Here is a 72,089-nt window from a genome sequence, read left to right on the forward strand (position 1 = left end):
GACAAAACAGCGGATAAGCAAGCAAGGATAAGGAGAGAGCGGAGTCAGGAACAAAGCCAAGGTCAAGCACCAAAAAACCAACTGAACGATACAAGCACTAAAGGGAACTGGACAGAAACCACGATAGGGCAAGGAGCAAGGGGAAACAGGTGAGTATAAAAACCCTAAGGTTCACTTTGATTGGCTCCTGTCATATCCACGCCCCCAAAACGTGGTTGAATGGGGAATGTGGCCTGACAGGGGCCAATGGGAGACTGATTCTAATTTAGTCTCCCACTGTCCCTTTAAGAGCGCGCCTGAGACGCGCGGCGCGCTCTTAGTGTCGGGCGGGACATGTGACCGCTTCTCGCGGTCACTGCCCGCCTGACTGATCCCATCGTTGGCTGAGCCGCGCGCGGCTCGTGCAGGAGCAGGACCGCGCGCGGCGAGAAGGGAGGACCCCGGCCGGCCCCTGGAGAGGGTAAGTACCGCTACACAAGGTCAGGGTAACTGAGAGATAGTGAAAACGAGAACTAGCCAGAGTCGAGTACATGGTAATCAGTCAGGCAAGCAAACAACACAGGAGAGGGATAAAGATAAACGCAGAGTCAGTAACAAAGCCAAGATCAATGCCAGAACAATATATTACAAGAGAACAAGGAACCATTACAAGAGGACAAGGAACACATTAAATGGTACTGGGACTGAAACCACAATAGGGCATAGTGTACAGGGCTAAAGAGGTTTACACGTGATTGGTCCACGTCATGTCTGCGCCCCCAAAATGGCCATGCATGGGGATGCCGGAATAACGTGGACCAATGTGAGCTGGAATTTGCCCTTTCTATTGCCCTGACTTCCATTGCCCTTTTTAAGAGCGTGCTTGTGATGCGAGCAGCACTCTTAATTATATGAGCCGGGCCGCACAACCATTCATTACAATCGACGCATACGGTCTGCTGAGAAGGAGAAGTGATTGAGCTGAGGGGCATAGCTGGCCTTTGCATCATGTAAGTAATGCCACACCAGTACACTTAGCATAAGGATAGGACTGGTAGGAGCTACAAGTGGAATGCATCATGTGATGGGCTCGAATGCAAATATTAACATTCCTATTTGCCAAGGGAACACACAGGAAGTACAAAAGAGGATGCAGAAGTGTGAATATGCAATGCCCTGATGGGTGGGGAAAAGTAGCCATGCCTATGGCTGGACCATTAGGACAACAGTAGTGGACATCTAAACTGGATGCGGGTAGGTTTCATACAGGTGTTTGTTTTGCTACTTTGTTTTTATCTTTTTATTGTAAAAGTGTGGACGATATGCGGATCGTCCACACACATGTCCACACGTCCCTATAGTGGACGATATGCGGACGACCATTTACATAATATTTATGTTTATTTTTGTTTAGAAAATACATTTTATTTTAGCCAAACATCGTTTTTCGGCTGAAGTTCTTGGAAGTACCAGGTGGTCCAGTTCCCGGAGTGTGTGAGCTGCTTTGTTGCCCCAGCTACATTGTGAGAGTCACCCTGATGTGCTTATTTTTACCTGCTTTATGTGAGTGCAATTTATTTTGAGTGGGGATTGTTTGCTTATTGGTGTTACACTGTATTGTATATTTTCTTTTGTCTAGAATATATGCCGTTTTCCCATTGTGTGTGCTATAGATATAATTTAGGTGAAGTAGATTACAACCGAATAAAAGTAAACATAATATCATAGTGAAAAACCACACAACAAAAACAATAACCACATTCATAAAATTAGAACTAAAAGGAACCACTTATATTTCATGTGAGATAGATATCTCTAATGAGACCTATAACCTATATATAAATTCACCAGATTGGAAAAAAAAATCCCCAGCTCTATGTCATACTAATTTTTGACTGTATTAAGCAATTAGAAGATAATTTGGAGTAGGAAATATACTATTTTAGTTACTAATGAACCATTTAGATGAAAAAGCACCAATGAAGCTTAACACAGAATCATCAATAGGGACATCAATGTGGACTATTGGGAGCTAATATATGTAGCAGAATGGAGAACTACTCTGTTCATTGTATGAAACAATGTTTCAAAAATATGTCAGTTTAATGCACAGAAGGAAGGTCTAATTCTTACAATCAAGTAGGTATTATGCTTACTTTGTTTTAATATAGAATAATAGTTCCGTACCTTACCCAATTAGCTGGCAAACCTTATGCTTGTACAAGTTGTTGCTCACTATGTCATTTTCAGTAGGAATGGGAGGAGCGACAAATAACATCAAAACATCAGCTTATCAAATAAACCTTATTAAAGGGACACAATAGGCACCCAGACCACTTCAGCTCATTGAGGTGGTCTGGATGCATTGTCCCAGGTCCCTTAAGGGACACTCCAGGCACCCAGACCACTTTTGCCCATTGGAGTGGTTTGGGTGCCAACTCCCACTACCCTTGCCTAACAGGGTTAAGTCCTCCTCTAGTGGCTGTCTATGATACAGCCACTAGAGGAGCTTCCGGGTTCTTAAAACACTTTCAGTGTTTTAAGAGATGCTGGACATCCTCACGCAATGCATGAGGACCTCCAGCGTCGCTGGAATCCCCATAGGAAAGCATTGAATAATGCTTTCCTATGGGGCGGTGTAATGCACGTGCGCGGCCATTGCGGCACAAGAGCATTAGGTCTCCCCCGCCGACTGACGGCGGGGAAGGAGAGTTGGTGGAGCCTGACCCAGAGCCGAGGGACATCGTCGCTGGATACAGGTAAGTCACTGAAGGGGTTTTAACCCGTTCAGCAACCTGGGATGAGAGATGGGAGGGGGTAAACATAATATCATAGTGAAAAACGGTTTGTTTTCCTGGCACTGGAGAGCCCCTTTAACCCTGCAAAGCTAATTATTGCAGTTTTTAAGAAACTGCAATAATGAGCTTGGTGGGTTAATGCCACCTGGAGTGGCTGTCTACGAGATGCCAACTCCACTTATATTGTATTCCTGGCTAATCCATGGCAGCATCAAACTAGGGTTAGCTCCGCCCACTTGGCTGTTTAGGACAGGAAATAAAAAGTATAAATACTCCTCCTACCAGACCAGACCAGGTCTTTTTTCCTGTCCTCTTGGCTGTGGACATGGTTTTAGGTAAATTGCATTACCTTTTCTAGTTTTTGTTTTAGTTTACCTCTTCTTACCCAGGAGGGTTCAGCCTTACTCTCTTGGAAAGGACATAAGGATTCTCCTGATCTAACTACTATGCGATGGAAGCTTTGTTATAGTAGTAAATATATGCCTTGTATCCTTACTATTTAAAGAATTCCGCAGCAATGAATAGCTGTATTATATTGATATATTGTGATGGAAAACTATATCCGCTGTGATCCTAAAGGTAGCAGTTATTTATGTGTGACTCATGCATTAAAACAGTACCGCAGTGGGGGGCGGAGCCAAGCCAACTGAACGGTCGCATGCAAGCCGTGCTCCAGGACCAAACAACTATTTACTGCACTTTCGCTAACCTAACCCCCAAATAAATCGACCACACCTGGACCCCCAGGCAGCCCATATCAACATGGGTCAAAAAAAATCAAAAAACAAAAACCGGACAAACTGAAACCGGGCACAAGCATCGGGGACTTATGGCAGCAGGCGCATGGCGCTCCAATACCCAAAATGGCCGACTTCCTCGGTGAGAGCTTTGATTTCTCAGACGACCTCACCTTGGAGCCTGAGGAACTCCACTTACCTGCCCAATGTGAGCCGAACCCGAAACCAAAACCTACAGCTTCCAAACCGGATGCCACACCAGTGACTAAGGCCGGTTTGGAAGCTGTAGGTTTTGGTTTCAGCTGCTGGCGGGCCTACGGAGGGACCTCCAGGGGGACATGGCTGCACTCTGCAAAGACCTGCAAGGCCTAACTGGCCGTATGGGAACCCTGGAAAAGGACTCCACCAACACTAAGGCACAACTCCTCTACTTGCAGCAAGAGATCCACACTCTTCAATGTCAGCATACCACCATAGAACAGAGGTTCGCTGCAATGGAGGATTCCAGATGCAGCAGGAACCTCAAGATCCGGGGGCTAGCTGAAGCGGTCCCCGACGTAGAAATACCGCACTTTGCACGACGGCTCCTAACGGTGATACATTCCCCTAAACAAGTCAAAACAGTGGTGATAGAGGAACTGTTTCGAATCACAAGACCTTCCAGGGCACCTACCACAGCCCCACGATACCTGATCATGCACTTCCAAACCAGGCAAGACAAGGCAGCAATACTGGCAGCACTTAAGGGGAAAACCCCATACACCTTTGAAAATTAAACGCTGACCTTTTTCGCTGACATGTCGGGGAGCACCCTGGGATGGCGCAAGACTCTACAGCCCTTCACAGCACAGCTTTGTGTCGGAGACATCTCCTACAGGTGGAAGGGATCTCACACCCTAATGGTTGTACAGAACGGCAGTGCCTACCAAGTCCAAGACCTGGAGGGAGCAGCGGCCATATCAGAGACCCTGGGCCTCCCACAGGACGCACATAGACAATGTAATAGAGCAGCAGGAAATTCTAGCAGAATGCTTGGTTGTATAGGGAGAGGTATTAGCAGTAGAAAGAGGGAAGTGCTCATGCCATTGTACAGAACACTGGTGAGACCTTACTTGGAGTATTGTACGCAGTACTGGAGACCGTATCTTCAGAAGGATATTGATACTTTAGAGAGAGTTCAGAGAAGGGCTACTAAACTGATTCATGGATTGCAGGATAAAACTTACCAGGAAAGGTTAAAGGATTTAATATGTATAGCTTAGAGGGAAGACGAGACAGGGGGGGATATGATAGAAACATTTAAATACATAAAGGGAATCAACACAGTAAAGGAGGACACCATATTTAAAAGAAGAAAAACTACCACAACAAGAGGACATAGTCTTAAATTAGAGGGGCAAAGGTTTAAAAATAATATCGGGGGGGCGTGTCCTAACTGGAGAACCGAGCGGTCACATGTACTAGCGGCTCCGTTCTCACCCGACCTTAAATGAGCAATTAAACCCGAAAAAACGTAAAATTAAAATACGCACTGCAGAGATGTTGCAGCCTAAGGGGAAGAGGACAACTGACAGGTCCGAGAAAGCTAATTTCTTCACATCCAGAGCCGGTCAGCAAAAAGCTCCACAGCCGCACGAGCAGGCCCAAGATGGCGACGACGATAATGTGGAACATGCGGAGCAGCCGGCGGATCACACACCTGCCCTGACACAAGGAACATTGAAAGCTCTGCTGGAGGAAATGTCGGACAAAATACTAAGAAAATTTGATGCTGCAATGAAGGACATCCACAAGGATTTGCACGAGCTGGGTACAAGGACTTTGCAACTGGAAGACAAAATGGCAGCATACAAAACAGCCCATAACACTATGGCGGACTCCATAGACGGCCTCCTCATCAGACTTGAAGAGCAAGACGCTAAACATGCGGATATGGAGGACACAGCCCGCAGGAATAACCTGCACATACGGGGTGTAACAGAAACCGTAGGTACACCAGACCTTATGGCCCACATCACAGGGCTCATAAAATGCCTCCTGCCTGACTGGCCCCAGTAGATGCTCCTGATCGACAGGATACACCGCACAGCAAAACCGAGTTTCTTACCACCTGAAACCCCATGGGATTTACTGCTCCGCATGCATTATTTTCACGCTAAGGAGGCGGCTCTAAATGCTAATAGAATGAAGAAAAACATGCCGGAGACATACAAAGATATATAGATATATGCAGACATCTCCACTTTTACTCTGAAACGCCGGAGAGAGTTTAAAGACATCACACAAGCGCTGAGAGACAATTATCTCCCATATCGCTGGGGATATCCGACCAAACTCCTCATAACCAAAAAGGGGAAAACAACAACCGTGAGATCGCCAGAGGACGGTTACAACCTCCTCAAAACCTGGGATATAACCCTACCAGACACTTCACCTGGGACGAACACCACCAGACTCTCCCCGGAATGGAAAAAAGCGAAGAAACGCCAGAACTGATTACCAGCTCAACGCTTTCAAATTGGGGAAGCGATCAGAAGGAAAAGGTGCACGTTGGGTGAAGGCCAAGACTGGGTAACGTAACAAAAAAAAAAAAAAATTAAAAGGGACATGGACTACTAAGAGACACACTAAAAGGCTGGGAGGGAAAATGGATAGGAAGAATGGTGGCCATAAAAATGATGCTATTACCCAAATACCAATACTTATTACGCACACTACAGATATTCCTCCCAAACTCCTACCTTAATAAATTACAACAGCTAATCACAAGACTTGTATGGGCGAACAAGAAAGCTAGAGTAGCTACAAACCTTCTGTGCAAACCAATGACCAATGGGGGGCTGGGTCTCCCAAATGTACACCTGTACTACAAGGCCGCCATCATGTCAATAGCCCTACAAACGCACAAAACACGAATAGTAGGGGAAAGACCACAATGGGAGGAGATAGAATCTGCTGAGGGTTGCCATATGAGTATACAACACTTGTTTTGGGTACCACATAACTTAAGACCAAAACCCCCAAAGCTACTCCCGACAACAGCACTACTGCTGGATGTCTGGGACTCTACGACACGACAAATGGGACACCTTAACAAATGGGCGAAGCAGATACAGATGCAGAGTCTGTCCATAGTGAACCCCACACTGAACGTTCACCCGTGGAAGCAAAATGGTTGTTCAAATATAGGTCAGTTACTCTGTGATGGCAAAATTAAACCATATTCAGATTTACAACAGAACTATAACCTACCTAATAGCACGCTATTCTCCTACCTCCAACTGAAATCATTGTTAGAGAACAATATAGACACAACTTCCTCCCAACCCCTTGAGATGCTGTATACATTATGTGGAACTGGCACCATACCAACGAAACTGCTATCTAGACTTTATGCAACCCTAAACACCAGCCCACCCAGTGATACACTGGACAAATTTAGAGAGCACTGGCACAGCAACATATACAAACAGTTTACAGATGCTCAATCGCAAAAGGCTTTTATGGCACACAAAGGAAGATCAAGATGTTCTTCCCACATAGAGTTGATGAGGAAAATCCAATACAGATGGTATTTGGTACCGACTAGACTAGCGAACATCTATCCAAATACATCCAAACTATGCTGGAGGTGTGGGGAAGATGAAGGCAGTATGTACCACATATGGTGGACGTGTCCACGGATAGAGGGATACTGGGAGCAAGTGGAGGAGCTCATTAATGGTTCCTTACACACGAAAATCACGCTACAGCCGGAGACTGGGCTGCTTTTTATGTTTCCAGATACACTAAATAAAGCACAAAAGACACTTCTGTTTCACATACTAATAGCTGCAAACACACTGATTGCAAGGGCATGGAAGCAGTCCACTTGCCCTAAACAAACAGAGCTCCTATCCCAGATTTCCTTGAACCTAACGTATGAAACGATGCTTAAAACAAGATACACTTCCCCGAGCCATCTCTTAGAGGCCAGACACCATTGGGAATTGTTCACATTCGAGAGGGACAAAACGATACCCGCACCCTAACACAAAACACATAAGAACAACATGGAGGAGAGCAAGGCCACACGACAGGGGACTTAGACCAAAGATTTAGATTGGTACCATTACTGTTACGAAGGCTCTGCGTAGCCTACGATATTATATTATATTTCTGCTGTATGTAAAATGTGGCGTGAACACCAAATGATAAGAAACCAGTGATTGACCTTACCCTACGGTAAATTGTTGAAGACATGACGTACTGTAAACTGTTGCAAATACCACGTTGTGTTAAACATGAAACATATCAGATTATCACAAACCTGGAAGCATTTCCCCCCAACACCCTCTTTCTTTCTGTACCCCTTTATGTTTTACATTGTCTGAGAAAATTTCAATAAAGCATAAATTGAAAAAAATAATATCAGGAAGTATTACTTTACTGAGAGGGTAGTGGATGCATGGAATAGCCTTCCAGCTGAAGTGGTAGAGGTTAACACAGTAAAGGAGTTTAAGCATGCGTGGGATAGGCATAAGGCTATGTGGCAGTGATTCCATCAGGCTTAACTAAAGAGACTGTCCACTCTGGGCCTTGTTTTTAACAAGATATGTGGCAGTGATTTCCATCAGGCCTTAATTCAGAGAGTGTCCGCACCTGGCCTTTTCTGTAACAAGAAAGGTGACTGTGTTTTCCAGCAGGCCTTACTTCAGAGAAAATCCACCCTGGTCCTTGTTTTTTTCAAGATATGTAGGTATGATTTCCAGCAGGACTTAACTCAGAGAAATTACAGATTATCTTTATTGTGACACTAGCAATGTGATCTATATGACTCTCAAAACATAGATCAGCAAACATATTTTCCCAATTGTCAACAAAAATACAGACCAACTACTATTACTAGTCTGAGCCATAAAAATGAAGCAGCTCTATATATTTGTTTAATTTTCTTTTGACTTCTGTATTTGTACTCTGAATTTAGGTTCTCTAGGAACTCTTCAGCTATTTTTTAGTTAGTTAGGGCATCTAATTTATTTTGCTATTAGCAGTTTTTCATTGTTCTATTTGTAGTTTTGGAAGTCCCCAGATTTTAAATAATTAAGCTAAAAGTTAAATTTTATAGTGAAAAAAAAACACCAAACAGTAAAATATGCACTCAAAAAAACTGTTTCTTATTAATTTTTTTATTAAGTATTGTGCAGTTGAAAAACGTTATACGATAATCAGGGAGACCCCACCACAAAAAGAAAAATACACAGTCCATCGAGGTCAAAAACATGAACAAAATAATCGATGACATGAAAACAGTAGTGAATCCTTTAAATTCTGTTGTTAAACATGTTAAATATAGAAGTTACTCAGGACTGAGACCACTGAAGGTTGCTACCTTAACCATTGTACTATTAAAGGTTATTTCTGGTGGGGAAATCTTGCAAGAGTTACAGGTATTGATGTATCTGTTGCTAATAAATTCAAGACTCACTCCTGTGTTCATAGTTTAGCATCACATCAAATAATCTGAATAATGAAGACATTATATTTTTTAAGATTCTCCATAAACATTTCTCTTATTTTCACAGGTTCCAACAAAACCGTGGCCAACCTTAAAAATACCAAAAAAAAAGGAAAATGAATTCATCAGTAGTAAATTCAACAGTCAGCAGTCTGACCCAATTTTCTTTATTTAGCAGCTATGTCAACCAGATTATCAAAATCTCTTTTTTAACGTTAATGTTCCTTTGCTTGTTCTTTTTCCTGTACTATGTCATTGTGGTCCTGATTGTCTTCTTCGTCAACGTTCACATCAGGGAGAACCCACGCTATTTACTGTTTGCTCACATGCTTATCGCTGATACAATATATCTCTCTGTGGCAATTTTGATTTCAGTGTTTGTCGTATTTATGCCTGTATCCATTCCCGTACCAATCTGCTACATTTTAATTTCCATAACCACGATAACTTTCAAGGTGACACCATACAACCTTGCAGCCATGGCTTTGGAGCGCTACATGGCCATATGTTTCCCTCTAAGACACGGGCAGCTATGCACCAGACCAAGATCTTTGGTTGTCATTGCTGTAATATGGATAATTGGGTTTGTTCCGAGCATTGCAGATTTTATTATTCTAATTTCCTCCAAAGATCCAAGTTTTTTCTCTCTTCGTTTGATGTGTACACAATACAGTTTTATGGTTACCCCCCAACAAAATGCAATACAAGTTACCGCTTATGTTCTGTGCTTTGCAGTGGTGGGGCTGATTATTATTTACACATATATCAGCATCATGCTGATTGCTATGAAACTTGACTCAGGAAATTCAACGGCTTCTAAAGCTGGTAAAACCGTTATGCTCCACGCTTTACAGCTCCTCTTATGCATGACAGCCTTCAGTCACAACATTACAGAGCTTTTCTTTCAAGAATATATTCTTCTTGTAGGCCGAATCAACTTTATTTTCTTCATGTGCCTACCCAGGTCCCTCAGCCCCCTGATTTATGGACTGAGAGATAACATGCTTTGCAGTTATATCAAAAAATTTGTTTTCTGTAAAACTTTAAAGGTTGTCATAAATGCAACTTGATTGTAACAAACTGTTTAAAGAAACATAATCAAAACCAGGTGTACAAGCCACGTATAGCACCATTTAGAATAATATGAATTAAATTATATGTTTGTTTCTATATTAAGTGTATAAATCGAGTAAAATGCTTCAAGTGAATGAGCCTTATACTTTCATTGTACTCAACAAAATGTGTTTATCTCTCTATTTTTCTAGTTTATTATATCTAAAAAACACAGACCTACTCAATCATTTAGAGGCTTTTTAAGAGGCCCTCAGAAGTTAAAGGGACACTATAGACCAGGGCTCGACAAATCCCGGGCACCAGGTCGCCATGGCGACTAGAAATTTCGCCCTGGCACCAGGGATTTGTTAGCCCTTGAGCTATAGTTAACAATGGGGCCAGCCGGGGAGCAGTGCAGGCGGCCGCCCATGGGGACAACTGAAGCCGGCCGGGGGAGCATCATGAAGGAGGCCATCCGTGCGGAGCATGGAGGCGGATGGCTGAGGCAGCACGCGAGGGAGCAGTAATCCTTCTGCAGTTCCTCTCTGCTCCCTCGCTTTAAAACTTTGTTTGTTTTAAAAAAAAAAACTGGCTCCTAACTTTTTTAGCTGGCTCCTAGATTCCAAACAAATTTGTCAAGCCTTGATATAGGCACCCAGACCACTTCAGCTCATTGAAGTGATCTGCCTGCATATTCCCAGATCCCCTAACTCCGGAAAGATAATTGTTGCAGGTTTTCCTTACCTTTTTGTGTCACTATTCCCCACTCCCTCTAGCATGTAAGCTCATTGAGCAGGGCCCTCAACCCCTCTGTTCCTGTGAATCCAACTTGTCTGGTTACAACTACATGTCTGTTCGCCCACCCATTGTAAAGCGCTGAGGAATTTGATGGCGCTATATAAATAACATATTAATAATAACTGCAATAATTACCTTTATGGGTTAACTCCACCTCTAGAAGCTGTCTACCAGACAGGAACTTGAGGGACTTATGCATTCCTATGGGGCTGTTCTAATGCGAGCTTGGCCATTGCTGCACATGCACATTAGGTCTCCCCCGCCGGCTGACATTGGCAGGTGGGAAGGAGCAAACGTGGACCCATAGCCAGCGCTGGCGGACATGGGCACTGTACTCAAGTAAGTGACAGAAGGCGTTGTGTACCTGCTCTATGGCACAAGGTGTAGCGGTTATAAGCGTTTTTTTCTGCCTTTTTGACACACAAAGTGAGTTTGCACAGTATATTTTGCAAACCATATGTGTACTACCACTGTATAATACTTCATATTTTGCTCAGCTATGTCTGCTGAGTACAAAAATACCCCCGTATGTACCTTTGCCAGGTATATGTGGACATCGGAGGGGCACATTTGGGACACAGCCATTCCATTTTTTTTCAAATTTTGAATTTTTACGCTGTGCCCATGTCCCATTTTAGAGTATTTTACCAGGCTATATAATCCAAATACCCCATAAAGCCATACCATTTCTTAAAGAAGACATCACAGGGTATTTCAAAAGGCATATTTTGAACCTTAGCGTGGGATCATTTTTCCGCTAGCTTGTACCAGGTGTAGTGGTAATAAGCGTTTTTTCTGCCTTTTTGGCACACAAAGTGAGTTTGCACAGTATATTTTGCAAACCTTATGTGTACTACCACTGTATAATACTTCATATGTTGCTCAGCTATGTCTGCTGAGTACAAAAATACCCCCGTATGTACCTTTGCCAGGTATATGTGGACATCGGAGGGGCACATTTGGGACACAGCCATTCCATTTTTTTTCAAATTTTGAATTTTTACGCTGTGCCCATGTCCCATTTTAGAGTATTTTACCAGGCTATATAAACCAAATACCCCATAAAGCCATACCATTTCTTAAAGAAGACATCCCAGGGTATTTCAAAAGGCATATTTTGAACCTTAGCGTGGGATCATTTTTCCGCTAGCTTGTACCAGGTGTAGTGGTAATGAGCGTTATTAAATGTCTTTTTTTACTTTTTAAACCTTTTTTTACTTTTTAAAACTATTTTTTAAACTTTTGTTTTGATTATTCATTTTTTTAAAGTTTCCTAAACTTTCGTAAAACTTTTTTTTACAGATTTAACATCTTTTTTTTTTACGTTAACCCCTAACTAGCAGTAAGCAGCACTAACAGTAAATTCCCCATTTTCCCATAACTCCCACCCACCCCAGCTAGCAAAATATTTAATTATACAATATTTAAATTAGTTAATTAAATACATTTAACCCCTGAGGGTTAAAAAATAAATAAAAGTTAATCGTCAGGGGTTAAAAAAAAAAAATTAGAACAGTATAATACTGTGATCTGTATTTTGATCACTGTAGGCAGTGATCGACTGGCAGGGAAGGGGTTAATTTTTATTTGGACTGGGTAAAGGGTTTATTTTTTTAAATTTTTTACTTAAATGTTATTAAAACTTTTTTTTAACTTAATTTTTTAACTTATTAAAGCTTATTTTTAAACTTTTTTTTAACGTTAACCCCTAGTTAGCGTAATACTAAATCCCCCAATTCCCCACTAACTTCCACCCTCCCCAGCTAGCTAAATTTATAATTTTAAAATATTTAAATTAATTAATAAAATAAATTGAACCCCTGAGGGTTAAAAAAAAAAAGAATTAACCCTCAGGGGTTAAAAAAAAAATCAGATCTTAGTAAAATGTAATCCCTGCCAATTGATCACTGTAGTCAGTGATCAATTGGCAGGGAAGGGGTTAATTTTGTATTAAAATGGGTAAAGGGGGGGTAAAGGGGGGTGGGATTTTAATTTTACTTTATTTTTTTAACACCAGGGGGCAGGATCACTGAAGATCCGTCCCCCTGCACTTCACACAGAACCAGGAAGTGCAGGGAGGCGGAGGTGAGTATAGAGAGCACATGTGCCCGCTCAGACATGCTGTCAGAGCGGGCACATGTACTCTGACAGCCCGATCCGGTGCTCCCGGTCTGCCTCTAATGCAGAGGCAGACCGGAGCACCATTAACCCCACGATCGCCGCGATTGCGGCGATCTGGGGTTAATTTTAACGGGTGACGGACGAGGTCCGTCACTCGTCATTAACGCATTCCCCTGAGTGACGGACCTCGTCCGTCACTCGTCGTTAAGGGGTTAAGACCGCAGCCAAATGTACAAGTTGTGAACAGAACAAAACGTAAACAAAACCTGACATTTGCGCTATATGTCTGTCCAACCGTAATTCACCTCTTTCATAATAAACGCACCCCCCCTATTATATATCATTTTATTCAGGGGAAACAGGGCTTTCATTTAACATCAAATATTTAGGTTTGGAACATAATTTAATATAAAAAAATATAAAAAAATGGGAGAAAATAAGAATTTTTTAAATTTTTTTAGTTCTACGTGACATTTTAACTGTGGATGTCAAAATACTGTTTGCTTTTACTGCAATACAATACACATATTTGTATTCAGCGATGTCTCACGTGTAAAACAGTACCCCCTATGTACAGGTTTTATGGTGTTTTGGGAAGTTACAGGGTCAAATATAGCGTGTTACATTTGAAATTGAAATTCGCCAGATTGATTAAGTTGCCTTTGAGAGTGTATAGTAGCCCAGGAATGAAATTTACACCCATAATGGCATACCATTTGCAATAGTAGACAACCCCAGGTATTGCAAATGGGGTATGTCCAGTCTTTTTTAGTAGCCATTTGGTCACAAACACTGGCCAAAGTTAGCGTTAGTATTTGTTTGTGTGTGAAAAATGCAAAAAACGCCAATTTTGGCCAGTGTTTGTGACTAAGTGGCTACTAAAAAAGACTGGACATACCCCATTTGCAATACCTTGGGTTGTCTACTATTGCAAATAGTATGCCATCATAGGGGTAATTTTCATTCTTGGGCTACCATAGGGTCATAAAGGCAACGTAAGCAATCTGGCGAATTTTAATGTGAAAAAAATGAAACACAAGCCTTATATTTGACGCTGTAATTTTTGAAAACACCATAAAACCTGTACATGAGGGGTACTGTTGTACTCGGGAGACTTCCCTGAACACAAATATTTGTGTTTCAAAACAGTAAAAAGTAATAATATCGTCCGTGTAAGTGCTGTTTGTGCGTGAAAAATGCAAAAAACTTCACTTTTACTGGCGATATCATCGTTGTAATACATTTTACTGTTTTGAAACACTAATATTTGTGTTCAGCGAAGTCTCCCGAGTAAAACAGTACCCCCCATGTACAGGTTTTATGGTGTCTTGGAAAGTTATAGGGTTAAATATAGTGCTAGTAAATTAAATTCCCTATACTTTCGGCATGGGTTGTCAGGCAGGTCCCGCTAATTGTAATTAATTAGGATACCTAATTATGTCAAATTATTACATAAATATAGGTGTAGAATTAATATATGTATATATATACATATGTGTATATATACGTATATATATATATATAATTTTTTAAAAATATTTTTATTTATATATAGGTATATATATAGTGATATATATGTAAATATTTATGTATATAGATATATATGTTATTTCGTTCTACGTGTATATATATTTTACACATATTACACATATTTTTTAATATTCAATATTTTTTTTTACGTATTTACATATTTTTTTATATTATATATAAATATATATATAACAATAATTATATATATATATTTAATCAGTATCAGTCTACGTGTAATTTGATATTAATATATATATATAATTATATATATTAATATTAAAATACACCTAGACAATGTATGTGTGTGTATGTATATGTGTATATATATGGTCTAAGTATATATATATATTTTTTTTACACTTTTAACATTATTTGATTTTATTTTCAGCCAGCAGGGGGACCAACTGTCATCACAGTTAGTCCCCCTGCTGGCAATACAGAAGTCAGCTATACCGGCCATGTGATTGTGAGGTCCTCGCAAGGACCTCACTCTCACATGACCGGGGGGGACCGGAGGAGGAAGATCTGCCGCAGGGGGGCTCCCTGGGAGTCCCCCCAACCGCGATCGCCGGCGTGGGACCGTCGGCGACCGGGTAATTAAGGAAAAACCGGAGGGCGTACTATTACGCCCTGCGGCGTTTAGAGCCGCTTTAAAAAGGACGTAATAGTACGCCCTCCGGTCTTAAAGGGTTAAGCAGACTGTGATTGTCTATTGTTGTGACTTAGATGATGATCAGATCACATTTTATGACCAATTTGTGCAGAAATCCATATCATTCCAAATGGTTCACATACTTTTTCTTGCAACTGTAGTTCTGGGAGTACAAGCTGGAATGCTTTAATCTGGCCAGATGGCCTGCTTTTATACAATAGCCCCTACAAGGAGTCTCCCACACAAAACAACAGGGAAATCCCTCCAACATTCATCTGTGCCTGAGAGATAACTACCTGAGCAAACACTTACAAGTTAATTATCTCTCAGGGACAGAAAGTATTACAATTTACAAAACACCCCAAAATACACATAAAATACATGAAACCCCCACGAAAGTCACATCCCCTGATAGCCCTGATCTGGGTGACCAACATATGCCAAAATCCCCCAGATTGGTTCAGGGGTTCGGGTTTTCCATGGAAGTCTTGTTTTTGACCTACCGCACATGTGGCTTAAGCCCAAAAAAGTTCCGTGAAATTACTGCATTAGTGAAATCAGTCTGTCAACTTCAGTAACATAAAAATGAATAAAATACAGAGCGTAGTCTCTATTTCAACCGTGATCATTCATCTCATGCAGATGAATGATCACACCGAACCGTGTTCTTCTAGGATTTACAAAACCAAATACAGACGATGATGGAAGTCCAGTTGTGTTCAGGAGTTTCAGTGTCCAATTTTAGTACCATGAACTCAACAACCAAACACCGCTGCCTGCGTTCATGCGAACAAGATGGCCGCCACCTCGTAGTCGTTCATACGAATTGCGGTCAACCAGACGAACAATTAGAACACTGATGTAAAAACCTTTCCAACAGGGGTTAGCAAGCTCCCGGGTGGTCCTTGGTTTGTATAGTTGTTCGGTTCCCAAACCGAAACGGTATAAGGAAATTACATGAACCAAGCCATTTAAACAGTGTTTTACAAGTTTCCCTGCAGGGCCCATAGTCTGTGGGCAGGAGGTTGGCAAGCAAGCTCCTCCAGGAGCTTGTGGCAAACTCACAAGGGAAGGGGAGTTTGTCACAAACATTATCTAAAATTTCCTCTTCTCTGTATACTTTCTGTATGCTGACTGCCAGGGAGCTAAGATAGCGGCACCCTGGTGTAGAATAAAGAGGTATGGAGTGCTACATTTCGTTTTATTTTTCAATCCTCACAAATACATATTTGTTAACTATTGGGATAAGTAAACACAATATTTTAAATCCTGGGAAGTGATAGTTGCTCTTTAACTCCTTAAGGATAGCGGGCGTTCTATGCTGTCCTTAAGGGGCTGGTCCTAAATGCCAGCACATAGCATAGAATGTCCCCGCCATTCTATGTGTTACCGGGTCCTAGATGATCCCACACTGGCGGTCGCAATACTGGGGACTATCTGATAGCCCTGGCAGTTCCCTCTCAGGCAGATTATGCCCTCCCGGCCTATGTGAACACAAGGTCCTCACGATCAAATGGCCGGAAAGGCTGTCTGCAGCTTTGCCTACCAGGATGACGCCAGCAGAATGTCACAGTTTGTCTTGGTGTACCTTTTAAGGTCATAGTGGACACTTTGAATAGCTCCAGGACTAGGATGTAGAGGAGTGGTGAGTGTTTGAGAGCATTCAAACTTCCCTGTTGCTGCAAAGTTTATAGATAACAATCAAAGCAGCAGGAGGAACGTTAGATTGAGCAGCAGATAGTCCGATAACAGTAGAGTCTGAACCAACATGGATGCTCAACCAGATGAAAAAACAAACTTTCCTTCCCTTTCAGAGAATCCAACAAGTCTAGTTGGACTTATTGGATCCTCTGAAAGGAAAGTGACAACCTGACCCAGAAGAGCACAAGCTGATCAGGGACCTAGGGAAGCTGTCTGCAGGTTTGCCCCTGAGAATACTCTGGGTGTAAGATTGGATATTTCTCCGTTCTCTCACACTGCTATGGACTTTTCACCAAATTTCTGCTTTCCAGCTTATCTCTTTCTCAGATCTGGGAAAAGGCCGTTAGAAATAACCCACACAGTACAACGTAATGTATTTCAATCAAGCCTTTCATTTTCTCCTACACAGCAAAGGGGATACATAGATTATTAGTTTAGGGTGTTACACTTTATTCAGCCAATTGCAATATTCTAACACATCACATACAATTATGCATGTTAGGGGTAGATAAGCAAGCCTGCTCAGCATAACTCAGGGTGTGGTGTAATACTTGTTTTTCAGGCAGGGAAGAAGCCCCTACTAAGCATTTTAAAACATTTCACTGGAACAGCTAAAAAGTCTCTAATCATTATATATAATTTGATACATCAAGCCCAAGCAATAAAATTGACCCTAACACTGGGATTTGGAGAAAAGAAGATTCTTGCTGCAGTGATTGATGTTCTACCTACTAGCAATTTGCTTTGGTGAGTGCAATAGGCCACTAGTTGATACATGGTGTTTCATGATAATACATTATTTGTTATATTTTTATTGTAGATTTTTTGGTTAAATGATCTATATACGTGTGTGAGACCACTCCATGCTACACACAAATTGGAATTACACACAAGAAGAGGTGGAGCACTGTTAAAGCCTATTTGGGGTGAAACGTGTTGTGTTTTAATCCACTATTTAAATAAAAGTATTATTTCTGACTTCCTATATTTCGTTAGTCTCTCTAACTTTACAACACAATGCGTTTTGCCCCAAATAGGCTTTATCAAGTGTTCACACTTGAGAAAGCCTATTTGAGGCAAAACGCATTGTGTTTTAATCTACTATTTAAATAAAAGTATTATTTCTTATTACCTATGTTTGGTTAGTCTCTCTAATTTTATATACTTTTATATTTATTTTTACCTGGGATATCTCAACAGCTGAAGCTTTACCATCTAATGAATCCCAGGTGGGGATTGTTCCACCCAGGCGTGTTACTGTCACGGCTACTAGTGTGGTCCAGCACGCAGAAACGATGTAAACATATACATAAATAAGGAAAGGAAAATAACAGGATAGAGCGTAAACCGGACCTTAGAATGGCCGGACTAATACGCTAGAGACAGAGAATGGTCAAAGGGAAAGCCGAGATCAAGGAAGCCAGAAAATACTCAATACCGTTTAAACAAGCCAAGTCAGGGAAACCAGAGATCAGAATAACCAGGGAAAAGCCAAGATCAGTATACCAGGAAATCAGAAACACGAAAATAGCACTCTCAGGAAACCAGGAAACGGAAACCACGACAGGGGTGAATTAGGGTGATTAAGGGGATTAAATACCCCTCTCTATGCTGTGATTGGTCAGAGAGCGACCTCTCACCCCAAAACGTGCGTGTGCGTTGACGTCGTGACGTCACGCACACGCTGGTATAAATCCCAGGGGCGGGGCTAGCACTAGACGCGACCACGCGGTCGGCGCCATCTTGGATATGGGTGTGAAGCCCGGAAGACCTGGGGGAGCGGTTCCCGGCTCGCCGACAAGCAGGTAAGCTCGTGTTGTCGGCGCGGTCGTGCCGGTCGGGCACGACCGTGAGACTCGGCGGGCCGGTGACCGCAACAGTTACACAGAGTGGTTTGTCTGCTCTGTAAATTGTAAGTACATCTCCTTTTTTATCCAGCACTTTTTATTTATAGGGAGCACTATGGGCCTTCTCTTGTGTTTATCTACACTGAAAATATCATCAGAGGAATATCCTACATGTGGGAAGTTTAAATACCACTGTATGCTGTTTTAACTCGAGCTGGTTATAGCTCTCATATATGTGAGTTGGCACTTCTTAACTTTAGTGTTGTCTGTGGCCACACTCCTTTAAGTTATTGCACCATGGGTCCCCTCTGTGTTTTTTCTTTTACATATGCTGATGAGGATTTGACCCAAGATGACTTGCGAATTTCTGAAGAAAATACCTGTGAACTAGATACTTTATTTGCTTGTTTTTCTGGTATATTTTTGTCTTCTTGATTTGATTTATTTATTTGGTTCTTGGCAAACCCTTTATCGGTTGTTTTCTATTAAACAAATTCAGGGTGTCTATATGTCAGTGAGTGTGTGTGTTTAATTGAACTAGAAATTGTTGAGAATTGTTGACTAGTAACTAAACTGGGAATTATAAAGGATTGTGGACATTTCACATTTTAAAATATTTGAACTTAAAAAAGAGCCACCAGTGTGACTAATTTACATAATAATTAGAGTTTCATGAAAAGACTGAAATTTAAACAGCATCATTAAATGTGAATCCACAGCAAATTCTATGTTATTATTGGACATCACAAATCATGTGATGTCCATATTTGTCCATATTTGCAAATACTCACCTAGATTCTGTAATCTGACTGTTGATAAATAGAATGGATTACATAGTTATAAATGCCAACTGCTTTTTTGGATTTTACAATAACTTCTGCTTTCAGTTAATATTAGTGTGCCCTATATCAAACTATGTAAATATATTGAGAGAATGATACAAAAATATATAAAACAACATGTGGTTAATTACATTGCCATTGATATATGTCCTTTTAATTATTTAGATATTTAGACCCTTTTGACCTTTTTGCAATTATTTTAATTTCTTTTTGTTAGTACATTTGTCTTTTTATTTATTTCAGATCTAATTAATATTATGTAACATTTTGGTAAAAATATACAACCTAAGAGTCCAGCACTGGATGTTAATATGGCAAAGACCTCCACAGCCACCATGTATTTCCCTTTGGTGCTCAGATAGGCTGGGATCATTGCAATCCAAACACTGCTGAACACCAGCATGCTGAAAGTGATGTATTTGGCCTCATTAAAGCTGTCCGGTAATGTCCTGGCTAAAAAAGCCATAACAAAGCTAACAGTTGCCAGAAACCCCATGTAGCCAAGGACAGAGTAAAAGGCAATAACTGAACCTTCATTACACTGAATGATGATCTTCCATTGATAAGAGCGTGTGTCTATCTCCTGAAATGGTGGAGAAATGGACAACCAACAGATACTAATTATAACCTGAATAGACGAGAGGATTAAAACGATAGAATTGGACAGCTTGACTCCAATCCATGTTTTCCACTTGCTGCCAGGTTTAGTGACCTTGAAAGCAGTATAAACAATGATAGTCTTGGCCAACACACAGGAGACAGACACTGAGAAGATTACTCCAAAAGACACTTGACGGAGCATGCATGTTATATCCAGGGGACGGCCAAGAAAGAGAAACACACAGTTGAAGCTCAGGGCGATGGAAACCAGAAGAGTAAAGCTGAGGTTCCTATTATTGGCTTTGACAATATGGGTATTTCTGTATGAAATAAAAACCATTAGTATAAAAAGAGTCAAAATAATAAATAAAATAGAAATTACAGCAAATAAATCAGCTAAAATATCATTCGTGTAGGAAAGATACTCCACTTCCTTAGGAATACAGCGATATTTATTTTCATTTGGCCACTCAAATTCTGGACATTTTATGCAGTTCTCAGTGTCTGAAAAAAATAGAAAACATACAATATATCAGCTACAAAAATCTGTGAAAATATTGTGAGGTTATTTATGGGGTGATAAATATTAAAAATAATATTTTCATACAAATTATCAAAAATGTATTTAATAATTTTTATTATATCAAAAATGTATATCTTGGCACTGTTCCCTGAATAATGATATAAAGCTGAGAATTACCCACAATTTTAATTCTCTTAGATCCTAGAGGAAGTTTCACTAGAGGATTTTTACTTCACACAGTAATCACAAATTAATTATAAAAATATAATTTGTTGTGACAATAATAATAAAAATAATAAATGTAACATGCGTGACAATAATCAGTGAATATTTAGGTATAACATAATTATACAATATGGCAGTGGTTTAAAACAATATAGATAGCTAAATAACAACAGTTGTATGCAATTTAACAAGATTTACGACAGGACACTACTTCACTTAGAAATACCTTCACAGAACACAGCAGCACAGCCTAAAACAGCCTAAAGCAATACAAACTTTGCCTGACAAAGTCAAATCACACTGAATTAACTCATTCACTGCTAGCTACAATCCTCACAGGCAAGATATCCTATTATATTGCAATTTTACAATTAAAGTAATCCTCATACCAGATCCTTCACCATTCCTAGGACTATCCAATAAGAATAATTCTACCAGATTTTTAAATTTGCCTAATTTTAACTTTTCTAAATAAGATTCACTATCTTATATCAGAGCAAGTCAATACCTCTTGATAAAAATTTGGTATGCTAACATTTTGCAAATTTGCCGTTAATATATCGTTATCTTTATTCCACCTGCAAGAATGGAATTTTTATAACCATATATTCCTTAGCTAATTATGATTTCTTATAATTGGAATCGAACCAATATTTATCCTGATATATATTCCTGCTATTAGTAAAATGTATTAATTTAGTTAAATTAAATAAAACCAGAATAATTACCAATTAGGTTGTAGATTTTCCATCAGATGTGTAGATATGTCCCAGGAATTTTGATGTATGATGAGAATTGTGGAAAATAGAAAAGTTTCTGAAGTTGGGTTAGTTCGAAAATATAAAGAATTAAGTGTGTCCAGCTTTTGATTCAGATCTTAGCTGTTAGATGTGAGTCCAAAAGAGTGTTTAGAGTGTCCAATTTTTAAAGGGGAAAACTCTCTGCACGTCACTAGTTGATAGGACCAATAGGGAACTGTGGGTGTGTCTTCCCTACAGTTTATCATCTAGATTTTGGTCAGTAGGTGGCACAATTACATCACCAAAAATTCTTTTCAGGACCCCCTTTTTTACCTTTTTGTATAACCGGTTAACTGTATTTTGTGATGCGTTTGACATAAGTTTTTTTATCTTTTCATGGCCACTATCAATCACAGAACCTGTCAACTTCAAAGACTTTGGTTCACTCTTACCCAGTCTGGGTGTCTGCAATTCCTGTCGTAAAATTAGATTTGACACCTCCAGACCTTAATTTCACTCTTTCTCTTACAATGGAACTTTGTAAAATTAATTACTTAGTGTCATTTCGTGTCTGTCTTGTTTTCTTGTGTGAAATTGTGTTTGAGATTATGTATACTCCACTAACATTAGTAAATAATATTATATTTATTCATTGATATTTATCCATGAATAGTCTATATTATTAGCATAATACTAATTATATATGATTAATATACTTATAGTAAGTTATAAGTGAATAGTGTAGATATATAGCATTCAACCCCCTTTTGCTGCAAACATCATGTCTTATCTCTAATGTTTACATAAGTCGCATTCCTTAGCTCAGACTTGAATGAATAGAGTGATAGAGAGAGAAATCTTGTGTCTGTCTTAGCCTTGTAACACAAAATGGAGTCACCTCTGTTCTGAGGGTGACTGGCAGTATACAATTTTAATTTCTATCTTAACAGAAAAATGTCTGCCTATATAAATATACTGACAAGATATATTAGCAAAATTCATCAGATATGCTTAGTGAATAAATTATGCAGACACCTGCTTTGCACACAAATATATTTAAGGGTTTTTACAAATGTTAGTATTTACCTCATCTCTTAGAATTTCTTCTAGATTTTAATAGACCATAAAATTAGTTTGGGAGAATCTTGCTATATTCTGTTTGTCTTCTTGTCTCATACATTTGAGTTATAATAAACATTGAAGTTGTCAGTATGATTTAAATCAGTAGTTCTCAAATCAGTCCTCATAGCTCACCAACAATCCAGGATTTATGAAAAAAAGATTTATCAAATAGCGATACTGACAAAGCGCGGCCTGTTGCTGGGTTGTAAGCACTGGTTTGGGAATCACTGATTTAGATTGTTCAAACATTTTCAATTGTGTTTCTAACAAAATGCCATGTTACAGGTTTTGATTGTGTGTGCAAATATTCAGGGAGGTATTTACAGATTTTCAGTAGGTGATTAAAACATTTAAGGTTCACGGGGGGATGATGTAACGGGCGAGAGAGGTGGGATGTCCGCCCACGCTAAATGAAGATGCTGAAGCAGGAAAGTTTTGGTGAGCAGAGTTGTCAATTTTGATGTGGTACCTGGCTGTCTGAGTGGTGAGGACTAGTGATGTACCGAACTGTTCGCTGGCGAATAGTTCCCGGCGAACACATGTGCGGTTCGATCCACCCCTATTCGTCATCATTGAGTAAACTTTGACCCTGTGCCTCACGGTCAGCAGACACATTCCAGCAAATTAGCAGCAGACCCTCCCTTCCAGACCCTCCCACCTCCTGTACAGCATCCATTTTAGATTCATTCTGAAGCTGCATTCTTAGATAGAGGAGGGAAAGTGTAGCTGCTGCTCATTTGATCGGGAAATTGATAGCTAGGCTAGGGTATTCAATGTCCACTACAGTCCTGAAGGACTCATCTGATCTCTGCTGTAAAGACAGCACCCCAAAAAGCCCTTTTTAGGGCTAGAACATCAGTCTGCTTTTTTTTTTCTTTTTTTTGTGTAATGTAATTGCAGTTGCCTTCCTGACAGCTTCTGTGTCAGGCTCACAGTGGATACTGTGCCCACTTGCCCAGTGCCACCACTCATATCTGGTGTCACAATAGCTTAAGCTTGCATTTAAAAAAAAAAAGAAATTCACTGTAAAAGATTGAATAGCAGTTAGTTCTCTGCAAGTGTCTGGGTGTCAGGCCTTCAGCGTGTACTCTGCCAACCTCTGCCAGTGTACTTTGCCACTCATATCTGGTGTCTCTATAGCGTGCCTTTAAAAAGAAAAAAGTTTTTCACTGTAAGCTAATAGCAGTTAGTTGTCTGCAAGCATCTGGGTGTCAGGCCTTCAGCGTGTACTCAGCCAACCTCTGCCAGTGTACTTTGCCACTCATATCTGGTGTCACAACAGCGTGCATTTAAAAAGAAAAAATGTTTTTCACTGTAAGCTAATAGCAGTTAGTGTCCTTAAAGCGGGTGTCAGGCCTTCAGCGTGTACTCTGCCAACCTCTGCCAGTGTACTTTGACACTCATATCTGGTGTCTCTATAGCGTGCCTTTAAAAAGAAAAAAAGTTTTTCACTGTAAGCTAATAGCAGTTAGTTGTCTGCAAGCATCTGGGTGTCAAAAAAGTTTTTCACTGTAAGCTAATAGCAGTTAGTTGTCTGCAAGTGTCTGGGTGTCAGGCCTTCAGCGTGTACTCTGCCAACCTCTGCCAGTGTACTTTGCCACTCATATCTGGTGTCACAATAGCGTGCCTTTAAAAAGAAAAAAAAGTTTTTCACTGTAAGCTAATAGCAGTTAGTGTCCTTAAAGCAGGTGTCAGGCCTTCAGCGTGTACTCTGCCAACCTCTGCCAGTGTACTTTGCCACTCATATCTGGTGTCTCTATAGCGTGCCTTTAAAAAGAAAAAGTTTATCACTGTGAGCTAATAGCAGTTAGTTGTCTGCAAGCATCTGGGTGTCAGGCCTTCAGCGTGTACTCAGCCAACCTCTGCCAGTGTACTTTGCCACTCATATCCGGTGTCTCTATAGCGTGCCTTTATCATGATCTCTGAGGACAGGTGTCAATCCATATCTGCCAAGTGACCCTATGTAGGGGGAACAGTCTCTATTCTGCTCTGTGTCAGTGTGTATCATGGTCTCTGAGGACAGGTGTCAATCTATATCTGCCAAGTGATCCTATGTAGGGGGAACAGCCCCTATTCTGCTCTGTGTCAGTGTGTATCAGGGGCTCTGAGGACAGGTGTCAATCCATATCTGCCAAGTGACCCTATGTAGGGGGAACAGTCTCTATTCTGCTCTGTGTCAGTGTGTATCATGGTCTCTGAGGACAGGTGTAAATCAATATCTGCCAAGTGACCCTATGTAGGGGGAACAGTCTCTATTCTGCTCTGTGTCAGTGTGTATCATGGTCTCTGAGGACAGGTGTCAATCAATATCTGCCAAGTGACCCTATGTAGGGGGAACAGTCTCTATTCTGCTCTGTGTCAGTGTGTATCATGGTCTCTGAGGACAGGTGTCAATCCATATCTGCCAAGTGACCCTATGTAGGGGGAACAGTCTCTATTCTGCTCTGTGTCAGTGTGTATCATATAAGAATTGAATCACATTTGATTTCATGAATTTTATTTTATCAGACAGAAATGGCTCTATTCATAGTGATTTAATTGGTAACAGTATAGATTACTCTTAAAATTAGAACAAAACTGATAGATTTCTAACTAACAAGCTGAGAAAACAATGAGCTAGTTCCCGCATTACCGGTACTTTATATAATAATAATGTGTGCATTTCCCCAGTGACATTGGCAACTTATACTATTTTACTATAGCAAACTATACAAGTAAACACGTAACAAGCGTCACTAGACTAATATCTTTCTAAAACTGAGCTTCCAAAGATTTAGAAGACCCAACTATCCAAACTAAATAGACCTATAAGCACAGAAGAAGTGGCTTGTAGAGAAAGCTATATCTAAGCTGGAAAAGTTCAAAATGCTTGGCCCAGATGGATTCACCAATCAATTTTTTTGAACTTTTAAACTCCAACTAAGCAGACATTTGGCCCCAATATTTAATAACATTTAATTAACATTAAAATAGGAAGCCTACTGGAAGAAATGGCTAGGGCTAATGTCCTTCCTTTCCTGAAACATGGTAAAAATCCCATAGCGTTCTCTAGCTACCGACCCATTTCCTTAATAAATGTAGATGTTAAGCTATTCTCATCAATAATTACAGAAAAATATGTAATAGACTCACTTATTCATTCGGGTCAAATTTGGTTTATACCTGGTAGATGGTCTGGTTTTTAATACTAGAAGAGTAATAGATATTTTGGATAACGCTAAAAGAAAGGGTACTTCATTGGTATCTATCGCAGTTGATGTAAAAAAAGCATGTGATAGGCTAAACTGGTGATTTCTAGAACAAACCCTACAATCTTATAATATCCAAGGAAGCAATTAAGACACTATATAAAAATCCCTCAGCCAGAACAGTTGGGCCAAATGTCTTCTCTGACTGGTTTACAATTAGTAATGGAACTAGACAAGGTTATCCTTGTCTCTCTTATTATACATTTTATAAACAGAACCTCTTGCCTTGAATATCAGCAATAACCAAAACATTTGAGGATACAATACTAGAGACAGAGTTAAAAATCTACCTGTACACTGATGACATCTTATTGACAACAGAAGACGCGAAAAACTCTCTGAATGCACTTATGTGAGAATTTAATGAATATAGTTCAGTTTCCAATTACAAAATGAATATTGATAAGATAACTTTAATGGGAATCGGCTTAGATGCCAATACGAAGAATGAGATCTGTAGAAAGTATGGATTTGTCGGGGGCCAGAAATAATTTTACCTACTTAGGGATTTTGATTACTAAAAACTTAGTGTCTCGGATAGACTGAACCCAACAGGCAAATATGAGGAAAGCAAATACTAAAATAACAATGTTTCATATATGGTGGGGCTGTGCCAAAATTAAGAAAGTGATAGACAAACTCTTTGAGTTCACATATGATAAAACAAAAATAAGACTAAAAAAACACCCCTCAGTTGCATTACTACATATGCACTGGCCTTATATGCTCTGGAAGAATGAGAATTTTGTCACACACTGTTTTACCGCCTTTATGATTACTCTAACTCGCAACTGGAAACAAGTGAGACGTGAGTAACTTATCTTCAGATCTAATTTAAGCCCAACTGCTTCTGCAGCTCGAGATGGAAAGGGACCTGAGTATATCATTCTTGAACTCTCCAAAGAGGTATGAGACGTGGAAATCATGGTTAAACAGAATAAATCCCCTGGCTAACACCTCCTAATGGATGTCAAAATATATTAAAATAGCATTTTAGCTGGATGGTGAGTAGATCTAGGCCTGCGATCCCTTACGTGATTTAGAAGTAATACAATGCAACAGAATATTTTGTCATGAAATACTTTCATTAGTCCATGGCTTTATGGTATAGTTAGGATAGCCTTATGCCTATCCCACACATGCTTAAACTTCTTTACTGTGTTAACCTCTACCATTTCAGCTGGAAGGTTATTCCATGCATCCACCACCCTCTCAGTAAAGTAATACTTCCTGATATTATTTTTAAACCTTTGCCCCTCTAGGTCCTCTTGTTGTGTTTTTTTTCCTTCTTTTATTATAGTCTCCTCCTTTACTGCGTTGATTCCCTTTAGTAGTCAGCTGCCTACAGATTTTTGTAGTATAGAGGCTCGTCACTTATGACATATGTGTATTTTGTATTCATCGTTTTGGATGTGTATACTTTTACATTTTGTAATATGCTAATTACATTTTTTTCTTTTGTTTAAGGAGAAGTTGCAATATGAGCTTTATGACTTTCTGGTGCTCAAAGTCAAGGAGCAAACACAACAGAATTCTGCCCCGTGCCATAAGTATTGAACTGAAATTTTTTTATCTTAAAAGATACATGGAACAACAACTTTTCATATGTGATAAGTGTACAGTTTTGCAAATCATACTTATCGTAAGCGATATCTCTCCATCTGAACACTGCACACAGTCATAGCAGCATGGGTGTATGATAGAATACAGGATTTTTCGATAGCCAGGTAGACAAATTTTAGAGCATTGGGAGACTGGAATCTGTAACAAAGAAGAAGAATGTATGTTTCATTTCTTAAAGTAAAAAAGTCTGGGCTACATAGCTGATATACATTAAAACCACACAATCCAGCATTCTAAGGACATTAAGGGCTGAATGTGACACGCTAATGTATTCCCAATTTTAGCACTAAAGACATTATGCCACCATGGAATATACTATTTAACTTTGGCAGTTCCATGTAGCTAAGCAGTTGTTTTTGGGTGGCCATTCCATTTTTCAAAACGATCTTGAAAGAACATTTTCCTTTCTTGAGGAACTGTCAATTGGTCCAGGCATATTTTGGCTCATACAGAGCAAGACAAGGATGACTTAGATAACCAGACCCCATACCTCACTGCTCTCATCCTACTGTATTTTGTCCCTCGCAATATGTGGTACTGAAAAGGCTACAATGCAATCTGGCTTCTCAGGAACCTGGCAGAAATATGTGACCTACAGGCAACAGGGGAGGACAAGTTATGGTCAAAATATATATAACCTGTCTGCTTCTAGGTTAAACGTATCCTTTATTCTCAGGGCCAGTTGTGATGGTCCCCTGATCTCTACAGGTGACCCATGACCATTACACCTGTTTTTTTCCCAGTGGTCAGTATGTGATTGCTTATCTCTTTTACAAAACAAAGTAAAACAACATTTATTTTCAGGTATAACAAGGCTATACAAAATAACAGTAGTTTTGCTATTCACAATGCTGCTCAAATATCAACAGAAATATAAGAGAAACAAATAATAAGTTAGTAATTTTTTGGGCAACTTTTTCTTTTTGATATTTGCAGAAGCATATCAGACAAGTGTATGATTTACTGAGCTGCAACATTTAAACAAATTAATATACCGATATAAATTTATTCAATTAAGACGTTTTGGTTTATTTACAAAAGGGTTAATTTGCTAATTAGTGTATTGGCATGAGGATATGAACTATTTAAAAGTAATTCACACATAAAATGTAGTTAGTCTGAAAATGTCGAACCTCCAAAACATTTGCGACGGTTTCTTTTCATACAGTAGATATAGAACAATCACAGGACAATGTGAGCCCTAATGTGCAGTAATATATGCTGCAGGGCTAAACGATTTGTCTCTTGATAATGATTCTTCCATAGGGAAGACCAACATAAGAGAAAAAAAGCTTGTTTAGTAACCTGAGCTTTCAAAGTGAATTTCAAATTTAAGATCAAAATAGCTGATCTAGAAAAACTAAGCTGTGCTTCACTTTGGCTACTCTGACTTTGTTTTGAAATTCTCTTTGAATCCACTGTGAACTCTAACTTTAGTAGGAACCTGTAAGTGTAATTGCACACCACTAAGTGTCCTTATTTAAGAGGGACATTGTCTATTTTGGGGCCAAATCCCTCTGACCCTCTTTTCCTCTTTTCCTTTTAATGTCCCTCTTTTTTAAGACCTCCATATTGTTGGTGTGTCAGAGTGCCACAGCAACATTATTAAAAGTAATGTATCTTTTTTTTTGTCAATCTTTCTTTTATTTAAATGGTATCAGGATACAGAAAGGTACAATATTAAATCAGAGAAGGTCAGCTTGGCAACAAAGGTAACATACAATTCTAAACATTCAATACTCTGAGCAAGAGAGACGTATCTTTTATGTTGATATAATACAGGCCAAAAAACAAGCAAAAAATACATGTATAGATTGAGGTCATAAAATGATCTTAGAAATGGAGAAGCTCTCCAGACATGAAAAGAAAAATAATCAGGCTATTCGTACATATCTTATATCTTATAACTAACGATGGAAATAATCGGCCATTACTGAAAGACATGATAGGAGTCTAGTATACACTATCATGTATGCTGCGGTAGTATCAAATGCTAAGCAATACTGCATTTATGCAGAATAAAAATAAGCAAGACAAAAAATAGAGAAAGGCTACCGTACAAGTGTAGCCTGGCAAACGTGAGATAGATGACTTAGCCTACTCCCTGCACATGTGGATACTACCCCGGCACTCAGATTGACTCAAGTCCACATGTCTGCTCCCCACCTGCCCCAGATTCCCACACAGCTCAACGCACTAGGAACATGAGTCCCAGCAGGGGTTTAGACCAGGACTTGGTCTTGTGGCCCATTAGCAGGATGCTAATTTCACACGAGTGATTATGGCCATCCGAGGTTGAGCTTAGTGTAGAGGGTTGCCCCACTTTGGGTTGCGGCATAGGAAGATATTTGCCCAGAGCGGAACTGAGCCTTTGGTGCCCAAGCGCCCTCCTAAGCTACTCTCTCTGTCAAGTAATATTTCATGTTATTATTTTTAAACCTTTGCCCCTCTGATTTAAGACAATGCCCTCTTGTTGTGGTAGATTTTCTTCTTTTAAATAGAGTTTCCTCCTTTACTGTGTTGATTCCCTTTATGTATTTAAATGTTTCTATCATTCCCACCGTCTCGTCTTTCCTCCAAGCTATACATGTTAAGATCCTTTAACCTTTCCTGGTAAATGTTATCCTTTAATCCATTAACCAGTTTAGTAGCCCTTCTCTGTACTCTCTATAAAGTATCAATATCCTTCTGAAGATATGGTCTCCAGTACTGCGTACAATAGTCTCACCAGTGTTCTGTACAATGGCATGAGCACTTCCCTCTTTCTACTGCTAATACCTCTCCCTATACAACCAAGCATTCTGCTAGCATTTCCTACTTCTCTATTACATTAACAAAGATAATGAGTAGTGTGTAGGCGCTTCACAAAATGGAAAAATAGTAGATATAGGTGTAAATACAATACAGTGGTTGATATAACAGTGTTTCCCAGACACTAAATAAAGATAGATGTAAATGGATAGTATATATCAAAACCACATTTAGAGGGACAAACCCAAAAGTGAAGTGGTAGTAAAAAAACATAAAATACAACCTGAATATTGAGAGGTGGCAAGATGCAATCTAAAAAATAAATACATAACACAACATAGTGTAAACTGTAATACAAAAATGAAAACTTGAACAAAGAAGGACTACCACTCACATTTACCAGAGCCGTCCCAGGCTCTGTATAGCAGGCTCAAGGGTGCCAGTACTGGCTAGCGAATTCTCAAAGAGTAGATGAAGAAGCTTTCGTAGTATAAAATATTTTTATTAAGGATAAAATAATCCACAAACTCAAGGTACTAAGGGAGTGGAACCCAATGCAAAGTATAAAAGAAGGGGTATCCACTTACCCTAAATAAAGTAACCAAGAGAGTAATAAAAAGCAATAAAATAACAAGCAAATAAATTGCAGCAAACGTGTTTCGGCTCGATAGCCTTCTTCCAGTGCTGATCCTCGAATCTTCCGTGCTTGTTTAAATATGCCCGGCATTTCAGTTCACCTGTGTATGGTCTCTGTCCACGTGCGTCACGTCCAGTATTATTAGATGATGTCACTTCCGGTTTCGTCAGTTGAAACGCATGGTGGAACGCAAATAGCGTTATACCATTTCAGGTTGCCGGAAAAAGTGCTTATATATAAATGATGATTCTCAATAAAATAAAAGAGAGTAAATATAAGTAAAAGTGGATATAAAGATACACAATAAGTATATACAGTTGCAAGAAAAAGTATGTGAACCCTTTGGAATGATATGGATTTCTGCACAAATTGGTCATAAAATGTGATCTTAACATCATCTAAGTCACAACAATAGACAATCACAGTCTGCTTAAACTAATAACACACAACGAATGAAATGTTGCCATGTTTTATTGAACACACCATGTAAACATTCACAGTGCAGGTGGAAAAAGTATGTGAACCCTCGGATTTAATAACTGGTTGAACCTACTTTGGCAGCAATAACTTCAACCAAACGTTTCCTGTAGTTGCAGATCAGACGTGCACAACGGTCAGGAGTAATTCTTGACCATTCCTCTTTACAGAACTGTTTCAGTTCAGCAATATTCTTGGGATGTCTGGTGTGAATCGCTTTCTTGAGGTCATGCCACAGCATCTCAATCGGGTTGAGGTCAGGACTCTGACTGGGCCACTTCAGAAGGCGTATTTTCTTCTGTTTAAGCCATTCTGCTGTTGATTTACTTCTATGCTTTGGATCATTGTCCTGTTTCAACACCCATCTTCTGTTAAGCTTCAGCTGGTAGACAGATGGCCTTAAGTTCTCCTGCAAAATGTCTTGATAAACTTGGGAATTCATTTTTCCTTCGATGATAGCAATCCGTCCAGGCCCTGACGCAGCAAAGCAGCCCCAAACCATGATGCCCCCACCACCATACTTCACAGTTGGCATGAGGTTTTGATGTTGGTGTGCTGTGCCTCTTTTTCGCCACACATAGTGTTGTGTCTTTCTTCCAAACAACTCAACTTTGGTTTCATCTGTCCACAGAATATTTTGCCAGTACTGCTGTGGAACATCCAGGTGCTCTAGTGCAAACTGTAAACATGCAGCAATGTTTTGTTTGGACAGCAGTGGCTTCCTCTGTGGTATCCTCCCATGAAATCCATTCTTGTTTAGTGTTTTACGTATTGTAGATTAGCTAACAGGGATGTTAGCATTTGCCAGTGACTTTTGTAAGTCTTTAGCTGACACTCTAGGATTCTTTTTCACCTCATTGAGCAGTCTGCGCTGTGCTCTTGCAGTCATCTTTACAGGATGGCCACTCCTAGGGAGAGTATCAGCAGTGCTGAACTTTCTCCATTTATAGACAATTTGTCTTACCGTGGACTGATGAACAGCAAGGCTTTTGGAGATACTTGTATAACCCTTTCCAGCTTTTTGCAAGTCAACCATTCTTAATCATATGTCTTCTGAGAGCTCTTTTGTGCGAGGCATCATTCACATCAGGCAATGCTTCTTGTGAAAAGCAAACCCAGAACTGGTGTGTGTTTTTTATAGGGCAGGGCAGCTGTAACCAACACCTCCAATCTCATTTCATTGACTGGACTCCAGTTGGCTGACATCTCACTCCAATTAGCTCTTGGAGATGTCATTAGTCTAGGGGTTCACATACTTTTTCCACCTGCACTGTGAATGTTTACATGGTGTGTTCAATAAAAACATGGCAACATTTCATTATTTATGTGATATTAGTTTAAGCAGACTGTGATTGTCTATTGTTGTGACTTAGATGATGATCAGATCACATTTTATGACCAATTTGTGCAGAAATCCATATCATTCCAAAGGGTTCACATACTTTTTCTTGCAACTGTATACACCAATAAATAACCCAAAAGAGGGTTTCTTTATATATATGACACATATGTTTAACGTATATATATATGAAACATAATACATATGTAAGAGACAAGAGAGGGGATGTAAGAGCTGGCAAAAACAAAAAATAGAAAAAATAAAATAAAATATTAAAATAAAATTATGCACATAAACAGAACATATAAAAATAAATGAAATAATCAAAAGTAATTTAAAAAATGAATAAACTCAAAATCTAAATTTAGTCCATTAGGAGATCTACATCAAAAATCAATTTGCTCTCTATCTTTGCCAGCTCTTTCACATTGTTTTCACCTCTCCAGTTTTTATCTTTTTTAAAGACAGCCATAAATGATAGTACATATGGATCACTCCTATGTTTATCAGCAAAGTGTGCTGAAACATTGTGTTTCATATACTCCCTCTGGATATTACCCACGTGTTCCGCAACCCTAGTCTTTAAAGCTCTGGTGGTCATTCCTATATATTGCAGACCACATGGGCACCAGAGGAGGTATATGACATTGGTAGAATGGCAAGTCAGAACTTGGCAAATGGGGAAAGTATGGTGCTCTATTACATTGTCTGCCTACCTTTAAAGGGACACTCCAGGCACCCAGACCACTTCTGCTCATTGGAGTAGTCTGGGTGCCAACTCCCACTACCCTTAACCCTGCAAGTGTAATTATTGCAGTTTTTCATAAACTGCAATAATTACATTGCAGGGTTAACTCCACCTCTAGTGGCTGTCTACTAGACAGCCACTAGAGGTCACTTCCTGGGTTCTAGCACAGTGTGGTTCTAGCTGTGTGAGGACCTCCAGCGTCGCTCAAAACCCCATAGGAAAGCATTGAAATGATTTTTCAATGCTTTCCTATGGGGAGACGTAATGCGCATGCGCGGCATTTCCGCGCATGCGCATTAGGTCTCCTCGGCCGGTGGGCGAGATCAGTCTCGCCCACCGGCCGACGCAATCACTGGGAGGAGCATCACGGAGGCGGAGACAGCGGCGAGGGACATCGCCGCTGTCCCAGGTAAGTGACTGAAGGGGTTTTCACCCCTTCAGTAACCGGGGATTGGTGGGTGGGAGGGAGAGGGACCCTCCAGTGCCAGAAAAACGGATCGTTTTTCTGGCACTGGAGTTTCCCTTTAAGTCTTCTGAAATAATCACCCCTAAATCCCTTTCCTCAGATGTTGAGGTTAGGACTCTATCAAATATTCTGTACTCTGCCCTTGTGTTTTTACACATCTTGCACGTATCCATATTAAATGTCAGTTGCTACAACTCTGATCATTTTTCTATTTCACTAGAGATCATTGTATAGTAAATAAACTCCAATATGTAAAACACAAAATAATAAATCTGATTTTATACCTTATTGGCTGCAGATTTCCATGATATGACTTCTTCATTAATAATTAACTGCTGACGTTCTGTAGACCATGGTGTGAAATTACCCACATTGATATTTTTCACAATGTATTCATTGATAATCACCCAGTTTACAATCAAGTAATAATAAACAAATTCTCCATTTTGATCAAAATATGATATTTGATCCCTTGAAGCAGTTACATATCGAATATTCTTAATATATTGATGTAGCTTTAATTAAAAAAAAAAAAAAAAACAGGTGAAAGAGTCATACATGAATGCCTCATCTTCCAACACACGAGGACATCTAGTATTTTAAATAAAATGTTTGTACACTATATGGGCAAAAGTATTGGGACACATGACTATTTCACCATCAAGGACTTTTATAACATCATATTCTAAATACATAGACATTAGTATGGAGTTGGAATTCCCCTTTGCTGCTTCCCCCCTGGGAAGGTTACCACAAGATTTTGGAGGTTCTGTGGGAATATTTGCCCATTCATCCAATAAAGCATTTGTGAGGTCAGGCATTGATGTTGGATGAGAAGGCCTTGCAATTTCTGTTTCAATTAATCCCAAAGGTGTATCGATGGAGTTAAGGTCAGGGCTCTGTGAGGGCCAGTTAACTCATGCAATCATATCACTATGGACCTTGTTTTGTGCACTGGGTAATGCAGAAATCGAAAAGGGCCTTCTCCAAACTGTTCCCACAAAGTTTGAAGCATGCCATGGAGCATTACGTTTTTTTTCCTGCACGGGAATTAAGGGGCTCCAAGTCCAACCTCTGAAGAACAGCCCCCTACTACTATCCCTCCTCTACCAAACGTTACAGTTGGCTAATGCAGTAATTTGTCTAAAAGATCATGAGAAACAGACATATCCTGAGCTAGAGACCAAAAGCAGCTAGGCTGACATCATGGGCTGGATACCTGGGCCCAACAAACAATTAATATTGTGAATTTAAGAGTCACAGAGAAATCAAATGGAAATATGATGAAATAATATAAGCAATCCAGCATGCAGTCATATTCTGCCCTCCAGTTAGTAGCAAAGACACATGGCAATATGCATGGCATTGGATTTAAGGATGTATAAAGTAGGGAGAAGCAAGAGAATTTCCTGATACTATGGTGACACTCAAAATGCTATGCAGCTGGAGAGACATCTGCTGAAGGTTTGGTAGTAGAGACTTGTAAGGATGTCAGCCAGAAGATTTGAAGTATAAAGCAAGGCTACAGGAAAGAACTGGATTCAAGCAAAAATGTACATATTGACAAGAGCACCAATGCCACTGAACAAGTTACCCAACAGAAGACAAAGGCACAGACACCATAAAATGGTGCAAAGAGCTTTTAAGAAAACTTGAGTAATGTCACTCTACATAATGGGGGGACAGCAGGGCTGGACTGGCCAACTGGGATAATGGGAAATTCCCCCCTCAGGCTGTTACAATTGAGGGAATTCAGGGGGCTTGTGAGGCTGAATTAAGGCTGCCAGTGGCCAGAGAGAGCACTGTAAGTCTCCCTTCACAATTCCCAGCAGCTTTTCTGTTCCACTCCTGAGCCTCAAGCAGCTAACCTCACCAGCAGGAATAGGCCAATAAATAGAAACTTCACCTCCCAGTGGTCCCACAGCCTTCAGTGCCAGGTAGGCTTCAAATATGCTGCAGCCCATAACAGCCACTAGAGTTGGAGTTAACCCTGAGAGGTAATTATTGCAGTTTCTCAGGAACTGCAATAATTCCCACTGTAGGGTTAAGGAACATGGGACATTGCACCCAGACCACTTCAATGAGCTGAAGAGGTCTGGGTGCCTATAGTGTCCCTTTAAGGGATCTTGCGATATATTTAATCCAATACACAGTTATCATGCTTTGTTAAATTAGTATGAGTCAATTCATTTTGTCGATGATATATGAATATTTTACCTAGGTTGGTTTTAACTCAGAATAATGGCATAAACCAATTAATATATTTCTATTTAGTCTATTTATGTGCCATGATTTCCACTCTAGTTACCGCCATACAGACTGCTAATGATGCAGGGTTTTTTATTATGACATTTATATGCTTCATTACTCTTTCTCAAAGCCCTTTCCATATACCTTAATTCGATTTTTTTTAGAGATGAACCTGTAAAGTCCCTGTCACATTTAATAGCATTCACCTTAAATATCATGTTTTCATAATTTGTTTTCTTATTCTTGTCTCAAAAGTCAATAATACACGATCAGTACAACATATTGTAAGAGGAAGACAGTAGTACAGTAACAAAGTTTGACACATACACATAAAAAGTCTGTTTTAAACAGATTTTTGTTACCATTTGGTAGAGAGTCATACAATTTTGCAGTGAGTTCCCCCATGGCTTTAATATGACATTTTTCTGTAGAGATGTTTAAAGGTAAGAGACATGGAGTACATCTCCTAGCTATGCATATACATGCTGCTGTACACATGTTATGGCATGGCTAACTACAGGTTTTGCTTTTATACTAACATTTGAGACCCTGTGTGAAATATTGCAACTCAAAGAAGACTATAAGCTTTTCCTTCCCCAATTTTTTTTAAAGGTTTACTAAATAATAAAAACTTGTGTACATTCTTCTTCTGCAAGTTCTTTCACATCAGCTTCCAAAGAATGCACAAAAAAATGGTCTTAACACATTTGATATTAATATCACTATTATAGAAATTCTTGGAAAAGATTTAATGTTGATGGCCACCAAAGGTGCTAGATTTATGATATCAAATGCATTATTAGAAAAGTATAAAGAGTATATTACCTTAAATTTGTAACGATAGCTTTTTAGGTTTCTATCAGGATACTGAGAATTTAACAATGAGTGCATATCATTCAAAGCAAGACCCATGATTTCCGCTGCATGATACACTCGTGGAGAAACTCCTATGAAGATGTAATTTTTCATAAATTGCAATTTTTCTTTCCCAGTGCAGTTTCTCCGATCATATCCCCACAGAGATGCATAATAAAGATTTTTAGGGTTATTGGGCAATAAACATGAAGAATGTGACATCCATAAATGGTGAAGTAGTGTGTCATTTGGAAACCTTGAAAGGTGAACATTGTCAAAAAAAACCTCAATTCCTGGAATCCATATTGGAAAAAATTCTAGAGCCAAGCTATAATACAATGGTTCTAACTTCCAATCAAAGAAGTAACTGTTGAAAGCCCATAAAGGGGGGAGAATTATTGTCTTGTTATGTATCATATGTTTATATTCTTTTAATAAATACAAAACAGGTAGTGAAAACGATCCACAGAGTAAAATAACCTGAGCAGAAGACTTTTTAGCAACTTGTAGACTAATGCTTTTTTGTTGTATCGAGTCTGCATTAGCTCTTATTATATAAGCAGCACAAATTCCATAGGTGGCCATGAATTTTAACAGAACTTGAATTTCTTGCTCCCCTGAGGGATCTTCTGATGAAATAATCCCAACCCAGTTCCAGCCAAAATGATTTAATATTTTACACAATATTGAGTAATGCACATAGTCATTTTGAACCATCCTTAGAAAGTATGGGTAGATACTTCTATCTCCCAGAAGGTAGTCTGTAGCTCCATAACTGATCTAAAAAAATAAAAATGTTCTCTTTCACCTTATAATTTATTACCAGGAAATACAATGTCTGCAAGTTTGAACCAGATTTAGTTAAGCATTGATATTATTTTATAGTTTATTTGATGATTATTTGTTACTGTAAACTGATTAACTATAGACCGCATACTCTTCTGAACAGTTGGTGTAAGTCTATTTCAGCTTCTTTTATCAATGGGTAAATTCTGGCAGCTTAACTTCCACCTAATAGCCATTGGAGTGATACTAAAAGCATCCAGTTATTTAATAATGCATAGGGATTTGGGATAGTGCACAGGTAACTCTTTTATTTTTTCTTTTCTGTGGTTTTTACTATACAGTTGTGCTCTCAAGTTTGCATACCCTTGGAGAATTGGTGTTATATGTACCATATTAAAGAAAACATGAGAGAGCAGGCAAAACACATTTCTTTTATTTCTTATGGGATTTATATTCAACTGTAGGTTATAACAGAATGGCACAATCATTAAACAAACCATGGCAACAAAGAAGAAAATGAAAAGACCTCTGTTCAAAAGTCTGCATACCCTTAGTTCTTAATACAGTGCATTGCTCCCTTTAGCATCAATGACAGCATGCAGTGTTTTGTAATAGTTGTCTATGAGGCCCCTAAATCTTGCAGGTGGTATAGCTGCCCATTCCTCTTGGCAAAATGCCTCTAGGTCATGCAAATTCTTTGGTCGTCTTGCATAAACCGCATGTTTGAGATCTACCCAGAGTGGCTTGATTATATTAAGGTTAGGAGACTGTGATGGACACTCCGGAACCATCACCTTTTTCTGCTGTAACCACTGAAGGGTCAACCTGGCCTTGTGCTTAGGGTCATTGTCATGCTGGAAAGTCCAAGAGAGTCCCATGCGCAGCCTTTGTGCAGAAGAATGCAAATTGTCTGCCAGTATTTTCTTGTTTTTGTTCCCTGACAAAGTTGCATCTAGCAACGAAACAGCCATCGGGCTCACTTGCTTTTTTTTTTTCTCACTTTCACTTTGCTCTATGCACATTTGATTTTGTAGATAATTATATAAAATATATTATTAGTGTCGGTTGGGTAGCTGCTCTGTAAGGGGGATGGTTATTTGGTATTGGTAAGTTGCTGGCTTAGAACAGCAACATAGGTAATATTCTCTGTTGCAAGCATTAATTTCCTGTCATATGCTGGTAGTAGGCTGTTGCTTTCCTTAGAACAGCTGGGGTATTAGCCTACTGTCACTTTTTATATTCTCCTTTGAGTCATAGTAACCTTTTATTTACCTTTTTTAGTAAGGGTGTACAAGTGGAGATAGATACAGCACTAGTACCTTGTTACTTTGGCTATATGATTATTTCCTGCAATATAAGAACCAGTTACCACCATCTATCTTAGAATCTGGGTTAGCTGTTCTGCAAGGGGGATGGTTCTTTGGTATTGGTAAGTTGCTGACTTAGCACAGCAACTGAGGTATTCTGCTCTATTGCAGGTATTCATTTTCTTTCCTGTGCTGGTAGTAAGCTGTTGTTCTCCTTAAACCAGTTGAGGTATTGACTAGCTGTTATACTCTTCTTTGGGTCATAGTAGTCTTCTATTTACCTTGTTACAAGGTATACAAGTGGAGATACATACATCACCTTGTTACCTTTTGCCATATGATTACTTCCTGCAATATTAGAACCAGTTTCCACTATTACAACTGTTCTCTGAGATTCCTTACCCCCTATCTGCTATCTCTTATTTTGTCTATTTCAGTTAGTGTATCTGAGGCACAATGTAATAAAGCCTGATTAGATACACATTTACTGATTTTAGTCTTAGCCCTCCTTTAGCTACCCCATGCACTATTTGATATTCTATTTTATGGTATATATAACATTTACCAATTTTTGGAACTTAGTGTTCCACCATTTTGCAATTGTCTAATATACAGGGTTCATGCCTAGGATAGACTGGTACTATCCTCTCTGATTCTTTTTTTTACAGGACCTGATGGTTTAGTGAAAAAGCTGTGCAGTATTTTTTGATAACATGCTGCATTCATCTTGCCATCAATTTTCACAAGATTCCCCGTGCCTTTAGAGCTCACACCCCCCAAAACATCAGCGAGCCCATCATGCTTCACAGTGGGCCACAGTGCTTCACTTTAGGCCTTGTTGACTCCTCTCCAAACATTGCGCTTAAGGTTGTGACCATAAAGCTCTATTTTGGTCTCGTCACTCCAAATTACAGTGTGCCAGAAGCTGTGAGACATGTCAAGGTGTTGTCGCATATTATAATCAGGCTTTTTTGTGGCATTGGCGCAGTAAAGGCTTTTTTCTGGTAACTCGACCATGCAGCTCATTTTTATTCAAGTACCGTCATATTGTGCTCCTTGAAACAACTACACCGTATCTTTCCAGAGCAGCCGGCATTTCTCCTGAGATTACCTGTGGAGTTTATCTTTGTATCCTGAACCATTCTTCTGGCAGTTGTTGCTGAAATCTTTCTTGGTCTACCTGACCTTGGCTTGGTATCAAGAGATAAGTGATTGATCAGTACTGATTGGCATTTTCAAGGCTTTGGATATCTTTTTGTATCATTTTCCATCTTTATAAAGTTCCATTACATTGTTACGCAGGTCTTTTCACAGTTATTTTCTGTTCCCCATGGCTCAGTATCTAGCCTGCTGAGTGCATCCACGTGAGAGCTAACAAACTCAGTGACTATTTATACATGGACACTAATTGCAATTTACAAAGCCACATGTGTGGGATATTAACCTTAGTATTATTATTATTATTATTATTATTATTATTATCATTGTTATTATTATTATTATTATTATTATTATTATTATTATTATATTGCCTTTTTAACCTGTGTGTGTCACCTTGTATGTATGCAACAAGGCCACATATTCAAGGGTATGTAAATAAAATAAAAAATAATAAAATAATAATATTAATAATGTAAACTTTTGATTTGGGTGATTTATGTTATTATGGCCATTTGGGTGATTTATGTTATTATGATTTTTTTTTAATGAGCTAAACAGCAATGTGATAATAAATGGATTTATATGACCACTATCCTTTAATAAAATACTTTTTTTGCATGATCAGTCATATTTTCAAAACCAATACCAAAATTTTAAAATTTCTGCCGGGGTAATCAAACTTTTGAGCACAACTGTAAATACATAGATGTTAAAAATTTTTATTTTTTAAATTTTTGTTAATTGTTTGGAGAAAGAAAATCTATTTGGGGAAGTTTGTTGTTCACTAAAAGTACAAAAAAGAAGAAAAAAGTTCCTCTTGCCTAGCTACTCCTATATTGGCACTCGTGCAAATGTTGAGTAGTAGAATGAGATAGCCTGTTTAATTCATCCTAGTGTGACTCTGTTGTTTAGGGTTAGTGAAGGATCGTACTGATAGTCTTTGGCACTTAAAGGGACAATGTAAGCACCCAGACCACTTCAGCTAATTTAAGTGATATGGGTGCACTGTCCTCTTTGCACTTAGTGCTGCAATGTAAAACATTGCAGTTCCATTAAAACTACTAGACAGCCACTAGAGGGCTTCCTAAATTGAAAAGGACCTCTAGCATCAGATTTTTCCCTGTAGGAAAGCATTGATAATGGGGAGGCATTAGACCCCGCTACTCGTGGATGGAGGTGGGGGTGGGGACTTGACCCTCCACTGAGGGATATCAGCACTGGGAAAAGATAAGTAAATAAAGGGTTTTTACCCTTTATTTACCGGGAAGTGGAGGGGTGGAGACACGAGGGAGGGGGGATGTAGGGGGAGTGGTAGTGCCAGGAATACGGTTTTGTATTCCTGGCACTACAGTATCCCTTTAATACTGACCTAATTACCAATTTATATTTGGTATTTTTTTATTTTATTTTGCAAATTCTTTTTTTGTTAAATTTTTGGAGAAAGAAAATCCTATTTTTTTTTATGTGTTCAGTCCAGTGTTTAATGTACAAATTTGCAATATCAAACATAATAAAGGCACAGTAGTAACACCAAGCAGCAACCCAGTTTGCAACACATTAAAGTTAAACAATACACAATCACCCATTTTAAAAACACATTTTAATAAGAAAAACAAACCCACCATCATCATGGTTACACCCTGTCAGGATCCAGCACGTAGAACTGTATAGCACGGATGACAAATAAGTAACGTATTACCGGTCCTTAGAATGGCCGGATTTAACGTACATAGAATAGTCAAAAATACTAGCCGAGGTCAGGGAACACAGAAAGGGACGCAGCGATGAGGAAAGCCAGGAGTCAGGATACCAGAATATAGAGAAGTCAATAAACAAAGCCAAAGTCAAAAACCAGGTAGAAAACTAATAACAGGAATGCGCTCTCGGACAACCACAAGGGAAACCACGACAGGGCACTGAGCAGGATGAGAACTGGGCCTAAATACCCCTCCTTTAGTTCTGATAGGCTGTAACCGGCCTTTGACCCCAAAGTCAGTTACCAGGCTTCATTTGCATAATTGCTGCTCAGCATTAACCCTTCTGTGGATTAGGTTGCTGCTCGGCACAACTTTTCCTGTATGGACAGTAAATGTCATTAACCACATTTCTATAGGCGGATGAATACGTGACACATCCTAAGTCCAAGAAGAAATGGGGGAAGTTTAGGGCAATGGGTTGTGTTCCACAATCCACCACTAGCAGTAACGCCATGGCCTCTGGGAGTCTGAACACCTGTTCCTTGGCCTCAGCCATGAGAACTGCTTACACCCCCACCATCATAATTAGTAGTAGGTTAGAGGGATTAGCATCATGCCCAATATATCCAATTCACTCTCCAAGAAGCAATTTGATTTTTCTCAGTCTGTTGCTGTAATATCTTGTGCTGCCACTTCCACTGGCACTGCACCTACTTCAGCTAGTTCAAGCGTATTTCATCTTGTTCAAAGCAAGGGATCAATGAAACATGCCATTGTATGTGTTAACCCCTATTTCTTGTTGTCCCCTCAAGAAGCAAATAAGGGAGAGCTCAAACAGAACCTTGTACATGCCCTCAGTGTTACTATTGGCAAGAAATGGTTTCCAAAGAGGTAAACAAGAGTACCCAAGTAGTAATATCTGGTCTTTTAGAGATGGTGGTGAGGAATCTGGTGATGATATTGCAATTTCCCCCACCACCCCAGACATTTTAGACTGTCCCAGGAGGAACTTGATTATGATACAAATGAATAACAAGATGAAAGTTCATAGAGGAGAGGCAGCTGTCCACTATTTTCTGTTTGTCCTCTGCACTCTCCAGTTTGTCTAAATCCATCTCAATCTGCAGTAGAATCACCTAATGTGATGGAAGCAGTTGGAGCATCATCTTCTACCAGTGCCATAAGTAACTCACCCAGTGAGATTAGTATTAACAGCACCACCTCCATTTCCAAACAGAATGAGAAAGTACTAGAGGAAGTAGCAGGTCCAGTGGTGCTGTATCTGATTCAACCGACTACCACCATCAATACTTCCTCCAGTATTGATGGTAGAGTATGGGAGATGCTAAGCCTATTTCCTTTAGGTGACAGGTACAAACAGACTTCCAGTGCACATCATCTCAGGGATTTGTTTCTCAGCCCATCTTGCACATATTTTTGGACTTCATGCTGTGGGCATGTCAAAACATCAGGCTAACAAAATAATCAGCCTGATTGCTTAGCTGATTTTTGAAGTAGGAGCTTCCTTCATCATGACAGAAAGGGAGCTCTTTAAGTAGCTAACTAATGTGACGAAGTGCCCTTCGCCACTTTGTCCTGGAGAGGCATGCTTGCCTGCCTCCTCCCCTGCGACTATGGGCCTGGACTATATTGCACTGTAAACCCTATATTCGGGCATATGGATTTGTATTAGGCTGTCTCTAGCCCTTTAACTATGCTGTAGGTCTGGACTGCTAATATAACCGAACAGCCAGGGGATTTAGACGAATATATTGCATGGGAATACCATTACTGGAGAATACAGCCGTTCGTATGATTTCATACGAATTCTTTGTGCTCTGAATAGGTGGCCGCCATTTCGGGACTTTTACACGTGTTCGCGGCCATCTTGCGTACGAACAGCGGTGTTTGCCTGTGAACGCATGGAACTGAAATCGGAAGCGCAAACAGGCGAATACCGCTAAGACCTCCAGACATCCCGAACTGCGTACGGAAACTACCGAACGACCGGCCGTTCGGTAGTTATACTTAACTTAGTATGGGGATTCTAGCGATCACGAAGATGCGAATGGATGGCAAGAATTTCGTCTATTTTACCATGCGAACGGAGACCGACCGCAAGGCCAAAACTCATGGAACCATTTTCGGCTAGTTGGTCTGTGCGGTCGGTCAAAACTTTGGAGCTCTGTATCTCCCGAACCATTCATCCGAATGGGCTGATTTTTGGACAGACTGTTCCCCTGAACCAGGGCTATTTGGGGATACCAGACTTAAAGCTGTACCCCCTGTTTTTGGGGTACATCCAGAACTTAGGTAAAATAATGTACGTTTTAATTGGGTTATGTGTTTATCTGAGGGGAGGAGACGTGGGGGTGTTACCATGCATGTGATTGGTCAATTTCATCCTCCCCCTGGGAGTGTCCTGTGTGTATCCTATCCTAATAAAAAGCAGGCTGGGTGTTCCAGTCCTCAGACCTCTTCTGACCCTCAATACGTAGCCTTGTCTCGTTATTGGAGGGAACTGCTATATCACACTGGGGATTGCTATGCGCTGCATATTCCCCTGAGCTCTTAATCACTTAGCTCTTTTAAGAGCTTGTTCCGGATACGCTCTCCAGGAGGAGAGATCTTCCCCACACGGTCCTGAATGCTGAAGGTTCATTCCAGGGTGGAAGGAAGACGGCCCGGCTCCAGTTAAGCTACGGCGGTTGTGGAGCCTGCGGTGGTTGTGGTGTCGTCTGCAGTGCTTGGAGTCCTCTGAGAGCGCTAGGAGCATCCATCAACGGAGGGTACTCGGTCGGGGTACACGGAGCTCCGTTACAACTAAGTTGATTCATATTCAGCAGGAACATAGCCCTGTCATTTTACCATTCATGTGTGCTACTATTGAATTAGCAGATGGATAAGGATGTAGGTCAGTGGGGGAATTTCACCACAGTTTTATAGAATGCTCCTAGTTGCCAGCATGCCTTTTTCTCCCTGATGGCATACTGGTGGCTGTCCACAGTGACTAGGCATGGTGGTGGTAGCTGAGGTGGTTTATCCTGGCAATGGATCTGTAGCGTAGAGGGGGCCATCGATCTCTCCTGGTACATGTGGAAGTTAAGGATGAAAAGCACACTTCAGCAAACATTTTGCAGGCAATGAGAGATGGTGTAAAATTGCTTGGGAGAGCTATCAGTCACCAATCTGCTTGTTTGGTTTGTGATTACTGATGGAGCCTCTACCAAGGCCAAAGCTACCTGAGATGGTACATTTATAGGTGTGCACTGTTCTTCTTCTAGTGACGGGTACAATTTGGTAAGACAACACATAGGTGTAAACATACTTGAACATTTCAGGAGGATTGCTTGATATTTCCACCATAGTGTTAGGGCTAGCTAACCCCACACCTTCTATGTCAGGGCTTCCCACACCGTCTATGTCAGGATGTCAGCACACAGTGGAACTTCACTTCAGACATGCTCAAAATATTTTTGGGAACAGCATAGGGCAATCCATAGTCTAGCTTCCTACCTTTCCATTGGCATTGACTCCCCACTAAGTCCTAAAGATTGGACAATAATATGGAAGTTAGTGTCAGTTCTTATTGCATTTAGGGACATGACACAAAATGTGAGTCACAGTAATGCCAGTTTGAAGTAGGTCAACCCTTTCTTCACCCACCTCACATACAAAATGGATGCCTTCCAGTTGACCACTGACTTTTTCCTTTTTATTTTTGGATAAATGCCAGCTTGAAACGACTTCTGCTCCCCATTGTTATTTTATTAATACAGGATATAAAAAGGAAAAAGATTGGGATCAATTATTACAAAAGTAAGTTCTCCCACTTACTATTTTTTTTTTTAAACCAGATATATAATAATCACATTTTGACAACTCAGAATTAATATTTCAAGATGGATGATATTGTATTGCCATTAGGGCAGGCAATATTGCAGCCAATACTGCAAGTCAGCACAGTATTGTCACCATTTATCCAGCTGTGTTGAGTGGCCTAATTGCCTTCTTGTATTTTTTTGTTACCTAAAGTTAACTTAGCCAAACAGCATCATGAACTTCTTAGATCCCGAAAAATGTCTGTTTGTTTTTCTGCTGAAATGGTTTGGAATAATCACATATTTTAACCCTGTACAAGTTTAGTTGGATAGCCTTTTGTAGGTGGGTCACAATCAACACACAAGGAATAACTATTCACATTGTTTACACAAGACCCACATATACTAATTGCAATTACTTGAATAGTGCTACGTTTCTATATAGTATAGGGTAGTAAAAAACAAGTAGAAATAGCTTGTTTTTAGTGTGCTTTGAGCCTTGCCTCTCTCTTTCTGCTAGAATGCAGTAATGAAGTTGAACTGCAGTAATGTATGTGCTATGTGGGGCAATGGTGGGGACTGTATGGGGTTCAGGCAGAGAAATTGTTCCCCTACTAGGTAAATATCTCTGGAGCAAATAGGAAATGTGATACAAATAGATTAATTGCTTTGCAATTTTATAAAAACACTGTTTACTTACTTGTGAATATCCAAGAACACTGAGTATTTGTGCCATGGGTATTGTAGTGACTGAATAATGATCTCCAATAAAACCGGCCAGCTTCCCATATTTCCTACATGAATAATTAGGGACAGTTTTCCAAGTTCCAGATAAAATGTGGAAAACATTTTTTAGAGCTTTCCTCGTATCTAAGCACGAATCATAAATGTGATATCCCAGTGTAGCGTTCGGTAATATATCTGGATTATTGTTTAATTGTTCAATGGCAACAAGAAACATTAGAACATTCACATAATGGCGCACAGAGGGTCTGTAGAATGAAAATATTAAGATTTATTTTTAAAGGGACAGAGGAGATGTAGTACACACAGTATAGTACACTGTTTGCTGATACGAGCTGTTATTGGACAACAACTATCATAACCCCACTTGGTAATGCAGATAAAGTTCAATCAAAACTGGTTGGTTGAATTTGACGTTCCCTCCTCCTGAACAAACAACATAAACAGAAGAGTAATAGCATTTCATGGTATGACTCATTCAGATATACCTCACCGTAACATGGACATGGGAGAGAGAGCTGACGTGATCAAAATGAAATAAACATGTTTCAATACAAAAGCTAAGCACAAAAATAGAAAAGTAAGATTTCAATTGTATGCTTTCCTAATACACTATATATATATCATGATTATATATATATATATATATATATATATATATATATATATATATATAGAGAGAGAGAGAGAGAGAGAGAGAGAGAGAGAGAGAGAGAGAGACTACGTAAGGAATAGATGTTTAGTTAAATCTATGTGATGTAGGTTGATCCACTAGTGACTTGTTCAGTTCTTCAAAATTGATATTTCAGAATTTATACATTTTCAGTTTCTGAAAGTTTTTGACTGACATTATATTAGCTTGATTGGAAAATTAAATCTGATAATTGCCAGTGAAGCCCTGAAATGAAGAAAAAATTAGCCTGTTGTGACTCTTTAACAAAAAATAGAAAAAGAATATCTCAAACTAGTGTGAATTAGATATTTAAGTTTGGTTAAGTGGCAGTGGCTACTACCGGTTACTACTGGTAACCACCGCAAACCAAATTCTGGATTCCGAATCTACTGAAATGACTCAGAATCTTCATTTTACTTGTGATTTCTTTGGAAGGTCTCAGAACCTTAATTATCTAAATTGACCCATCAGGATTTTATCATAGTATAGTGATGATAGTTCTAGAGTTTAATAAATTATCTGACTCTTATTACCTCTCAATATGCTATGCTTATATTCAACTGCCATGGGCTTCTCTATGCAGCAGAGCGAGCCGAAAGAAGTAAACTTGTTTTAGTGCATTAAACTCCAAATGTTGGAGTTTATTCTGTTCTAAAACAAGAATAAGCAACGCCATTACAATATTTTCAGAAAAGGGCAGTGAGAACATTTGCACCTAAAAGGTTTAATATTTTTATTAAGAAAATAAGCAGAAGTTACAAACCCCCCCCAAAATAGTAATTGTTAAAGTATAAATGCTTGTCAGAAAAAGTCAATACAAAATATAACATACCAATGCCAACTGTAGATTCAGTATCTATCCATAGAGATCAAGAAGGAGATCTGATCCAAATTGTTTCTACATAGATTCCTTATATAGACAAGTGATTCATGAATGTTAATAAATTTTAATATGTAAGTTAATGATGCTAATCAACTTATGCTAACTTTTACTAAATCAAATATGACCATCTACATAATCCTGTATTGATCCAGTCATTGTGCTAAAATAACATTTAAAGTTAACCTTCATATGTAACTAGGAGTTTAAAATTCTATGCTAATAAGGAAAAAAAATATGCTCCGTCGGATAAGAAAATATTTTGGCTTCTTACAAGGCGATTCTGATTCTTGGGCACCTACAGAAGATTCTCGGAGCTGACTGACCTTGTATTTACTGAACTTACTGCAATTGTTAATGTACATCATCAGAACAAATCTGTGAAAGTGTTCAGCTTAAAATATTGAGTAATTAATAGGACATCTAAACTATCAAATAAATTAATGAAATGTGAATGTAAAATCCAGCAAGAATTATACATACGTATTAGAAATTAATACATTTTTAGATCTAAGGAAAGCTGACGAAAGTAGAGACAGGGCTAGAACCGGTGACCAAGTTCTTCCCACAGAGAATAATATGAGCTGTTAGTCACTGGTAGTGATGTCCCGAATGGTTCGCTGGCGAATAGTTCCTGGCAAACATAGCTTGTTCGCGTTCGCCACGGACGGCGAACATATGCGATGTTCGGTCCGCCCCCTATTCATCATCATTGAGTAAACTTTGACCCTGTACCTTTACCCAGCATACAATTTAGATTAATTCTGAAGCTGCATTCCTTTTTTTTTTTATTATTATTATTTATTTTTTTAGGCAGAAGTGTGTTATATTTGAGCATGCTAGGCTGAACGTGCGTATATCATGGCTAGTTGCACTGAGGGTATGAGTATATAGCAGTACATTGTTGTGAAAGATGGCTGACATGTTTAGGGTGTAGCTTGCACGTTATCAACTGTGTATTTATATCAGCAGCTCCACCACTAGTTATAAATCAAGTGTGAGTCGCCCCATGAGATGAGACTAGTGAATAACATAATACATGAACGGTTAAGGTAAAGGCATGTAAGGAACTACGACAATAAACTCTTTAGCAGGTGAAATAATGACATGTTTAAACGCTTGCTACTTTACGATTAGTTAATGTGCAGAGAGCAGTTCATGTGATCAAAGGCATGGTGTGGAGGATCGGCTATAGTGGGACATGCCTGGCAGGCTGCTGTTTACTGCTTGTGCTCATCCGATCCCTTCTGGGCGCCAGGTGCAGACCCTGGGAGTCCTTGATACCTGGAACAACAAAGGCAAGTCTCTGGCTGAGTGCCGGGTTCGCGGCTTGAGGTGGTGGAAGCTTGTTTTGTCGGGTGGTCGGATCTGTCCTGGTGGTGCTTCACGTCCGGTGCGGGATTGTGGTGGCTTAAGGTGGAGGCGAGTGCTTGACGTGGGGCAGGCTCTGCATTTTTGTTTGTGCCTCCGGTCCCGTCTTCGACGCCTTTTGCGTTGGTGGATTTTAATGGTGACTGCTTCGCTTAGCTGTGGTGGAGCTTGTTGGGGCTGTGGTGGAGCTTGTTGGGGCTTCCTGCTTGTTATTTGCTTCCAAAATTTATTAAAGAGTCTGTCCAGCTTAGACTCAATATCCTGCCATGCTTTACTGGTACCAGGAGGACACGCGGCTGCCGCCATATTGGGAGAGTCGCAGATGAGTATGTCAGCCTGGTCAGCTGTGCTCTGTGTGTCCATTAGCTCCAGACAACCTCTCAGGGGTGGACCGGGATAACCCCCACCGGTCCGAGGGGGGGGGGTAACGGAGCTCCTGCCGGGAAGTAGCTGCTCCTGGGCATCCCAGCCTCAGCCTGCACATGCCTAGTCCAGATAAATGTATGAATTTCAGGCTTATTTTGTAGATTAACAATGACACCAAATTAGATGCTAAGATTCTGGCTAATAGGTTAGCAAACATTATCCCCTTTATGATTGATAGAGACCAAGTAAGATTTGTAAAAGGCAGACAAGCACCAGTTGGAACCAAGTGAGTCATCAACTTAATACATCAAATTAAAGAGTCATGAGTTCCTTCTCTGCTCCTTTCATTGGATGCAGTGAAGGCTTTTGATAGTATCCACTATTTGAGAAATGTTATGGCAAAATGTAATGTGCCTACACCATTTATTTTGGCTGTTTTTGCTTTGTATTTTCACCCCACAGCAAAGGTCTCTGCATCTGGTTTACTGTCTGATAGCTTTCCTTGGACAAATGGAAAGCAGCACTGTTATTTTTTTCCTTTCAGTTGCCCCTTGTATCTTAATTACTCCAATCTCTCCTTCACCGCTTTTAATTTATTTACATTTATTATCTTTTCTTCCTTGTGCCAAATCTCGACTCATGGGCTCCTCCATTTTATTCTCCTCTGTTCATAATGTCTACAGTTTGCCCTTCTGTGGGATTCTTTTCACCTGGGGATTGTGGGTAAATAAAACATTTTCCAAGATCATGCTCACTGTAAGCAAAAGTAGTCTCTACACCCTATGATAAAATAAAAAGGTAAATAGAGGAACCAAAAGGGATTCATTTAAAAGCAAAACCTGAAAAGTGGCAGAGCTGCTTAAAGTGTCAATATACCTGCTAGAAAGTGAACCATTACAAAAGTGTAGACATCTTGTTCTACAATGCATTTTCTTCAACATCTGTCAGATGTAGCATTGCCCAGACACTAAAATGTACTGCAGCAGATATAATTTAATGTTTAGAGAGGTGAATGATTGGACCCCTCCTTAAACATTTTTAGCAGTAACCAGTGAGGAGCCACTGTTGTGACCTTCCCCTCTCACTGACTGAGCAGTGATACAAGACTTATCTGTAATTAAAAGAGCTCTACTAATACTTTCTATTTTTTTCACACTGAACAGAATGAGATATATTGTGTTTACCTAGTGTACCAAAATGGTAGACAGTTACTGTAATGTGACCCTATCTTGCAACATGATTGGTAACCCTTGCCTGCCTTGCTCTGTAACTTTCCCCACAGATGTCAATGCATCCAATAAAATACATGACAGATGTTATTCCTAGAGGCTGTCACAGTACAAACCAATCACAATAAAGGAAATAAATGTAGGTGTCACGAATATAGTTGCTATCAGTTTTTACAGAGCGTTTCCACTCGATTCCACACGATTGGAGCTGCTGTTTAGGGGAAACCTTTCTTATCCAATATATAACTGTTGGACAATGATTAATGGGATGAAAATAGGCTCCATAGAGTCAGGACTAGCCTATTTCTAACACACAAACTAAAGGGAGACAGGACAGGAGCGCGTACTGGTCATTAGAGTAGTGAGGCAAAGACAGATGAACAGAATGTCTGCAAGCAGGCAAAAAGGTCAAGGACAACAGAGGAGAATCAAGAGACAACCAAGGACAGCATTACAGAGAGCAACAATAGTCAGACAAGCTAAGGGTCAGATACAGTTGTGCTCACAAGTTGCATACCCTTGGAGAATTTGTAATATATGTACCATTTTTAAAGAAAACATGAATGAAGCAGGCAATACATTTTTTAAATTTTATTTCTTATGGGATTCATATTCAACTGTAGGCTATAATTGCATAGCACAATCATAAAAAACAAAACATGGCATGAACCCTTAGTTCTTAATACTGTGTATTGCCCCGTTTAGCATCAATGACAGTGTGCAATCTTTTGTAATAGTTGCCTATAATTCTTGCAGGTGGTACAGTTGCCCATTTGTCTTTGGTTGTCTTGCATGAACCACACGTTTGAGATCTCCCCATAGTGGCTCGATGATATTAAGGTCATCAGACTGTGATGGCCACTCCGGAACCATCACCTTTTTCTGCTTGTAACCACTGGAGGATCAACCTGTCCTTGTGCTTAGGGTCATTGTCATGCTGAAAAGTTTAAGAGAATCCCACACGCAGCCTTTATGTAGAACAATTCAAATTGTCTGCCAGTATTTTCTGATAACATGTTGCATTCATCTTGCCATGAATTTTTACAAGATTCCCAATGCCTTTAGAGCTCACACACGCCCAAAACATCAGTGAGCCACCACCATGCTTCACAGTGGGGATGGTATTCTTTTCACTATAGGCCTTGTTGACCCCTTTTTGTTTAAGTATCTTTGTATTGTGCTCCTTGAAACAGCCACAGTGTATTTTTCCAGAGCAGGCTGCACTTCTCCTGCGGTTACCTGTGGGTTTTTCTTTGTATCTCGGACAATTCTTCTTTCAGTTGTGGCTGAAATCTTTCTTGGTCTACCTGACCATGGCTTGGTATCAAGATATCCCCAAATTTTCCCATTCTTAATAAGTGATTGAATAGTACTGACTGGCATTTTCAAAGCTTTGGATATCTTTTTATATAATTTTTCATCTTTATAAAGTTCCATTACCTTTTGACAGTTCTTTTTTTGCTCCCCTTGGTTCAGTATCTAGCCTACTCAGTGCATCCACGCAAGAGCTAACAAACTCATTAGCTATTTATACACAGACACTAATTGCAATTTAAAAAGCCACAGGTGTGGGAAATTAACCTTTAATTGCCATTTTACCTTGTGTGTGTGTCACCTTGTGTGTCTGTAACAAGGCCAAACATTCAAGGGTATGTAAACTTATGATCAGGGCAATTTGGGAGATTTCTATTATCATTATGATTTAAAAAGGAGCCAAACAACTATGTGATAATTAATGGCTTCATATGATCACTATCCTTCAATAAAAGACATTTGTTTGCATGATTGTTGATATTTTCAATATCAATGCCAAAATTTCACAATTTCTGCCAGGGTATGCAATGGAGAAGGAACATTGCCAGAATTATATTCTGCATCACTATAGATGTGTGAGTGAGATTGCGCATCAAAAGTGGTTCAGGGTGGATGCACATTGTCAATATACACTACAGATTTATACTTAGCAGATCCAGATAATGTTACACATTGACTAGAATTAGAAAATCCGCTAAGAGTTTATCTTTAACCCCTCTAAGGACCAAACTTCTTGAATAAAAGGGAATCATGATATGTCGCACATGTCATGTGTCCTTAAGGGGTTAAGGAACTCTATAGGGTCAGGAATATAAACATGTATTTGACTATTTAGGTGGCCAACCCCCCTTTCCACCCTTAAATAGGTTTTAATCTTACCTTTATTTCAGCTCCACGTGGGTCCACCGGTGCTTGCTCTGCCCCTGCCTCCTTGGCTGAGATCAGCAGAATTGATTATCTCAGCCAATCCAATGCTTTGCAATGATTGGGTGTCCCTAGCAGTAATCTAAACACTGCCCTTTCTCTGAAAAGTCAGTGCTTACATTAGAATTCCTGCAGGGACAAGCTATAGACATCAAAACAACTACATTAAGCTGCAGTGATTCTGGTGACTACAGTGTCCCTTTAACTATTTCTATGGGGGAAATATGTTTAATTTAAGCACAAGATATAAGGTTTATTTTTTCTTCTGTTTCTTTTCTTCTATCTATTTTTTTTTTTTTTTTTGGGGGGGGGGGGGGGGGGGGGAGAGGGGGTAGATTGTTTTTTATTTAGTGCCAAAGATCTTTCAAGGTTTCCGTGTCAAACTCTTAGATTTTATATAAAAGAGACAGACTTGTATTACACACTTATAACATTTTTCTTTTATAATGTATTACAAATACAATTAAGGACAACAACAATAAAAAAGAAAACACATATACATTTCATAATAAGATATGTATACAGATATCTTGATGGATGTATTTATTTAATATCAGTGATCACTTAAAGGGACACTATAGTCACCAGAACAACTACAGCTTATTGAATTTGTTCTGGTGAGTAGAATCATTACCTTCAGGCTTTTTGCTGTAAACACTGTCTTTCCAGAGAAAATGCAGTGTTTACATTACAGCCTAGTTATAACTTCACTGGCCACTCCTCAGATGGCTGTTAGAGATCCTTCCTGGGTCATGGCTGCCTAAAATGCATCCAAACATTCAGTGTCTCCTCCCTCTGCATGCAGACACTGAACTTTCCTCATAGAGATTAATTGATTCAATGTATCTCTATGAGGAGATGCTGATTGGCCAGGGCTGTGTTTGAATTGTGCTGGCTCTGCCCCTGATCTGCCTCCTTGTCAGTCTCAGCCAATCCTATCGGGAAGCACTGTGATTGGATCAGTCTACCACTTCTGATGATGTCAGCAGACTGCTTGTTTTTCTGAGGCAAACCGCATGCAAATCAACAGCTTAAGGCTTGAATACAGTAAGATTTTGCTATATCTATGGAGGCATGAGTGGCCCAGGGGGGCTAGATGGTGGTTTTAACACTATAGGGTTTGGAATACATGTTTGTGTTCTTGGCCCTATAGTGATCCTTTAATAAATACTTGAGTAAATCCTCACTTTTCTGTCTTTTAATTATTTCTTTTAAGCTCTACATCCTAGTCAAAAGTATCATTACATCAACGTAGTTATATCTTATAATTTATTTTTCTATGTCGAACAAAGGAAGAAACAAACAAAAAAATAGACAGTATACAATCATTCACTACAATAAAACCTTTCAGTCAGTTTATTTTTATTTTATTGTCTCCGGTGTTTCAGGGTTCCTATTCTATGTTTTTCAATGTTATACCAACCTAGATTATTCTCCTTCCTTCTCTTCTGCCATTATATATATCTGGATATCCCAAACCATCTTGTAAGGTGCTTCTCTTAAGAACTGTGATTGGGATCCTAGGTTTTTTAGATGCCCAAACAAAGTTAGAAAATGCCAAGTCAATTTTTTTTCAGAATAGAGTTTGAGACTTGGTATGGCATTGCTCTAAACAAATAGAGAGGTTTTGGTAGTACATATGATTTTAATACACCAAGACGTTGCAACCATGAGATTTCCAATCTCTTCCATTGAGTCAATAATGTGTTAAGTTCCCCCCACAAGGTTTCATAATGAATTCCAAGAGTTTGCGGTATTTTAGGTCTGATCTTAATTTCTAAATAATCTATACATTTTTGATGTATGTTGAATTTACCTATATCCTTTTTCTGTTCTTCAGTCATATAAAATGTCAAAATGTGGGTTTTAGAAAGATTTAATTTGTAATTAGACAACAAGGAAAATAGATCTATTGCATTCAAAAGGGCTGGGACTGAGGATCATGGAGAAGAGCGTGAAAGTAGAACATCATCTGCATATAGTGTAATAGTATGTTCTTGCTGGCCAATCTTTATACCTTTAATTTCAATATTTTTTCTAAAAAGAGCAGCTAAGGGTTCAATTGATAATGCGTAAAACAGAGGTGCCAAAGGGCATCCTTGCCATGTGCCATTTTGGATTTTGAATGCGCTAGACTTAATTTAGGGACCTCTAACTTTTGCCATTAAATTCATGCAGAGAGCCTTTACTTGAACTAAGAATATGCCATCTATTTCAAACACCCGCAGAGTCTCCAGCATGAATCTCCAATTTACTCGATCAAAAGCCTTTTTGGCATCGAGAGCCATTAAAATGGAGGGGGTCTGTTTAAGATGGATTTCATCTAGAATGTTGAGACCCTGCGGGTGTTCTCCTCTCCTGATATACCCGGCATAAACCCAGCCTGGTCTGGATCAATAAGTTCATGGATCACTCTATTAAGTCTTTGTGCTAAGATCTTAGAAAAAAGCTTAATATATATATATTAATAAGGGAGATGGGCCTATAATTAATGACTAGTTTTGGATCTTTCCCTGGTTTTAGAATAGGGGAAATAATGGACTCCATCATTTCTGGGGGAAACCAGCATTTTCCCTAATTGAGTTAAACATTCTACTTAAGAGTGGATTGATTACTGGATCGAGAATTTGAAAGAATAGAGCTGTAAAGCCATCCGGCCCTGGAGCTTTGCCTCTTGTCATTTCCTTTATTGCTATTGATATTTCTGGTGCTGTAAAAGGATGATTCAAACTATTTATTTTTTCTAGAGATAGGGTAGGGAGATGCAGATCATTTAAAAATGATCTTATATCAGCATTTGTAGCCTCCGGATCTGTTAAATTATAAAGTGATTTATAACATGGACTAAATGAATTTCCTATCTGTGCTGGTGAAATACTATTATATATATAATATATATCATATTGCCATCACATATTATTTGTTTTATTCTGGGTTGCTGATGATATATTTTACATTTTCTGGTCAGTTCTTTCCCAGGCCTATTGTTGTTATAATACCAGTGCTGTTTTAAGCGTGATAGTGATTTCTCTGTAATTTTTCTATTATTTTATCCTGGATGATTTCTATCTCATCAGCAATCCTCTTTGTAGGAGTAACTTTGTTTTGTCTTTCTAATTGTGCCAGGGAAATATATAATTCAGGTATATCTCTACCTTCCTTTTTATTTATCCAGGATCCCTCTTAAAAAGCATTTCAAGGTGCACCATAATGTACTATCTTAAACTTCCCCATTATTGTTAATTTCCAAAAAGTCGTTGGCCTGTTTAATCAGTTCTAGTTTACTCTCTTCTGGTTTTAATATAAATTCATTAATTTTCCAATTAGAAGGTAGAAAAAAATGGGATACAGCTGCAAACCTAAAAACAATACAAACAAACAAAATAACATGGTGTAGTATGCTCTAAAACAATATATGACAGAGGATAGAGGATACTACACTATGTTATTTTGTTTGTTTATATTATTTTTTTTAGGTTTGCAGCTGTATCCCATTTTTTTCTACCTTCTATATACCTACTAATTAGTGATCCATTGGGAAGAATCACTTTGGGAAGTTGCCGATTAACAAATTAAGTTAAGTGAGATATATATATATATATATATATATATATATATATATATATATATATATATATATATATATATATATGTGTGTATATATATGGAACATGGGGGGGTGGTTGCACTCACCTGAACATGCTTAAATGGGGTGCTGCTGGGGGCCATATTATACAATAAACAATACACAAGATCCAGCGCACTCTCCTATCTACTAAACAGCAACTTCAATGTTGACAGATTTTATTAGTTTTTAAAAGGTTTTATTTAAAAACACCTTATCTAGGCAAAAAATAATGGGGATTTAGTTACATTATATGATCATACATTGCATAAGCCTGCCACAACGTCAATGTACCCCATCTTTGGCAGGTCCTACTCTCACAGTCTAATGTCTGCTCTTATGAGATTAACCCACTTACTTGGGAAAAAAATTCCATCTGAGGCTCTCTGCAGTACAAGGCTAAATAGGGACCTGAGATGAGGCACCTGTGACAGGGAGGGGTGCACTTGTACCTTATGGACCAATAGCTTCAGTAGGTGGGAAAGAAAATAAAAATATTATGTTTAGATGACTATTTATTTAGCAAATGCCACAAAAGCTACGAGAAGGCAATAGGTTGCATTTTACTGTGATAGAGTATTTCTAAATATTTTCCGATTTTGAAATTTAATAAAACAAACTAATAAAATAAAATAATGTATGTGTACATAACTTTTTCAATTGTAATAGTCTGACTTACCCAAAGCAAATAATCTCACCAAACCTCTTGCCTGTTAATGTATAATCCAGTGCTGCTGAATGTACAGTAAACATCCCTCCAATAATGATATCTCCTTCTTTATAATATTCATAGTCCTCAAAAGATGGTATTATTTGGAGATTACACATTGTAGCTGAGTTATGAGTTGAAAGCTTGAGGAGCATAGTTTGCAGAGCGAGCACAGAAAACAGAACTTGTAAGACGGCAGATATAAATGGTGACATTGCTCTATCAGAGTAAATATTAAAGCACGTTCAAATCCAAAGTGTATGCAGAATTCATTAGCATTTTTCCCCATCAGGTATCAGTATATCCTGTCTCTATCAGATGTTCTGATAAAGCTTGGGCTCCTCATTCTTTTATACTTTACAGCTCAATACACTGTAGAGCCAAATGCATTTAGGAACAAACATGTGCATTGGGATAAAGCAATTGTCCATTGCCTAAAATATTTTTAATATATGGTTCACCAGTCCTAAAGTTTAAGCAAACTAAATTGTCTATTTTCTAAAATTACATTCCCATTGCATATCTTATATTAGGTTGATTTAAAAAAAAAAACACATTAGATTTAGATTCAATTAATATTGTAAATTTTAGTTAAAGCAGACCTATCTTTTTCCCATACAAAATTAATGTCTGTGTTTTTTATATACTATTTTTAATTTCTACTGTGTCCCTTTTATAATTATGGATGCTGATATGTATGGACCACTTTATATAATAGTCCTTATTAACCCCTTAATGATGCATGCCAGAATTAATTCCCTTAATGACCCATGATGGAATAATTCCATCATGTTGTATTCTACCAGCAGGGAATGTTTTCCTGTTGGTCACAGGTGAACCCCAGATATCTCTCAATATTTTGGGAACCTCTTTGTCATGTAAGACCAGAACTAGTGGCTCCAAACTAACAGATGAGCTGTAAGCAAAGCTCAAAATGAGACACTAGTGGCACATAGACCACTTAATATCAGTGCACATGCACACTAGCCTCTCAATTCTTTACTTTGGGATTTAGATGGAAATTAATTGAGATGACCTCAACCAAGAAGAAGGAGCTTTCCCATGGGATATTTGTATTCAGATGTTAATTGCTGGACTCAGGGAGAGATATCGTCATCAAAGGAGAGATATCAAAGTCAGAGAACAAACAAACAGCAAGCCTTGTGGTCCTTTGTCCATGATTTTATAGCTATTAACAAAATGGCGGCAGATATTTTAGCTAAAATTATGGCCATATAAGGACATATATGAAGACCCTCTTTATATGCAGCTATATTCCAGAATTCTGAGACAAAGGAAGACATGTGACTTATTAATACCATCTGTTACTTATGCTCAATCCAGACACCCATATCTAATGTGAATATAATATGCAGTATTCTAAAAAAAATTAGGATATTTTGCCTGTTTTTATGTGTATCTTTTGATTTATGCCTGTCCTGGGCTATTTGTCTAGAGAGAGGTTAGTCCATTCCCTTTCTCCCCTTTATTTTTCCTATTTTTCTTTAGTGCTTCTTTATTTTTTTATTCTCATAATATTTTTTTATAATTTTCTTTATTTTTTACATTTTTGTTTCACTTTTTTATTTTATATATATTTTCCATCTTTTTTATATATATTTTCCATCTTTTTTTTGTTTTGTTTATTTTTCTATTTTTTTCTCAAATTTCTACCTTTTCAAAAACATAAAGTTTATAATTTTTATTAGTTTTATCAGTATACAAACTCTTAAACATCAAACATTGAAAAAGTAAGGTGGCCATCTTAGTTGCACAAAGGACAAAATCACAAATACAAAACATAAACAACAATCACATTGCATGATATTAACTATATTTGTTTTATCACTTAACAGAAAGATAAATAAAAGGCGTCGGAGGAAGAGTGTTCCATGTATAATTTCTCGATAGTACATAACCTTTTTCTATATTCAGCATATAAAGACATTTTAATAAAGACCTATTAATACCCATTTCCATGTTAATTTGAAAAATTAGTTGTTATTTAACTGGATGCCACAACATTTTTTCCTTTTTGTATCCCTTTTTTGCCTGTAAATTTTTTTTTTTTTGGGGGGGGGGAAGCTTTCCCCTTTTTCTTCACATTATTTTGTTTTAGAGCACATATATAATATTTTATTTTTTTTTCTATATTTTTTCTTTTTGTTATACTATTGAGTGGATATACTCTCTTCATATTATAGCACAAGGAAATACATTTACTGCTGCTTAAACATAGTTTTTTTCTGTTTGTTTCTTCTTATTTAACTTTTTTCTTTCCCCCCACCCCTTTTTTCCTAACTTTTTTTAGAGATATGATTTGACACACTCTCTATTAAATAATATTTCACGATACAGATTAAATTCACGAGAAGTCCAGGAGGATGGATATGGGGTGAGTGGTAATATTAGCAGACACAGCAAGAAGGTATTACATACATGTTGTTCAAATAAAGTTCAAGAAGCAAATGGTAACTTTAAATGTCTGTTTGCTAATGTAAGAAGCTTGTGTAAGAAGATAGGGGAGATTGAGATGTTGGCATACATGAAGCAGCATTACATAATTGGGATTACTGAGACTTAATGGGATGAAACACTGATTGAGCTATTCATTTAAAGGGATATGTATTATTTAGAAGGATAGAAAAAATAGAAAATGGTTTTGGGTATTTCTTTATATAAAACCAGATTTGAAGTCAAGTGTTGAAGAAATTGTATGTGGTGATACAGGTTAGTATCACAAATCTTTTCTTGCAAAAATATGCACAAAATGCCAACTCGTATCTTAAAGACACAAAGCTCCTTATACAAGAACTAAAAAAGATAGAGTGGAAAGAGAGTTTTATGTGGATAACTTTAGACGTAACCTCCCTTTACACTATAATAGAACACAAAAGAGGTATTGATGCAGTTAAATCTAATTTGGAAAGAGATAATGATGTTGATGAAAGATTTCATTTATTAAAATCAATTTAATTAATTTTAACTCATAACTCCTTTTTAGTTTTAATGAAGAATTTTATTTACAGATTATTATTATTATTATGATATTATGATTATGATTATTATGATCAATGGTACTCCCATGGGGACCAAGTTCGCGCCAAGTTATGAAAATATTTTTATGGATTTTTGGGAGAGATCTACCATATGGAGCAACAACCTATTTGGCACGAACATGGCCCTATGGAAGAGATACATTGATGACATTTTAATTATTTGGTGATATAGATTATTTTAAGCAAACAAATATGTTTGAATGACTATCTGTTCCTGTCCAAATCTGAGATGATTAAATTGCGTATACGCAGAAGTAAATTCACACTGACACATGCAGTTCAGGTTAAAATAACTTCAGAAAATTTAATGGCATCTGGTTAAAAAGCGGGTATGCAGACCCTTTTAAAGGCAATATTACATCATCATAGAATATCAAGATAACAACAAATAAACATCATTAATTGGTCTATGTATTAAGTGGTAAGTTAAATGCCCTCCCATCTATATTAGTAATTGGCTTAAGGGTTAAGTGGCTGGCTAGGTGTCCTCCCACCGGGAGGTGGCATCATTCTGGACACGGGTGTGGACAGATGGCTCAGGCGCCATCTTACAAAACACGAGGATTTACTCGATGGGAGGGGGAATCTGGCAGCCAGCCATTTTGAGTACTTGGCACCGTTAAGCTTCAAGGTTACTCAGGCTTTTTAGAGAATGGACATTTCATTAGCATGGGCTAGCTATGGTATACTTTGTTACATATTACAGGAACTTGATAATTCCGGTGTTAGTCATATCCTTCTAGAAAATACATACAATACATTCTCTTTCTAATATTCTAAATGCTGTTAGGAAAATCTGTCATATAATGAAGTTAGATGGAGTTAATGGAGAGATTTAATAAAGGTTTAATAAAGGTTTTTTAATAATTCTACATCAGTCCCCCCTATGAAATGTTAGATTCTAAAAAGATAAACTTTATTTGTTAGTTCCAGAAGACATGTTAGCCCAAAGGCACAAAACCCTATGAAGTAACGGTTCTTAAAGTCTTCTTAGTTCTTCAGAGGGACATCATAAAATAGACAAGCTTACATTACCATATGGACCTGTGTTATCTGGAATATAGGCACAACAAGTCATGGTGACAGGCAGTATTTTACATACACCCCCCTTCTCAGCTAGAATCATGTCTAAGGCCATTCTGTTCTGGAAGGTCATCTGGGATGTGGCCTGCAACTGTTCGGCCAAGCCCTGGAGGGCATCTCTGGTGTAGTTGACAAAACGTTGTTGGTTGCAATAGATATAATAAATGCAAATCAAAATATTATTATTAGCAGTGACGGTTGGGAAAATGGACTCAAACTTTCCTTTAACTGCAAAATCATCTGGTACCCCCCCTTGGCACACCTATGGCATCAATATATATGTATATATGTGTCAAACTTCCCTTTAGAGGGGTGCTCCTCTTCGTGTGCTGAAGCATGAATGTGGTGTGTCAAGAGTACCTTGTCATGTATTATGTGTATGGACATAATAACCTTGGCTAGGGCACATTTGCTTATTCATCATAGTATTAAACCTGTCCCACGCTACATCAGTGTAGGTGGACTCGGATCATTTAGTCAATAGTAATATCACCACAAACTCAGGATGGGCAGATAATCCTGAGGAAGCTTGGCGTTTGGATCTCTTTAGCTTCACGAGGTCTCCTTTTGGGGTCCTCAGCTTTCCATCGATGGCAGGTGGTTGTCAGGATCGGGTCAGGGATCCAACACGCAGAGTACAAAGAGTAGCAGATACGTATACCGGTCCTTAGAATGGCCGGACTTAACGTAAAACTACAATAGAATGGTCAGAGACAAGCCGAGGTCGAGGGAACGAGAAGACAGGTAAGCGAGAGACAAGCCGGGTCAAGGAGAACAGAAAGACAAGAGAGTAAATACCAAAGCCGGGTCAGAACCAAAAAGCAAGAGAATAACAGAGCACTGTGTGACTAGGCAGACTAGAACCACGACAGGGCAATGAGTAAATGAGAGAGCCACTGTTAAGTATCCTGGTTAGGGAGAGAAGATACGCCTCCGGCGAGTCCTGATTCGTCTCCAGAGATTTGAGTGACAGAACGTTCCGGGTTGGCGTCATGGCGTCGACCTCCGGTCCTCCTGCTATAAAAGGAAGTGAATCTCTCGCGGCCGGCGTTTGCAAGACCGGGTGAACCGCGAGGAACCGCGGAGACATGCCGTCCGGACGGATAAACTTCTAAGTCTCTACCTCTCTCAGAGGTAGAGGCTTCAGGTACCCTGACAGTACCCCCCCTCTCAGATACGCCCACCGGTCGGAAGGAGCCGGGGCGAGATGGAAAGCGGAGGTGAAATGCCCTGCGAAGGCGAGGAGCATGAACATCCTCTTGTGGTACCCAACTCCTCTCCTCAGGACCATAACCCTTCCAGTCAACCAAATATTGTACTCTCCCCCGTGAGACACGAGAATCAATAATGGAGTTAACCTCATACTCCTCCTGACCCTCCACCTGAACAGGGCGCGGAGGGGCGATTGTGGAGGAGAATCTGTTACAGATTAGAGGTTTCAGCAATGACACGTGAAAGGAGTTCGGGATGCGTAAAGTAGCTGGGAGAGCTAGACGATACGCCACTGGGTTAATTCGAGTCAAGATCCTGTAGGGACCAATATAACGAGGAGCGAATTTCATGGAAGGAACTTTAAGGCGAATATTCCTAGTACTCAACCAAACTCTATCGCCTGGAACGAAATTCGGAGCCGCCCTTCTACGTTTGTCAGCATGTTTCTTAACCAGCATAGAATTGTGTAGAAGAATCTGTCGAGTCTGATCCCACAACTTCCTCAAATTGGCCACATGGACATCAACCGACGGCACTCCTTGGGAAGGAGAAACCGAGGGAAGAATAGATGGATGAAAGCCATAGTTCATGAAGAAGGGGCTTGAATGCGTAGAGTCACAAACGAGATTGTTGTGCGCAAACTCCGCCCAGGGAATCAAACCGACCCAATCGTCCTGGTGTTCGGAAACAAAACAACGTAAGTACTGCTCAATCTTCTGGTTGGTTCGTTCGGCAGCTCCGTTAGACTGAGGATGATAGGCGGAAGAAAAATTCAATTTGATGCCTAATTGAGAACAGAATGATCTCCAAAAACGTGAAACAAATTGGGAGCCTCTATCAGAAGTGATCTCCGAAGGAATCCCATGCAAGCGAAAAATCTCTTTAGCAAATATCTCCGCCAATTCAGGGGAAGTCGGAAGTTTAGGCAAAGGTACGAAATGTGCCATCTTGGTAAACCTATCGACTACGGTGAGGATAACAGTGTGCCTTTTAGACACAGGCAAATCCACAATAAAGTCCATTGCCACACAGGACCAGGGTTTATCAGGAATTTCCAGAGGTTGTAGAAGGCCACAAGGAAGCGAATGCGGTAGTTTAGTTTTAGTACAGACCTCACAAACTCCGATAAAATCCTTAATATCCTTCCGTAACGAAGGCCACCAGAAATCTTTGGAGATCAAAGAATACGTCTTGCGAACACCCGGATGACCAGCCACCTTACTCTCGTGAAGACACTGTAAGAGCTCCAGTTGGAGTTCAGGAGGAACGAAATGTCTGGAAGCAGGAGTCAGTCTAGGTGCCAGATGCTGCAAGCTCCTTATCTGCTCAAGTAGCGGAGAGTGGACTTTGAGAGTAGTGTTAGCGATAATGTTACACTTGGGTACTATAGAGGACAAAACCGGCTCAGATATGGCAGCAGGTTCATATTGGCGAGACAAGGCATCGGCTTTAGAATTCTTAGAACCTGGCCTATATGTGAGTACGTAGTTGAAGTGAGTGAGGAATATGGACCAACGAGCCTGTCTAGATGATAGTTGTTTAGCCTCTCCAATATAGGATAAGTTTTTATGATCTGTCAAAATAGTAACAGGATGCAAAGTACCCTCCAATAAATGTCTCCACTCCTTTAAGGCCATTATAACCGCTAGGAGTTCCCTGTCACCAATGTCATATCTGCTTTCAGTACCTGACAATTTTTTGGAAAAGTATCCACAAGGATGTAATGGTTTATCTACACCCAACCTTTGGGACAGAACGGCACCTATACCTGTCTCAGAAGCGTCAACTTCGAGTAGGAAAGGTAGTGTAGTATCAGGGTGAACTAAAATTGGTGCGGAAGCAAACAGCTCCTTGAGTGTCTTAAAAGCCAGAAGTGCTTCAGTAGACCAATTCTTAGTATCAGCCCCTTGTTTGGTCATATTGGTGATGGGAGCAATGATAGAGGAGTATCCCTTAATGAAACGTCTATAGTAATTGGAGAAACCAATAAATCTCTGGATAGCCTTGAGACCCTTAGGTAAAGGCCAATCTAATATGGATTGGAGCTTCTCCGGATCCATTTCAAACCCCTCTCGAGAAATCACGTTACCAAGAAAGGTAGTTTGGGATTGGTCAAAGCTGCATTTCTCTAATTTGCAGTATAAGCCATGCTGAAGAAGTTTGTGTAAAACCCTTCTGACTTGTCCGTGGTGAGTTTCAATATCCCTGGAATGTATAAGTATATCATCAAGGTATACAATCACACAGTCATCTTGAAACTCCCTAAGAACCTCATTAATAAGGTCCTGAAATACCGCCGGGGCATTGCAGAGACCAAAAGGCATTACCGTATACTCATAGTGCCCATATCGAGTATTGAATGCAGTTTTCCACTCGTCTCCGTCGTGAATTCTCACCAAATTATAAGCACCTCTAAGGTCTAACTTAGTGAAAATCTTAGAACTTTTTAATCGATCAAAAAGCTCGGTGATCAAGGGAATCGGATATACATTTCTAATGGTTATCTTGTTAAGACCTCGGTAGTCAATGCAGGGTCTTAAAGAACCATCCTTCTTTTTAACAAAAAAAAATCCAGCCCCAGCAGGAGAGGAGGATCTTCTAATGAACCCCTTGTCTAGGTTTTCACGAATATACTCCTCTAGAACTAAGTTCTCATTCGTAGACAAAGGATATACATGCCCCCTGGGGGGCATAGTACCAGAAAGTAAATTAATTTTGCAATCAAAAGGCCTATGTGGGGGTAAGGTATCAGCCTTTCCTTTGTCAAATACTGCCTTTAAATCTTGATACAAGGACGGTATCTGTACTTTGGTAGAGTCGGTAGCGTTATTAAGTGCGTTGACACTACAGAGAGGTGACACTTTCTTTAAACAATTCTCTTGACAATCCTGACCCCACGAAACTATTTCCCCTGATCTCCAATCTATAACGGGGTTATGTCTCTTAAGCCAGGAGTATCCCAGGACTATGGGAACAGAAGGAGATGAAATGAGTAGTAGGGATATTTCCTCCTTGTGTAGAATACCAGTAGTTAAGTTAAGAGGTATGGTCTCCCGGAAAATCACAGGCTCAACTAAAGGTCTACCATCAATGGCCTCAACAGCCAAGGGTGTCTTCCTTAACTGGGATGGGATAGTGTGTTTGGTGAGAAACTTTTGGTCGATAAAACTCTCAGCAGCGCCGGAGTCTATCAATGCCATAGTCTCTAAGGTTCCCTTTTCCCAAGTTAAAGAGACCGGTAATAGGAGTCTATGTTCTTTGTAGTTATGAGTAGAGGACAAAATCGAAACACCCAAGGTCTGTCCTCTAGAGAAACTTAGGTGCGAGCGTTTCCCGGACGACTGGGACAGCTCAAACGTACATGACCTCTGGCTCCACAATACATACACAGTCCCTCCCTTCTCCTGTACTGTCTCTCCTCCTCTGACAGACGAGTAAGGCCTAACTGCATAGGTTCTGAAACCTGTGGAGTTTTAGTTTCAGAAATTTAAAATGATGGTGCTAATCTAAAGGAAGATCCACCAGTTCTATCTCGAGTATTCTGCCTCTCCCTTAGACGTTCGTCAATACGAGAGATAAAGGAAATTAAGTCTTCCAGGTTCTCGGGAAGCTCTCTTGTCGCTACCTCATCAAGTATTACATCGGATAATCCATTTAAAAATACGTCTATATAGGCCTGTTCATTCCATTTTACTTCTGCCGCCAAAGACCTGAACTCTAGTGCGTAATCCACAAGTGTTTGGTTGTCTTGTCTAAGGCGCAACAGTAATCTGGCTGCATTGACCCTCCTGCCAGGGGGATCAAAAGTTCTTTTAAAAGCAGTTACAAAGGCATTATAGTTATAGACTAATGGATTATCATTCTCCCACAACGGATTAGCCCATCTCAGAGCTTTCTCAATGAGTAAGGTAATAATAAATCCCACTTTTGCCCTATCAGTAGGGTAGGAACGGGGCTGTAGCTCGAAATGGATACTGATCTGGTTCAAAAACCCACGACACCTCTCAGGAGAACCAGCATAACGTACAGGTGGGGTAACTCGGGAAGAAGCACCTACAGTAGCTACCTCTAGCCCTGAACCCACAGAAGAAGCAGACGTATTACGCATCTCCTCGGGTGGATTAATAGGACGTGATAGCAGCGCCTGTAGTGCTAGAGCCATCTGATCCATCCTATGATCCATGGCGTCAAACCTAGGATCAGGAGAACCAAGCTGACAATTTGTACCTGCAGGATCCATGGCCCTGTCGTAATGTCAGGATCGGGTCAGGGATCCAACACGCAGAGTACAAAGAGTAGCAGATACGTATACCGGTCCTTAGAATGGCCGGACTTAACGTAAAACTACAATAGAATGGTCAGAGACAAGCCGAGGTCGAGGGAACGAGAAGACAGGTAAGCGAGAGACAAGCTGGGTCAAGGAGAACAGAAAGACAAGAGAGTAAATACCAAAGCCGGGTCAGAACCAAAAAGCAAGAGAATAACAGAGCACTGTGTGACTAGGCAGACTAGAACCACGACAGGGCAATGAGTAAATGAGAGAGCCACTGTTAAGTATCCTGGTTAGGGAGAGAAGACACGCCTCCGGCGAGTCCTGATTCGTCTCCAGAGATTTGAGTGACAGAACGTTCCGGGTTGGCGTCATGGCGTCGACCTCCGGTCCTCCTGCTATAAAAGGAAGTGAATCTCTCGCGGCCGGCGTTTGCAAGACCGGGTGAACCGCGAGGAACCGGGGAGACATGCCGTCCGGACGGATAAACTTCTAAGTCTCTACCTCTCTCAGAGGTAGAGGCTTCAGGTACCCTGACAGTGGTCAGGCATTATTATGGCCATCAACCACCTACTTGTTGATATCTTTTTGTTTTCTAACAAGTCATTTTCCTTTATAATCAAAGGTTTGTCAAAATCAACAAATGTTACTTCCCATGTTGCAGAGAGAGTCTTGAATCTGGAACAGTGAATCCACTGAGTGATCTCTGCAACTTTCACAATGCACTATTGGGTATATGGTCTTGGTTGTCACATTGATGACTGGCTAGGCTTCTGGCCATCCTGACAAAATGTCTATTATAACTAGTGCATATTTGACCCGGCAGCTCTTTGGCACCTGGATATAGTCACTTGGATTCTTGAAAGGGATAGTGAGAGTTAGCTAGGTGCTTAGGATTCTCCTCCTCTTCTGCCTGAGCTGTCCTTGGCACAAATGACACAGGATCGGCAGTAACTGATGATTAGAGGAGTAATTCTAGGTGCTTCAGAGTATTTAGAAATCAAAGAGTTCATGAGGGTCTTGGATAGGTATAAAGTTCCATGGGCCCACTGCCCAGTACATGTTTTTGGGTAAACAGAACTTGAGAGTGTTGGAGTACAGCCCATCTTCAAGGGTTGCCCCTTTCTGTTTTTCCAGTTTTGTATTTCTTCAGGGTCAGCAGCTGCTTGTCATTCTTTCAGAAGCTTGAGATTTGTGGATAGGATCTACATGGTGAGTATAGAAGTTTCTTCAGCGGACACCCTTCTGTCCACTTCCCTTGGTGCACTTGTGGCTTGGTTGGCAGCTTAGTCAGCTGAGTGGTGCTTCTTATCTTCCAGATTGATCCAAAATCATGTGCCGCACCCAGGGCATATCTTGAGACAGTGTAGGTATTGGCATGTCTTCCTTCAGGCATTTTGCATGCCACTGAGAAGGCTGTCAATTCAGCGTCTTGAGCAGATGTGGGTGAGGAAAGTGAAGATGCTTGACGTACCTGATCTTCTGTAGCAACAGCAAATCCAGTATGGTACCTTTCCTCTTTATCCGCAAACAGAGTGGAGTCAGGATCTGGTAAAGCTACTGCATGCCCTGTTGAGAGGTGTTTGTTTCTTCTTTCATCTGTTCAAAGCAACCATGAGGAGCAGTAGAATAGGTTTCCTCACCTATTTCTGTGTGAGATTGGGGGTATTTGTCTTTCTATTTACAGTTCTCTTGCTGACCCCCCTCTGTAGAGAGCTGATATTGATCTTTAGTGTTTCATGTTTTTGTTCTAATGAGTCAGGTTCCTTTCATGAGATTTCTGGGGACTTAGTGAAGAAAACATGAGGGACAGCCACCTCCTGGTGATGATACAGGTGTCTTACTTCCATGGGTATCTGGGTCAGGACCGCACTATTTCCTTGAGAGTGCCCAAAACAGGTCTTTCATGATGAAGTGCACCTCCACCAGTCTGAATAATTTTTCGTTAGTGTGGTATTCCCCCCTGGGAAGTGGCGGAAGAGTGGCCAGAGCAACTTTTCTTCAAAATATAATGTTGTCAGGTAGAGGCAGAGTTGTCTATGGGCGGAGGAAATTGGTAAGGAATAAGAAGGGAGGAAGCATATAAAGGATATAGATATGGTGGTGGGGAGATGGAGGAATGAGTAGTGGATGGAGCGAGAGGGGGAGAAGGTGGAGTAGAGGGAGGAGCTGGAGGAGGAGGGAGGAGTAGGAGGAGGAGAAGAGGACAAGGTGGAGTAGAGAGAGAGGCGTAGGAGGAGGAGAAGGTGGAGCAGAGGGAGGAGTAGGAGGAGGAGGGAGGAGTAGGAGGAGGAGAAGAGGACAAGGTGGAGTAGAGAGAGGAGTAGGAGGAGGAGAAGGTGGAGTAGAGGGAGGAGTGGGAGGAGGAGGGAGGAGTAGGAGTAGGAGAAGAGGACAAGGTGGAGTAGAGAGAGGAGTAGGAGGAGGAGAAGAGGAGAAGGTGGAGCAGAAGGAGGAGAAGGTGGAGTAGAGGGAGAAGTAGGAGGAGGAGAAGGTGGAGTAGGAGGGAGGAGTAAGAGGAGGAGAAGGTGGAGTAGAGGGAGGAGTAGGAGGAGTAGGAATGAGTAAGAGGAGGAGGGAGGAGTAGGAGGAGGAGAAGGTGGAGTAGGAGGAGGAGAAGGTGAAGTAGAGGGAGGAGTAGGAGGAAAAGGTGGAGTAGAGGGAGGAGTAGGAGGAGGAGGGAGGAGTAGGAGGAGAAGGAGGAGGAGAGAGGAGTAGGAGGAGGAGAAGGCGGGGGTGGGCAGGTAAGGGAGCAGACAGGTGATGTAGCAGTGGAGGATACATCAGAAATCAAAACTAAGTAGAAATTAGGAGGCAGGTAGGATTCTCTTCTGCTATGGAGGCTGCAAATAGCCCATGTACAACAACTATTAACTGACCCTATGCTTTCCCTAGAGAAAAATAATAAAAGGCTAACATGCTCATCTTGTCTGCACAGGCCTCGAACGCTTCACTCCGTGGGTGCCCCGCAGTGGCTAACCCACTACATCTCCCACACCAGACTTGTGCCCGTGGAGACAGACGCTATCCCTGACTCTCGTTCTTTATTTTATTTATTTATATCTAACATCTCAAAATGTAATTCTTACTTATATCACAAATATACATTATCACAATTTTATGTCTCGCAAATGGGATAAAACTTATTCTACTCTTCACTGATAATGTATTTTTTTTTTAAAACATACAAAATAGACAAATAACATTATCTTCTGCGAAATAAATGGAAAAGATAATGGAGATTTTGTTAAGCTTTATAAATAGCTTTACATTAATTCACCTTACTTGTTTTCCAGTTTCTGGCTGTTAATGACAATGTACAATGTAATAGAGTAGCAGGAAATGCTAGCAGAGTGCTTGGTTGCATAGGGAGAGGTATTAGCAGTAGGAAGAGGGAAATGCTCATGCCATTGTACAGAACACTGGTGAGACCTCACTTGGAGCACTGTATACAGTACTGGAGACCATATCCTCAGAAGGATATGGATACCTCAGAGAGAGTTCAAAGAAGGGCTACTAAACTGGTTCAAGGATTGTAGAATAAAACTTACCAGGAAAGGTTAAAGGATCTTATCATGTATAGCTTGGTGGAAAGACGAGACAGGGGAAATATGATAAAGGCATTTAAATACATAAAAGGAAACAACACAGTAAAAGTGGAGACTATATTTAAAAGAAGGAAAACTACCACAACAAGAGGACATAGTCTTAAATTAGAGGGACAAAGGTTTAAGAATAATATCAGGAAGTATTACCTTACTGAGAGGGTAGTGGATGCATGGAATAGCCTTCCAGCTGAAGTGATAGAGGTTAACACAGTAAAAGAGTTTAAGCATGCGTGGGATAGGCATAAGGCTATCCTAACTATAAGATAATGCCAGGGACTAATGAAAGTATTTATAATACGGGGCAGACTAGATGGGCCGAATGGTTCCTATCTGCCGTCACATTCCATGTTTCTATGTAATGCACTTGCTGCCAGCAACAGATCTGGAATCAATACACTATAATGCCCAAAGCAATAATAAAATATCTGGGCTTACATCAAAAATTATGTTAGTCAGTCTTTAATCTTGGAGGCAAACATTATCCAATAAAGACAGATTTGGAGCACACTCCCCCCTTATCCATTTGTTAATAGTTAGGCTTATAATGTTTACTGGTTCCTTTTCAATTAGATTAAAAATTTTGAAACCAATCCTTAATTGTATTACCATTTGTTCAAGAAATCTTTGTTTATTAGAAATTTCTTTTAGTAAATATTCTTTAAGATAACCCTTCTTCCAGCATGTTATCAATTTTTTGTACACAAAGTTAAAACACATTTGTTACTTACACGTGAATCGATATATATATATATATATATATTCTATCTACATATTAACCATCACTTGTCACAGACACTTTCCTGATATAGGGAAACTAATAGCAGGATTATTTTAGTAATTGTAACTTTCTTGTTCATAATATGTGGGAATTAAGGAAAACAGCATGTCTTAAGACAGGATGAGCATGATAGGAGTAGGTCTCGTCAGGCATTGGCAGAAGTGACACGGTATATGGGCGGAAATGACCTCACTGATATGGTAAGGGCAGAGTGAGGGCAGGAGCCAGGACTGATGTCACTTAAGGACAACCTTCTTTTGTTCTAGGGGCCATTTTCTTTTAGGGTATTTCAGCTTTACACTAAATTATAGCC

General features: G+C 39.6%; 1 protein-coding gene across 1 annotated transcript; it reads right to left on the bottom strand.

Moving 5' to 3' along the window:
• Positions 1-9,041: 9,041 nt before the first annotated feature.
• On the bottom strand, positions 9,042-57,981 carry LOC134585613 (vomeronasal type-2 receptor 26-like). Its single transcript, XM_063441061.1, has 6 exons — positions 57,737-57,981; positions 55,622-55,820; positions 34,339-34,569; positions 27,651-27,774; positions 19,776-20,659; positions 9,042-9,101 (listed from the first exon to the last, which is right to left on the bottom strand). Exons 1-6 carry the CDS (start codon positions 57,979-57,981, stop codon positions 9,042-9,044), a joined length of 1,743 nt encoding a protein of 580 aa, XP_063297131.1.
• Between the last annotated feature and the right edge of the window lie 14,108 nt (positions 57,982-72,089).

The sequence above is a fragment of the Pelobates fuscus genome, chromosome 1, assembly GCF_036172605.1.
Source record: "Pelobates fuscus isolate aPelFus1 chromosome 1, aPelFus1.pri, whole genome shotgun sequence".
Taxonomy (NCBI): Eukaryota; Metazoa; Chordata; class Amphibia; order Anura; family Pelobatidae; genus Pelobates; species Pelobates fuscus.

What these genes read in the sequence shown, in the direction of transcription:
- LOC134585613 (XM_063441061.1), bottom strand. Translation starts at nt 57,981, where the DNA reads ATGTCACCATTTATATCTGCCGTCTTACAAGTTCTGTTTTCTGTGCTC. An exon ending in GGAAATCTGCAGCCAATAAG is followed by an intron (nt 27,775 to 34,338) that starts GTATAAAATCAG and finishes TCTTTGTTACAG; the next exon opens with ATTCCAGTCTCCCAATGCTC. An exon ending in AGAGATATCGCTTACGATAA is followed by an intron (nt 20,660 to 27,650) that starts GTATGATTTGCA and finishes TATTTTTTTCAG; the next exon opens with ACACTGAGAACTGCATAAAA.